The sequence below is a fragment of the Eublepharis macularius genome, chromosome 13 (assembly GCF_028583425.1).
Source record: "Eublepharis macularius isolate TG4126 chromosome 13, MPM_Emac_v1.0, whole genome shotgun sequence".
NCBI lineage: Eukaryota > Metazoa > Chordata > Lepidosauria > Squamata > Eublepharidae > Eublepharis > Eublepharis macularius.
In genome coordinates, this window is record NC_072802.1 from 30,030,600 (window position 1) to 30,102,688 (window position 72,089).

Here is a 72,089-nt window from a genome sequence, read left to right on the forward strand (position 1 = left end):
AAATGGCATGTTTACAAACCTAGCTCTGCAATAGAGGAGGGTGGGGAATGAAACACATCAAATCAGGTTTGGATAGCACTAAGCTTTGCGTAGAGTTTAAAGTAGGACCTCCTATTAAGTTTTCACTGCTAAATCTGTCCTCCTGAGCTTTCTTTAGCTTTGCACTTGCTGACAAAAGGGATTGCATCCTGGAAACTGCTATGTCCTTCTGTTAGAGTGCGTGGCTCGTGTCAAAGAAGTGCAGTTTTGGATTCAACTTATTCTCTATTATCCCAAAGAAAGCAATGTTGATTAAAGCAGTGACAGAGACATGGGCACGGCAGATGTGACCACAGAAGATCTCAGGGCCTGGAGCCTGCCTAATGAAGCTAACAACTAATATGGGGACTGTATCTTGGTCCCTAGATGTTTTGCGTCTTCCAAATTTTAGATCCTCAAAAACAGGAGGAAATCCAGCCCATGAAACACATTTCAAAAACTAATATATATATATTTTTAAATAGCACTAGTTGAGTATTCAAATATCAAAACTACAGGGCTTTTTTTAAAAAAAATGATTAGGACTAATCAACACAGTGGGTTTCAGCATGCAGTCTTTGGGGTTGCCATAGTGAACGCTTATGTCTCACGTTGCACTATTCAATTTTAACATTAAATCAGAACATCAGGTACTTTTAGAGATATTTGCATTTTTTAAAAAAATCCCACATGTTTTGGCTGGAATCTGGAATGATTCTACCTTATTTAAATCAGCAGGCATTACATTCCTTGGCATGACACATCTGAAGTATACTCCAGGACACCAATCAGCGGTGTCCTGAGTGATTTCATCCAAAACCACATGAAAACAGAGAGAGTACAAATACTGATTGAGCTGTGTAATGTTTGCTCTTCAAAAGAGATGGACATGAAAAATATTGCCAATGGGCTTCTTTGGGAGACGAGATCCTGTTAGGACCTTTTCTGAGTATACTTTTAAGTGATATGGATGCCCTTCTGTGACTCAGTCCCCCATCTGAAGAGCCATACAAGAAGCGTATTGGGGCATAACAATGCTTCTAGTCTCAAAAACAGAGCCATTCATAGTAAGAACCCCAAACTAGGGACTCTGCCATTCTTACAAATGCCCCCCGCAAATAAGATATGTGGTTTCTCCAGCCTACTATCTATCAAGCCTGGAGATAACATCCCATCATAGGGCTTTCTCATTGGCCCGATGTAATAAATTTCCATCTGCAGTACTTGAAGGCCATTATAAGAAGGTCCCAATGGCTGAGCGAGTTTGTCCATGCAAGGCAGGGAAAGTAGAAACAATTGAGCACATCATGCTTGCCTGTAAATTCTACCACGAAATATGTATAAAACATATCCAACCTGTATTGAAGAAGATTTCGAGCCTCCCTGACACAGAGCTAACTAATAAGCTCCTGTTAGATGCCGATCCCCAGATCACATTAGCTAGTGCCAGATTTTTAGCTGCGGCTTATAGAATCCACAGGGAATGTGCAAAGGAGTAACATCTGCTTTTATTTCTAACCCTGAAAGCCCACACTTTTGTATTTATATTGCCAAGTTTTTATATAATTATATATTTGTATAATTATTTTTACAAAGTGGTGTATTTTGTGTATGATACTCACTTATATTTTTATAAGTCTGTACTAGTTATTAACTGTAAATAAATAATCTGATCTGATCTTACAAATGCAGTGCTTGGAAATGCCCATTTACTTTCATTCATGATATGGCCACAAGATGTATTTTGAGATTATGTACTGTTTTTACACCTAGACTATTATTGATGGCTTTGTCCACCTCAGTTAGCTGGTTGGAATCTGTTGGTTGTGCAGGGTGAGAATCTGGTAGTTTACTTAAAAAGTTATATAAACCCCAAGGAACATGTTATTGGCAGGGAATGCATGAGATAAAAAACAAGGTGGATTCTATGTGATTTTTCCCCCACCCGCATAGTCCTCATAATAGACAGATGTTGGGTAGCTGCTGTTAGCACATGCTCAGCCATAATTGTTCTCCACCATTCTCAAATGGGATGGCAATATTTATTTAACATAGAATAACAGATGACCACAGCAGTATAGTCCACAGTCTCTATCCCTTTGCCAATCAGGGAAGGAACTAGAGATGGGCACGAACAGGAAAAATACCGAACGTGATGTTCGTTGTTCGTTGCCATCCATGAACAGGGATTCACGAACATCGATGGACATGACATGTTCACAAACATGTTTGTAGTTGGAGGTTTGTGGGAGCCAGAATGGCCCCCTTGGGACTTAGCTGAACTTGAGCCAGGGAAAGGAGAGCCCATGGGTCTCCCCCTTTCATGCCGTTTTATCTTCACAGTGGCAAAAACTGGACTGTCTGCTAGAAGCTAATTGAGAAGTTACAAACTGTCCTTCCAAATGTCCAATACCCACCAGATTTGCAGGGGTCATAGACCTCACTGTCCTCTGAAGACTCCCCCAAGTTTCAGAGATTGCACCCTGGGAAAGCCATGATCCATGAGTCTCCTCCTTTCATGTCATTTTCTGTTTACAGTGGCAAAAACTGGACTGTCTGCTGGAAGCTACTTTGAGGGGTTACAAACTGACCTTCCCAATGTCCAATACCCACCAAATTTGCAGGAGCCATAGCCCTCACTGTCCTCCAAAGGCTCTCCAAGTTTCAGAGAGATTGGACCCTGGAAAAGCCATGAGCCATGGGTCCCTCCTTTTCCTGTCTTTTTCTTTTTACAGAGGAAAAAACTGGAGTATCTGCTGGAAGCTGCTTTGAGGGGTTACAAGCCAAAAGGAAAGCCAGAAGGAATTCAGACAGAGTTCAGACAGTCCATGCCTATGTTGCCAGGGGAATTGACTGAAAGGCGCCAGACTGTCTGGCTTTACGAACGGCTGATGAATACCGTGAATAGGGCTTGAAACGAACACATGTTTGCTGGAAACGGGGCCTTATGAACAGCTTGCTCGCAAACAGCAGATTGGGCTGTTCATGGCTTTTTTTGTTCGTATTTCTGTTCGTGCCCACCTCTAGAAGGAACTAGGGATGTGCACCGGAAACAAAACTCCAGTATTTTTCAGATTTGGATTTCAGGAAGGCCATAAATACTGCTATTCAATGGTATCAGGGGATTCAGGCTCATTTTTTCCCAGAATTATGAGATTATTTTAGTTCCATTACACCCTATGGGGGACTTTTTCAGGGGGGGTGGGGGTGGAGTCACTGTTTTTCAACCAAATGACACCAAAATTGCAGAGGACCTAGTGTTACCAATACAATAAGGACCCTCCTTCAAGTTTCAAGTAAATTGGACTGAAAGTGCAATTCTATGGGCCCCCCAACAAGGTGCCTCCAGATATCTTACTTGCATGGTTCTGGACTGGGAGGAAAAAAACAGCCTTGGAAAAGGGCCCCACCCCCACAAAGGAGGGAGGGATGGAGGCAGGGAGATGGAATCGGCCAGATTTGTAGCTCTCTAGTCCCTACATCTGGCTCGCCCAGGCCAGGAGCCACCTTCCCCAGTCCAAGAAAACTTATGCTAGCTGGAAAACCACCTTTTCTGGGCTCGGAGACTCCTCCCTCCCATTTCCCGGGAAATCTGTTAAAAGAGATTAATAGGCCTGGGATTCTTAAAATGTCACCCTAAGATACTCCTGACTATTTCTGGAAATATATGGGACCCAGATACCAGAATTCCTGACAATCCCAATTACTACTCCAGATGCTCCAATACACTCCCCCCCAATACCAATAAGGTTGTCTGGAACTGTGCTCCCTCCCTCACACTCAACAGCAGTGTTGGGGGCAACAAGGCAGTAGCCATGACAGCCCAGCCATCTCATATGCAGGAGAAGCTACCAGAGCGAAGGAGTTCATTGGGGGATAAGCTGGAGCAGAAGCAAGGGCTCTGCCCACACCATACACTGGCAGAGCAGCCTCCAGTGAGAAAGTTGAAGCTGGGCTGGGTGTCTGTGCCACTGATATGGCCGGAGCAACAGGCGAGTGAGCTTCACCCGAGCAGAAGGCCCTGCCCTCTCCAGACACTGAGGGAAAAGGCATTGGGTCAGGGCTGGTGGCAAAGATGCCATGAGTGGGCCCAGCTGAATTAGTACCACTGCGGCAGCAGCAGGGGTTGTGATCTCTGGGGAAAGTGCATCATCCATGAGTGATGCCCCCCAAAGTCCCTAAGCCAGGGAGGCCTAAGGAAGGCTGGCCCCAACCAGGGGCAGCATGATGAGCCTAAGGTGTCCTAGGGAAGAGCGGGAGGGCCTCAACACACCCAGGGAGTTATGTAAGGGTCAGCCCTACCCCAAGGGTGTGGAGCGACCAGGAACTCACGGTTGGTTGTTCTCTGAAGATAGCCTTAAATGGTGAAGCCGAAAGAAGCCAGGGAGGAAGAGCAAGCCTGACCCCAAGAGTAACAAAGGACAGCCTGTTATGGGAGATAGAGAGGGATGAAGGTGCTGCACTAAAGCCCTTTCCCTCTCTCTCATTTCTGAGGCCCTAAACTTGGCCTTATCCTGGATCAGACACCTCTGGAGGCAGCTGCAGCCCCAAATTCCACCCTGGAGCAAGAGGAGTCTGACAATGGTATGTTTTGGATACATAGATTTGCACTTGCTGTATATGAGCATACATGCCTAGATGAAATCCCAGTTTCCAGTTAGGGCCAGCATTTTTAGAAGTATCCTCAGATTTGCTATGTTCTGGTTGGGGGGCGGGCAGAAAGAAAACTCACAAAAAAAATCCAGGTACTCACAGTCTGCTATAAATATCAACAGTCTATTATTCTAACTCAGATCTGCACTGTAAAATAATTTACCAATTGCAGATGTAACTTTTATCAAGATGCCACAGTTTGGATGAGTGTGGAATAAAGAAACTTCTCTGTAATTTAAGATGAATTTAGCCTTGTCATTTGAACATTGGTTAATCTGACCTAGCAAGAATCTTAGGCTGCACTCTTCATTTCAGAGTCTGAAGTGCAATGCCACATCTGCTTCTGACCTTACAAGAACTCCTGTGACCTAAATGAACTTGAAATATAAACAATGCTTTGTACTTGCCATGTCTATAGATTTCCAGGATAAATTTCCATCCATCATCTTTGCTAAAATGTTGTGCTACCTTTGTGTTGCAAGGAACAACAGGGATATAACCTTTTTTATACAGCTAGGACCCACTGGCCTGGATAGCCCAGGTGAGCCTAATCTCGTCAGATTTCAGAAGCTAAGTAGGGTTGGCCTTGGATAGTAATTGGATGGGACAGAGTTGCAGAGGCAGGCAATGGCAGACCACCTCTGTTAGTCTCTTGCCATGAAAAGCCCACCAGGGTCACCATAAGTCAGCTATGACTTTAGGACACTCTCTACCACCACCATACAGCTAGGATAGAAGGTCTGTAATTCACTAGGCCCATGTAACACTGATGAAAACACATCCTTCTTTTTCTATAGTCTGGCTCTCACATGCATAGAGAGTTCCTTGATTTGTCTAGCCATAGGCTGCTGGAATGGCAATCAAATGAGTGAGCAGAAAGCAGTAATGCCTTTGAGGTTATGTGATGAGAAACAAAGTTCCAGCTATGATGCCATGGCTAGGAATTCAGACATCCAAATCATCAATGTGGGTGGCCATCAAGGAATGAACATGAATGTGTGAGTCAATCCCCCCTTCTCCAGTTCCACTGCTATAATAAATACTGTTATCATGCATTATCATTTCTCCATGAGTTCATAAACACAACAAAAGAATTGTATGATGGAAAAAACTTGACTTCTGACAGAGGGCCAAGCTACACATGATGAATGACACTTGAACGGCAAGTGGATTGAGTGGAGGGCAAGTGAACAGGGAGAAATACACTTGCCGTTCAAGTGTCATTCGTCATGTGTAGCTTGGCCCTCAGTAAATGCAAGTATTACCTATTATAGAACCTTTTAATTGAATATGCCAGGGATTGAAACGGGAACATTTTATATCCTAAGCAGATGCCCTACCACTAAGCCACATGGCTTCTCCCCATCTTGTTAGCCCATGAATAGGCTATTGCTTAACTCTCAGGCTGTCATGAGAGTTGTCAGTGTTTGATTCATAATTAAAGGCCTCCTAATTGTAGTTAGAGGAGCACCGTGGTGCAGAATGGTAAGCTGCAGTACTGCAGCCCAAGCTCTGCTCACAACCTGAGTTCAATCCTGGTGGAAGGAGGGTTCAGGTAGCCGGCTCAAGGTTGACTCAGGGCCAAGCTACACATGACGAATGACACTTGAACGGCAAGTGGATTGAGTGGAGGGCAAGTGAACAGGGAGAAATACACTTGCTGTTCAAGTGTCATTTGTCATGTGTAGCTTGGCCCTCAGCCTTCCATCCCAGTTTCCTGGGGGTAAAGTGTAGATGACTGGAGAAGGCAATGGCAAACCACCCCGTAAATGTCTGCCAAGAAAATGTCATGATGCGATGTCCCCCCCATGGGTCAGTAATGACTCAGTGCTTGCACACTTTACTTTTACCTTTTAATTGTAGTTAAAGGGTGGAGCCAACTGGAGCCTGGGTAGACCCTGGTGAATGAAGGCAAATATAGGATGGAATTTGGGTTGAGCATGACACCGGGACAAAATATGGTGAACCAGGAAGGAGCCAGAGTTGAATCTGGTGCTTTAGTAGAATCTAGCAGACCATTGGTTGAACTTGGATGAATCTGGCTTTCACTGTGTTTTGTGACCATAACAGTTGTTAACAAACAGGTTACAGTTTTACTGGTCAGAGATGTACAATACTAGCTAGTTAGCCTCACAGACATTGTGAAAGATGTCCTGTTTTTATAAGCAAACTGAATTCCAACCATTGCTTTCATCAATTGCAATAAACTTGCAGTTTTTCAAGCCTTCCCATTTTAAGGAAAAGAGCTCTTTCAGAGGACTAGGACAGGATCTTGCTGTATCTCCTAGGTGCTCTTAATCTTACAGGTGGAAATTATGGGAATATGAAATCTGAAGCTACCACAATACAGGACAGAAAAATGGTTGTCAGCAATTTCAGATCAGCTGCATTATTACTTAATCATTAAACAGCATTTATTTCTTAAATGATTTCTGAAAGAGGGAATCAGTGTCATACTGGGATGCTGCCAACGGTAGGAGGAGAAAATTCTTGGTGTTACTTTCCACCAAAGGCAGCTGTTAACAGTCTTCTCTAAACACAGGGCTGGTTGAACTGAACTGTGACCTTAGGCAACCATTGGGAGTAGCAATTTGGTTGCAGCAGTAGAAAAGTATTTTTTTCCCTCTTCCTGATAATGTCAGGATTGAAGCCTGCAGTATGTCTTAAATGTGTGGTCTAAGGATTGTTCTCTATAAGGCAAAACCATGTGACTCAAGTTGTCTTCAGGCAGTGCACTTTAGTGCAGTATACAACATCTCTGCTGCGCTAGAAGCCAGCAGAAGACTCATTACTTGGAGTTGTAACCAGTTTGCTGTTTTTATATAAAGGATACAGGAAGAGCTAGGCCTACAAAAGACAAGCTGGTATAAATTAAAACATCTCATCAGTGGACTGCTCCAGTTAAAGTTTTACCTTGGAATCTCTGATAAGTCCTTGCAAGGAACTGAAGTGTCTTATTTTTGCTGTGCTGCTCCCGCAGTAGGGCCAAGATAGAAGTAGTAGGGCCAAGATAGAAGTGACGAATTACACTTGAATGGCAAGTGAACAGACACTGGGCCAAGCTACAAGTGACGAATAACACTTGAACGGCAAGTAGATTGAGTGGAGCGCAAGTGAACAGGGAGAAATACACTTGCCATTCAAGTGTCATTCGTCACTTGTAGCTTCGCCTTCACATGTATTCCTCCCTGTTCACTTGCACTCCACTCGATCACTATTGGGTGGTAAATCTGAGTCAGAGAGGATTTATCCCTTCCCACCACCTCCTTTCCATGAATTTACATGGCCTGTTGTGGCAACAAGAGGCAGCTGAGGGCCAAGCTACACATGACGAATGACACTTGAACAGCAAGTGGATTGAGTGGAGGGCAAGTGAACAGGGAGAAATACACTTGCCGTTCAAGTGTCATTCGTCACGTGTAGCTTGGCCCTCAGAAAATGCTCCCAGTGTTGTCCCTCCATCCTTCCTTATCCCTCCATTTCCATCTCTCATTACATTCTGGGAATTTAAGTTAACATAATGCCAGACATTAACTATCATGGGATCCAGGAGCTACATTTCTAGACTGCACCAAACATTTCCTGTTCATTCCCCAAGAGCATCCTGATAATTTTTAGAAAAAGCTAATATTTAATTCCTGACCCTCTGGGAAGTACAATTCCTAGAAGGCATTGATGGGGAGAAAATGTAAGAATAAGGAAAGCTGGAGATATGTGAAGAAAGTGTCACAATTTCTAGTATAGCCTGGATTTGGGAAGGCCCCATGGAGCCCAGATTCTCAGTTGAAAATCCAACTGTGATGATACCATGACATCATGCATCCTCTCTTACGCTTTACCATAAAATTCAATGCCACACACCCTGGAGAGCAGTGGTACAGCGTCTGCTTGGCATACCGAAGGTCCTAGGTTTAATCCCCAGCATCTCCAGGTAAAAAAAGATTGGATGATAGATAATATGAAAGGCCTCTCTCTCTCTCTCTCTGAGAACCTGGAGAGTTGCTGCCAGTCAGAGTGGATAACAATAACTTTGGATAGACCAATGGTATGAGTCACTATAAGACAATTTATTTTGTGTTCAGTAGTAAAATTACCAGAAAGGTGAGTAGATTTGCAGATTTTGACAATGCAAACTTCATTGTGTTTGGTATTAATTGTGCTGTTGCCAGCTAATCTGGTCATGAAATTGGTTCATGTAGAAATAACATCCTGGCATTTTGATCTCTTCTTCTCCCCCCTCCTTGACGTTTTATCTTGTGAACCCGGCATATTAAAGACTACAGCCTTTCATGTCAAAATGAAGGTGGCAAAGTGCCTATTGTAGTTTTCTTTATTTCAGCGCAGAAATTTCTTTCAGTGTCTTTGAATCCTGGGAAGACAGAAGCCCTCAAAGGAACCATAAAGAAGAAAATAGAATAAAATAATAACAATAAAAAAGAAATAGCAGACCAGACACTCTGCCTATGGATGAGTATGTAGTACTTAGCAGCAAATTAAATTCATGATCAGTTGTTAAGGCAAAAGGAATTAACAGTGTTTGAAAAGGAAAGTGACTGAGCCCTCTTTCTTACTATCTGGGCTTTGTTCTGTTTCCCAGGTCTGCACCATGCATTGTAATATTGCCATCAGAGAAAGTCATTCGCTATTGCACAGATCTGACAATCTCTAACATGACAAAATGTCATTAGAGCTGCTGTATGCATGATGGGGAGGGGCGGGGGAGCCTTTCTTCCTTTCTGAAACAAGGCTGCCCTCTACAGAATGGAATGCTATTCTCTTGTAAGATAAGTGGAGGGTTATTCTTTCCTCATAGCCTTTGTAACCCAAATCCCCGTGCATGCAATCTGGAGTGTATTTCACATGTAGCGATTATGTGCTGTGAGAATCTATAGGAGTAAAAAAGCAAAGGATAAGAAAGGAAGGTAGGAGGGAGAGTCTTACTATGAATGGCATTTTATTGGACAGGTTAACAGAACGGAGGAAGACAATGCAATCAAACGCAAACACAGGCTATTCTAAGACCTAGTAAACAACAAGTATAGAACGCAGCCGTTATATTCCTCCTCTGACTACTCTTGTGATACAATGTCATTGTATCATGTGAAGCCATCTTGTCTCTGTGTGGGAACTCTGTAACACAGAAAGAACTTCACTTGAGTTGTTTTCTAGCTCAGGAGAGAGAGTTGGGGAAGGGTTTGTGGTGATAATATTTATCACTCAGGGCCAAGCTACACATGACGAATGACACTTGAACGGCAAGTTTATTTCTCCCTGTTCACTTGCCCTCCACTCAATCCACTTGCCGTTCAAGTGTCATTTGTCATGTGTAGCTTGGCCCACAGTGTAAAAAAGGAGGAGGGGGTACCAATACAAAGTCAAAGCAGAAAAGGGGGGAAAAAACAATGATATAGTGGGGGGGGGGAGATTTTGATTGTTTCCACTCAAAAATCCCAAACTTTAATCCTAATCAAACATCTGTGAGTAAAAAACATTTTTTCCTCACTGTGCCACTGTTTTTTCTTCTTGGTTTTGAAGGAATTATCACCCCTCACATCAAAATGACTACCATCATTTTTCCATTTGTGTGTTTTCTATTGTTTGAATGATTTAGATCTACCAGGAAGTTGGTTAACACACATTCCACAAATCAAAGTCCACCAGCTCAGCAGTTCTCTAACCCCTCCAGCCACATGGAGCAGTGATTTTGTTTGAAGACTTGTGGAGTAACGCGAACGACTTCCAGCTGGTTGCTGACTAATGCCTGTCAATAAAAAGGTGCATTTTCTTCATTATCTCCTTTAAGCAACTATGTCAATTTGTAATTATGAACCTAACTTCCTTGCCTCTGCCAATCGTTACAACCGGTGTCATATGTTTGTGTGTATGTATGTAGAAGAATGGCTTCCATTTTGCAAATACCTCCATATAATGTGTATAGCTAAAGAAGCTATAAAACTATGTATAGCTTTATCTCAGTCAAAATAAACAATACTGACCAAGATAGACTGATGCCCTGGTTTAGTAAGACAGTTTCATGTCCACCTTCCCACTACCTCTTGTACTCAAGAAATGGGCACATCTGTTAGGCTCCATCTACTTATTACAATGTCTTCGTGTTTGTTGGGAACAAAACAAGGACTTTGTATCACATGTGCAATAGGAGTTTCGTGCTTCCCAGATGCATACCAGCTATCTTCTGTTGGCGATCAAAGCAAACAAAGAGAAGCAGCTTTAACCACTCTCTTCTTCTATGTTCATACCTGCAAATTGTCCTGGGGAGCTGCAGTTAGCTCTGTTGTAAAAATCACATCAATTATGTGGCTACACATAAGTTTCACAATGAAGCCAATAGCAGCTCAACAGGGTGCTTTGCAGACACAAAATTTATCCTTAGCATAACCAGTACCAGTAAAATATTTTGAGGAGATTGTATACTTGAAATGCCACTTCACAAAAAAAACCCATTTCATATGGCTATACCCTCTCATTTCAGATAATGGTGGCAAACAGATTATGACAACAGTGTGGTTCTTCTCAACCTTTTTTGTCAATTTCTATTTCCGATGTCCCAAATTTGTTTCTTTTACTCCAATCATCCACCATTTATGCAATTGTATGCAATTGATCTGACAATCAAATTACAAAAGGATTTGAGTCCAGTGAAACCTTAAAGACCAACAAGATTTTTAGGGTATGATCTTTTGACAGTCAGAGCACCCTACAAGGAGAGCTTTGACTCTTGAAAGATTTTACCCCCAAAATCTGGTTGGTTTCTAAGATATCATAGGACTCAAATCCTGCTGTTCTACTGCAGATCAACATAGCTATTCACCTAAAAATCTCAAACTACAAATTTCATCAATTTAATGGGAAAACGGGGGGTGGATGGGGAAACAGAAAATGATGTGATCATTTTTAATATTTTTGTTTATATTTTATCCATCTTGTACTGGTTAGATTATTTTTAAACCTTTTATACCTTGTACTTTTGATTCTGGACCTTAAATCTAGCTCCTGCTTGCTTTACCTTAAACTTATACCTTAGGAGGGCTCTGGTCCTAATAAACACATATATTCGGGACATTTTTACTGAGAAAAGAGGTGGTGGAACTCTCCAGAAGGAAATGAGGGAGAAACACATGGCTCCCCTTACAAAATGGCCATTTCCTCCAGGGGAACTGATCTCTGTCTGGAGATCAGGGGGTGGGGCCACTGGACATGAGAGGTGCCAGAACTCCGTTCCACTGTGTTCCTGCTGGGAAAAAGTCCTGCATATATTTCTACTCACATAGAGCTTTGGTGTTGTCTACTTTACCCTCAAGTAGTTACCTCAAGAACACCTTCACTTTTGTGTTTGTGGGACCTGCATATTGTTGCCTCCCTGACTCCCACAAAAGGTTTTTGCTGCCACCAAGGCTTTCTCCTTAGTCCTTGTAACTTGTAATATAGGAAGGCTTTGTTATATATGGTAGTATGACAGGTTGTGAGGAAAATAAAGTATCTTTCTTTCTTAAACAAAATTGATTTTATTTGTAGGTACATAAGCCTGATGGTTGCAGAGTTTGGATAAGCGTACTGGTTTCAGAATAGTTCTTAGGGTTTGTGGTTTAAACAGAGTTATCTCTTCTTAAAGTATTTACATAGACTCAGGGCCAAGCTACACATGACGAATGACACTTGAACGGCAAGTGGATTGAGTGGAGGGCAAGTGAACAGGGAGACATACACTTGCTGTTCAAGTGTCATTCGTCATGTGTAGCTTGGCCCTCAGTCACACAAAATAATTTTTCCACATGTCTTCACCAAGAAAATAAACTCAACAGAGACATAAATTCAATCAGGCTTTTCCATATAACTTGCCTGATTTAGATATCACTCAGATATACAGACTGTCCCAGCTGCACACACAGTTTGCCTGTCTTGGACCAAATGATTTCTCTGAATATCACACTGATATCAGCTCTCTCAGAAATGCACAGTTTAATTCAACTTGGCAGAATAAATTTCTTTCAGGAACACCTAGGCTGTACTCAGGCTGTACACAGCTTGTCGGTTTTGACCAGTATCAGACCAACAGTTCAGGCTTCACACAGATAGCCTGACTGAAATAGAACAAGAATCCTTTCAAGCTTCCACACAGGTTGCTGCTTTGTCCAGAATGAATATTTTATCTCAAATACCCAGACACTCTTGAACTGCACACAACATGCCTGTCTAGACAACTCTCAACACTTTCTGTCCGCACACTCTCTCAGGAGTCCAGTTCACTCTGACCCCTAAGGCATCACTACTGTGCAAACTGATTTCACTCTACTCACCAATCCAGCCTTCCTCCTTCATTCCTCTGAGGCCTGCATTTTAATGCATAGCAACAATTTTTAAAAATCCTCCATTAGCAAGTGGAAATAAAATCTAGAGATTATTCCAATGTAAAACATTACAAGGGGTAATTCAAATTAGGGTTGCACAGTATAGCTAAAGTTGTGAACTCTGGCTTGTAAAAGTCCGAGAGGTCTGGGGTAGAGATGGGCACGAACCTGAATACAAACCAAAAATACCCCATGAACCAGCCTGGTTCTTGATTCACGAACTAGTGGTTCGTGGAAGCTCCTTTCCACGAACTTCCATGAACTGGTCTACTGGTTCGTTTGGTTGGTATTAAAGGGCAGTTTAAAACTTTACCTGCTGCTTGCAAGCAGCAGGTCCCTTTAAACTATTAGCTGGCAGGAGGCAGGGGGGATCTCCCCTCGCCGCCAGCTGATAATTTAAAGGGACCTGTCACTTGCAAGCGGCAGGAAAGGACCCTTTAAACGATCAAATGCCCCTTTCCCAGCTGCTAAGCAGCCAGAAAGGGGCATTTAAACCCCACAAACCATGAACTGGTTCAGGAACTTGCCCCAATTTGTGGTTCCTGGTTCGTGGAAACCCATGAACCACCGATCACATGTTTTGTTTTGGTTTTTTGTGGTTCATGCTCATGTCTAATCTGGGTTAGTGCCTGGGAAGAGTGGAGTTGTGGAGGGAGCACAGCAGGGATATAATGCCATAGAGGTTGCCCTCCCAAGCTGCCATTTCCTCCATGGGAACTGTTATTCACAGTCTGGAGTTTAATTGTAATTGCAGGAGAACTCCAACCTCACCTTGAGCTTAGTAAACTTATGTATAGCTCTTACAGACTCCAATTTGATAATCTGAAGTGTGAAGGGGGGGAATCTGCAACTCTATAATGATTTATGCTCACTGTGATTGGGCATTATGTATTTTGCACTGGTTTCTCATTGGAGAGGCATGTCACGGTTCTAAGCGTGCGAAGAATGAAGCTTATGGTTTAGATGGTGTTGAAAAATATGAGCAATATTATAGTTGGAGAATTGAGCTTTCAACAATATTCTCATTATGTTTGTGCAGTGCCTGCTGAGGAAATCAAAGGGATGGGGTGGGGGACTAACCGTGTCACTCCATTAAAAAAAAAAACACGCAATATTACCACAGAATTATAGATGAAGTTTTGGCTAAGCTTGTTTCCCCAGGGCCTATTTGCAAGTGGTCCACTTGCAAGGAGAAGCTGAGCGTGTGCGAGAGAAGTGCGTCAGAGGTGAAGAGGAGCTGTATTATTTACAAGACTCTGTTTCCACTGATGAATAGCTCTGGCTAGAAACAGAAAAAGCGGCTTTCACTTCACACAGAGTTCTAAGCAGCAACTTCAGAGCTTGCCTGTTTTGAAATGCTGTTATGCATCTCAACAAATCTGCAGTTTACAAAAATTCAGAGAACACATCAGCTTGGAAACAAAGCCAAGGAAGGGCAGGCAGGCATGCAGTGCTGGCATTTCAGGGAAGTCTAAAGTCTTTGAATGTGGTTTGTTTCCTTTTTAAAGCCACTTCTTAAATTTTACAGGACCACTTCAGGACAGTCTTTCCATGATGGGGAAGAAGAAGAAGAAGAGCAAGTATTCCAGCAGAAGTGGCCGCTCCCTCCACCAACTGCTATGATAAAGACATTAAGGGCCCATTTTGCTGCAAACGAGAGCAGAAATCAGGGAGTCTGTCTAGGATCTGGATCCCAACAGGTGGCCCAACATTTATTCATTCAAATCCCACTTTTCCCCCAAGTGGAGACCCAAAGCAGCTACCAATGCAGGGGAAAAAAGAAGAGATTTTAAACACTTAAATTTTTAATTCGGATATTTCACTTGTCTTATTTTTGCAAGTTGCTTTGAGATTTATTTTTTAATTGGAAGGTGGGATATACATTTCCTAAATAAACAATAACTAAATCCACCTCTACAAATCAGTCTTACAACTTATAAGAGATAATGGCTCTGCTCCCAAGCCATTCATCTCTAGAGGCAGGGGAAGCAGCAGTAACAACAACAACAACAAACAACAACAACAACATGCAATTTATATACCACCCTTCAGGATGACTTAACACCCACTCAGAGCTTTTTTACAAAGTATATCATGATTATCCCCACAACAAAACACCCTGTGAGGTGGGTGGGGCTGAGAGAGCTCCTAGAAGCTGTGACTGACTCAAAGGTCACCCAGCTGGCTTCAAGTGTGTTGCCAAGTAGGCCCCCTCCCCTGCTTTGAAGCCTGCTATGAACTGTGTTAAAGTTTCCTGCGTTGCTGTTTTACTGCTACACCCAAAGACTGCTTTGCATGTGTGTGTTCTGATACACGTGTCAGTTTCCTGCCTGCGTGCCAATTACCCTGCTGCTGCAATAGACTGTGTAGTTTACTGACTCCATGTTTGGGTAACTGCACAAAAGGACTCTCTTTCTGGGCAGCCCTGCCCTGACCTATATCTGGAATTCCCAGTGTGCGTTTGGACTGTGTTACAAGTGGGCCCCGTGCCTGCAGTGCCATCTACCACGGACCGTGCCTGTTCCCTGCCTTGGACTGTGTTTGTTGTTCCCGCCGCCTCCATGGAAGCCTGCCTCATATGGGCCCAAGCCGCTGCTAGCAGCCGGGCGCCTGCCGGGGAGACCTCCAGCGAGCCTGGCTAGGCGCTCCCTGGTCAGTTCCCGCATGGAGCCTCCCGCGGGCCGGTCGCCGAGCTTGCCCTCGCTACCGGGCAGCCTGCTATCCAGCCCCAGCTATGCCCAAGCCGGCATCCATGTTCTTAGGCAGCCAGAAGACCCTGGGAAGAAGACTGCTTTGAGAAGCCATGTCGGCGAAGCGGGCACACCACGTCCGCAGCGAGAGCCCCTCGCCCCGCTCTGCATATCTTAGGAGCCGCCCCGGAGAAGGAACTAAGTGCTGACCATCCCAAGCACTTAAAGAATGCATCTCAAAGAAACCTCCGCATTCCAAAGCTGATGACATCAGGACAAGCCCTGTCCGCTGGAACATCCTTTCAGCCCACTTGGATTTCCCCCTCCCTCTTTTGTCCCCTCTTCCTGAGGTGTCACTTATCACAATCTGATTACCAAAGTGGCCCATCCAAGCCATTCAGTAGCCCATTAGACCCTTTGTTTTAATCCGTGAGAACCACCAAGTACAGCACCAGCCCCAGGGTACGTTTTGGGGTATTTAAGCTGGTCTCCCAGACCACTCGGTGCCTCGGCCATTCCCTATCCAGACCTCCTTGCTGTCCGTCTGTGGTCCCAGTGCTGGCATTGGGCCACCCTCGCTGCCGTGTCTTTGCTTCGCTCCAGGATTGTGAGTATTTCCCTTACCATCGTTGGGAACCAGCTAATGCGAACGTCTCTGTATTTCATACTCTATGTTTCTTAGACCTTGTATGTTCTTTGTATGATTGTGCAAGCTAGGCTTACGCTACACTCAATACACGTGTTTGGACCTTACTCCTTGTCTGCCTCTTTTTCACTAGAGTGTCTGGGATCGGGACCTCCGTAAACATAGGTTATGATCCTCGCTTAATATTAATAGTTACAGACTGCTGCAGCTAATTCCCCATTATAATAAAAGAGCAGTTCTGGTAACAAGTGGAGGAGTGGGGAATCAAACCTGGCTCTCCAGATTAGAGTCCGCACTCTTAACTGCTACACCAAACTGGCTCTTAAGAAAGGACTTTGGCTTTGGAACTCTCTATCCATTGGATTTGCTGCTATGGAATTGGATGCTTCAGGAAAATCAGTTCTGCGTGCAATTGGTGGAGATATGATGGAGATGATGATGGAGATAAAGTCCTCTAGCTGTTGCTCACCTGATTCCTCTCCTTACTGCAGCCAGCAATCCCAAGTGGCTTTTATTCATGTGGATTCCACCATCCATGGCTTAGCCTATTTGGTGATCAAGAGAGATTCCTCTTTACACTCTTAGGATATAACCCTATGTGAATATGATTCCTGATAAAGAGGATAGTTGAACAAAGGAGTCATGTTTGATTCTGCTATCACAAATACAAAGTAAAAGAGCCACTGGACTTGAGCACTTGATCACTCAGTAAAGTTTCGTTTCATTTTTTTGGCTTTTTTTTTTTTTGTAAAAACCCAAAGGCTTTGCAAGCACAGCAGGATTCCTTCACAAAAGAATAATGGAATTTCAATCCCCCTGCCTCCCTAAACACATAACCACTTTGTTTAATTTCCTCTCTGCCCTTTTGATTGTTCTTCTACTGGCCTGCAGATTCTTCGGGCTGATGAAATGAATAATAAAAGGCAGTTTCTCCTGCAAAAGATTTAACAACAATGATAAGAATTTCCAATTTAATGTTTTTCTATATTATATTTTTGTTTATAGTATCCAGACCAGAATGATTCCCTTTTATCCTCCAGTGTGTTTTCCTAAGAAGAAACATTCAGCAGAAATAAATGACTTTTTTTTTAAGACAGTCCCTTTCTTGTCCTGTTGGCATTTTCCTTTAAAGACCCAAAGTGAAAATGGCAATTGTTCTTTATGACTGGTTTAGAATGGAAGTTTTACCATGGACTGGTTCTGGAATTCAACCTAAGCTAGCCATCTTCTTAAGAGGAATAGAGGATCAGAAAGGTCTGTAACTAGGGATCCCAGACCCCCAGTGGGGGCAGGGGATCCCCCACCCCTGCTCCCCCTAACCGGCAGGGGGTGCACACCTTCCCTGAGGGCTCCCTCATGGCGCTGCGCGCTCCCGTGCACAGCAACCACCTGGATCGGGCCCGTTTTGGCCCAGAACGGTGCTGCTCTGGAGCACAGGAGTTTCCTGCATTCCGCAGCGCCTCAAAAACGGGCCCGTTTCAGCATGGATCAGGCCCGTTTTGAGCCCCTGCGGAGCCTGGACATGGTCCCAGGGGCTGCGTGATGATGTCACTTCTGAAGTGATGTCATCATGTCTGTGGGGGGGGGCTTCACGTGCACCCCCTCTCCCCCAAGGTAAGTGCCAGGCCCCTATCCCCCACCCGGAAGTTGAGGGGGCCTGGCAACCCTGTCTGTAACCGTACCTTCAAACCTCACAAAATCGTGAGGGCTGTGCAAATCTAATGCTGTTGTTTTTCTGCTGAATTTTCTGAAGTCATCCCTGCAAAAAGAAATGCCTAAGATTCAACTTGGCATGAATTCACTACCTGAACCAGCATAGCAACCTAAATTCTTGATGTTAACTGGGGTAATGTCCAGGGTCAGTGTGGTTAGGCATATATCAAAAACTATGATCTAGCAGAGGGGATATGGACTGTACCTTGCTTTCTCATTTATGCACCTCTCCCAGAGGCTAATGGGGGGAGGGGGTGAACCTTGAATTGAGCTATGAATCTTTTGCACTTAGTAACATCAATGGGATGAAAAAGAGCATGAAATAATCAAACAACACTGTTTTCAAGTATGTCTGTGTTCCAGAACACTCCCCTAGACAACATCACAGGGATCTCTGAGAACAATTTCTGAGTTTCTCTTTAGAGGTAGGGACAAGAACCCTAACTTGTTTGCACTCCTTTTAGAGCCACTAGCACCAATGGGCATTAAAAGTGTATGAAGAAATAGTGTTCCGTGCCTTTCAATGGACATGCAACGGAGAAGAGAAAAGTAGGGGTTAGAGAGGCAAATATGATGGAAGGGGATATGGTAACCCCATGTCCTAAGGCCCATGACAATCTCCAGCTAGCCCTGATGTTACTAATATACAGCAGATTTTAATATTGCCAGGACTGGGTTTTCCCTAGTCCACCTTCTATGTCTGGATACATAAAACTGTGTGTGAGAAATGAATGTGTCTCAGTACCCATTCTGGTTGCTAAAGCAAACCCAAATTTGACTTGAATTTTGACTTTTAAAAATACATATACATGTGTTAAACCTTGAATGCTTACGCCACTCCCCAATTTTTTTACCAAGTTAGATTCTTCCTCGTCTTCTTCATCTTTATCTTCTTCATCTTCATCATCTTCTTCTTCCAAAGCTTAGAAGGTTCTTCCTGGGTTTATGGCCATTGTTGGTTTTCATGCCTAGTCCCATTTTACTATCCATACTGGAGCCAGAATTTTAGAATAAAAGTGATAAAGGTATTTTTCATTTCTTAAATACTGAGTAATAGTAAAACTTGGAGATGTGGCTGATGGTGCATTTGTGGAACTGACAGATTGTTGGTTCACATTCATTTCTGTAGTGATTGAAACTCTACATGTCTTGGCCTAATGGACCATCTCCCTCCTCCTCCTGCAGTTTCAGTGAATAAAGGCACTTGACATTGGAGTCACCTTCATTTAATAAAGAGAAAATGGTGGCACTATTTTCAGCAACGGGGCTTTAAATGGCACTGCACATTTCTGTCATAGTAGGCAATAATGGATTGTTGACTTTCAGATCATGCTGGACTCCAGGCTCTTTTGGCCGAACATCAGCAGAAGATATATTTGAGCTGAAGTGTTTGTTTATAGAGTGTGAAATTTTGATGGCTAATATATACTGTGGCTTGGATTTAGTTTAAATTGTTGTTTTTACAGATATCTTTCTTTTTATGTGGCTCCCCCCCCCCCCCACGTCCCAGTTTTACTGTGGTTTTCATCAACTTAAAAGGGTGCCCAGAAGTTTCAGATGAATGAATTTTATGCAATGTACATCAAGAGTAGGGGTGTGCAAGCCAAAAATTTTCGGCTATAGCCGAAAGTAGAAAGCCGAAAGAAAATTCTCTATCGTTAAAGCTGAAAGCCGAAACAAGAATCTCTTTCGGGATTCGGGATTCGGGATTCTTTCGGCATTATTTCGGCATTCTTTCGGCTTTTTTCTATGGGAAAATGCCTCCGTCTTCCAGGACGCCTGGAGGAGGCATTTTCCCACCGAATAAGCCCAAAATTGGTGGGGACCTTCCTCTAACCCTTCTCTAACAACCACCCAAGTTTCAGACAGATTGGACTTTGGGGGGCCATGTTATGGCCCCCCAAAGCAGGTCCCCCCATCCTCCCATAAAGGAGCATCTTCTTCATTATTTCCTATGGGGAAAAAATGAAGAAGCAGGCTTCCTTTGCCAGGGGTGGCATTTTGCATGCAAAATGCCCCCTTACCCTCAGGGGCCCTTCTCCCACCCCTCCTCCCACCCCCCACCAAGGCTCAGCCTGCTCCCACTTGGGGGGGCCATTTCATGGCCTCCCCAAGTAGGTGCTCTAATCTCTACCACTGACAGCTGGGGGAGGCTTGTGTTGCCAGGGGTGGCATTTTGCATGCAAAATGCCCCCCAACCCTCTGGGGCCCTTCTCCCACCCCTCCTCCCACCCCCCACCAAGGCTCAGCCTGCTCCCACTTGGGGGGGCCATTTCATGGCCTCCCCAAGTAGGTGCTCTAATCTCTACCACTGACAGCTGGGGGAGGCTTGTGTTGCCAGGGGTGGCATTTTGCATGCAAAATGCCCCCCAGCCCTCTGGGGCCCTTCTCCCACCCTTCCTCCCACCCCACACCAAGGCTCAGACTGCTCCCACTTGGGGGGGCCATTTCATGGCCTCCCCAAGTAGGTCCTCTCAGCCCCTAAAGTCCACCCCTTACAGCCCCACACAAACCCAATTCCCACCCAGCTGCCGCACACAGACCCAAATCCCCACATTAGCCCCTCACAGACCCAAATCCACCCCCACCTGCCCCACACCCATAACCCCAGGAACAGGCTGGCAAAGGCCAGCCCTCTCCCTTTGTTCCCTATGCTGGGAACTTCTAAACTCTCTTTCCCTGGGCAATTCTGCACAGCCCAGGGGTGCCACAATGGTGGGCACACTTCTGAGTGCCAGCTGGTCCCTGTGAAAGAACACCTGAACCACAGACACCCTCCCTCAAATTCCCCCACCACCTACAGAGATAGCTGGCCAGCCAGCCCCATTGTTCCCTATGATGGGAACCAACTGCACAACAAAGAATAAAACAAGAACAACACAAAATAAAGTTTTTAAAAAATTATTTTCTCCCTTCCAAAGTACAAGTAGGCAAAGCATTATGACACATTACACCAGCAGTCCCCCACACAGAAAAATAACACAACTCACTTAACATCAGAGAATCACAAAGCACAATTCCTGTCAAAAACACTTTATTTCTTGAACAGCTTTAGGTTACACAGCAGGGGGGAACACCAAAGGGCTTGGCAGCAGTATCTTACACAAAAATAACACAACTCACTTAACATCAGAGAATCACAAAAGCACAATTCCTGACAAAAACACTTTATTTCTTGAACAGCTTTAGGCTACACAGCAGGGGGGGGGGGACACCAAAGGGCATGGAAGCAGTATCTTACACAAAAATAACACAACTCACTTCACATTAAAGAATCACCCCAAAAAATTGCTGTCAAAAGCACTTTATTTCTGTAACTGCTTTAGGTTACACAGTAGGAAGGCACCACAGAGCAGGAAAGCAGTGTACTACACAAAAATAACACAACTCACTTCACATCAGAGAATCACACAAACACAATTGCTGTCAAAAACGGTGAAGTGGGTTGTATTATTTTTTGTAGTACATTGCTATCATGCCCTTTTGTGCCCTCCTACTGTGTAACCTAAAGCTGTTCAAGAAATAAAGTGTTTTTGCCAGGAATTGTGTTTTTGTGATTCTCTGATGTTAAGTGAGTTGTGTTATTTTTGTGTAAGATACTGCTTCCATGCCCTTTGGTGTTCCCCCCCTGCTGTGTAGCCTAAAGCTGTTCAAGAAATAAAGTGTTTTTGCCAGGAATTGTGTTTTTGTGATTCTCTGATGTTAAGTGAGTTGTGTTATTTTTGTGTAAGATACTGCTTCCATGCCCTTTGGTGTTCCCCCCCTGCTGTGTAGCCTAAAGCTGTTCAAGAAATAAAGTGTTTTTGACAGGAATTGTGCTTTTGTGATTCTCTGATGTTAAGTGAGTTGTGTTATTTTTGTGTAAGATACTGCTGCCATGCCCTTTGGTGTTCCCCCCCTGCTGTGTAGCCTAAAGCTGTTCAAGAAATAAAGTGTTTTTGACAGGAATCGTGCTTTGTGATTCTCTGATGTTAAGTGAGTTGTGTTATTTTTCTGTGTGGGGGACTGCTGGTGTTATGTGTCATAATGCTTTGCCTACTTGTACTTTGGAAGGGAGAAAATAATTTTTTAAAAACTTTATTTTGTGTTGTTCTTGTTTTATTCTTTGTTGTGCAGTTGGTTCCCATCATAGGGAACAATGGGGCTGGCTGGCCAGCTATCTCTGTAGGTGGTGGGGGAATTTGAGGGAGGGTGTCTGTGGTTCAGGTGTTCTTTCACAGGGACCAGCTGGCACTCAGAAGTGTGCCCACCATTGTGGCACCCCTGGGCTGTGCAGAATTGCCCAGGGAAAGAGAGTTTAGAAGTTCCCAGCATAGGGAACAAAGGGAGAGGGCTGGCCTTTGCCAGCCTGTTCCTGGGGTTATGGGTGTGGGGCAGGTGGGGGTGGATTTGGGTCTGTGAGGGGCTAATGTGGGGATTTGGGTCTGTGTGCGGCAGCTGGGGGGGAATTGGGTTTGTGTGGGGCTGTAAGGGGTGGACTTTAGGGGCTGAGAGGACCTACTTGGGGAGGCCATGAAATGGCCCCCCAAGTGGGAGCAGTCTGAGCCTTGGTGTGGGGTGGGAGGAAGGGTGGGAGAAGGGCCCCAGAGGGCTGGGGGGCATTTTGCATGCAAAATGCCACCCCTGGCAACACAAGCCTCCCCCAGCTGTCAGTGGTAGAGATTAGAGCACCTACTTGGGGAGGCCATGAAATGGCCCCCCCAAGTGGGAGCAGGCTGAGCCTTGGTGGGGGGTGGGAGGAGGGGTGGGAGAAGGGCCCCAGAGGGTTGGGGGGCATTTTGCATGCAAAATGCCACCCCTGGCAACACAAGCCTCCCCCAGCTGTCAGTGGTAGAGATTAGAGCACCTACTTGGGGAGGCCATGAAATGGCCCCCCCAAGTGGGAGCAGGCTGAGCCTTGGTGGGGGGTGGGAGGAGGGGTGGGAGAAGGGCCCCTGAGGGTAAGGGGGCATTTTGCATGCAAAATGCCACCCCTGGCAAAGGAAGCCTGCTTCTTCATTTTTTCCCCATAGGAAATAATGAAGAAGATGCTCCTTTATGGGAGGATGGGGGGACCTGCTTTGGGGGGCCATAACATGGCCCCCCAAAGTCCAATCTGTCTGAAACTTGGGTGGTTGTTAGAGAAGGGTAGAGGAAGGTCCCCACCAATTTTGGGCTTATTCGGTGGGAAGATGCCTCCCCCAGACGTCCGGGAAGACGGAGGCATTTTCCCATTGAAAAGCCGAATGAAAGACGAAAGAATCCCGAAACGTTTCGGCTTTTTTCTTTCGGCTACCCGAAACGTTTCGGGATTCCCCGAAACGTTTCGGCATTCCCTGAAAGAAGCCGAAACACTTTTGTTTCGGCATTCTTTCGGCATTCTGAATGCCGAAACGCACATCCCTAATCAAGAGTACAAAATAAAAACAAATGCATATATAAAGATGACATCTTGTAGAGAAAATATTCCATTTAGACCTTAATAAATTCTTCTGCTGGGGTAGAGTGCAGAAGAAATGCACTCTGATTAATGTGTTCACAATACTTAAGCAAGGAGGAGCTGATAATGCTGGATAAACAAGCTTGAGTTGCTTCTAAATACTGTGGAAGATGCCAAACTGGGAGACAACAGGCAGCTCTGTCAGTGTCCCCCTCCTTCCTTAACATAGAAGATGAGAGCTAGAGGATGAAGCTCTCCACTTGGATTTATCGATTTATACTAATCCATAGCTGTTATTAGATAAGCAGCAACACGTCAGTAATAGATGTGGGTATGCAGGCTCCAGCATCCAAAGCAAGGCAGAGCTGCACTGAGGTGCCTGTTAAATGCAAATAGCAGAGAGATACCATGTGACTTGCAGGGGCCCAATGAGTTTCTTTGTGGGTACTGAAACAGGTCACTAAAGCCAAACTGGCTGTATCATCAAGAACAACATGGGCTAAAGAGATGTATTGTGCAATCCTGGAAGTCTCACAAGATGGGGCAAGTCAAGCTGATGTATTGCCTGCTGCCTCTCTTTTGACCCTGGACAAAAAAAGGCCAAGGGAAACTTATATTTCTGCCAGGGTGCTTGAAGATAGGGTATGAAGGCGATGCAATAGGAGTTTCCAAGGTGGATGCTGTAATATAAAAACCAGTTCTGCTGTAAAGTATCACTACATACACCCCACTTTTCAAAGTGGTGACAAGTTCCCTCGTCCTATTGGCTCTTGACCTATCCTTTTGTCATGTAAAGCAGACTGCACCATCATGATCAGAATCCAAGCTTATCAGAGTATGCACCACCAATGCTTTAAGATGTTATAGGCTGGTTCTTAGAATCCTGGAGTTCCTTTTTGTTTTCATTTCTTATTCCTATGAAAATTGAAATTATTCAAAATCCCTTGGCTCAACCATCAATCAAAAGGGAGACTGTGAAGATCAGCTGTGAGGGAACTAGAAAGGATCCTTAAAGATAAGGATGTCTCTCTGGGGACCAAAATCAAGATAATATGAACTATGGTATTCCCCATTACTATATATGGATGGGAAAGTTGGACTGTGAAGAAAGTTGACAGGAAGAAAATTGATTTGAAATGTGGTGCTGGAGGAGAGTTTTGCGGATACCATGGGCAACCAAAAAGACAAATAAGTGGGTACTAGATCAAATCAGGCCTGAATTCTCCCTAGATGCTAAAATGACAAGACTAAAGCTATCGTACTTTGGTCACATCATGAGAAGACAAGATTCTCTGGAAAAATCAATAATGCTAGGAAAAGTGGAAGGCAGCAGGAAAAGAGGAAGACCTAAAACAAGATGGTTTGACTCAATAAAAGAAGCCACGTCCTCCAGTTTGCAAGATTTGTGCAAGTCTGATAATGTTAGGACATTTTGGAGGTCTTTCATTCATAGGGTCACCATAGGTTGGAGGAAACTTGACAGCAGATAACACACGCATTCCTGTAGAAACAAAACATCTTGGAAGGATAGGAAGCTGTCCTGCGGGATCATCGGCGATACTCTCCCCAATGTTATTTAATATCTACATGCGCCCCCTCACCCAGTTGGTGCGGAGGTTTGGGCTGGGCTGTCATCAATACACGGATGACACCCAGCTTTTTCTGTTGATGGATGGCCGGCCAGACACGGCCCCAGACAATCTGGCCAGAGCTTTGGAGGCTGTGACGGCATAGTTGAAACAGAGCAGGCTGAAATTGAACCCAGTGAACACGGAGGTCCTGCAGCTGGGACGGGGGCTGCCAGATGTTGGGATCCAGCTCCCTGCCCTGGATGGGTCACCACTGGCAACTTCGCCAGTGGTAAAGAGTCTGGGTGTGCTCCTGGATGCCTCCCTATCAATGGAGGCCCAGGTCACGGCAGTTGCCAAGTCCACATTTTTCCATCTTCATCAGATCAGGCAACTTGCCCCCTACCTGACACCCCAGGACCTGGCTACAGTGATCCATGCAACGGTCACCTCCAGGCTAGATTACTCTACGCTGGGCTACCCCTGGGCCTGATCTGGAAACTACAACTGGTCCATAATGCAGCAGCGTGTGTCCTGACTGGTATATCTTACCAGTCACATATCACACCTGTCCTGCGCCAGCTGCACTGGCTTCCGGTTGAATTCCGAATCAGGTTCAAGGTGTTGGTTCTTACCTTTAAAGCCCTGAGCGGGTTGGGACCGGCATATCTTCAGGACCGCCTCTCCCTGTACGTTCCCTGGAGATTGCTTCGATCAGCGAATAAATGCTTACTTGTGGTCCCCGGCCCTAAGGAAGCCCGCCTCGCTTCAACCAGGGCCAGGGCCTTTTCAGTCCTGGCCCCAGCCTGGTGGAACACTCTGTCAATGGAGACCCGGGCCCAGCGGGATATATTATCGTTCCGCTGGGCCTGTTCGTTCCGCTGGGCCTGTTCTGCCAGGCGTTCGGTGGTTGAAGGGGGCGGTGCCATGTTGGCCTCCCACCTTTGGGGTGGGGGAGGGTTCTCCCCACCACTGCACTTCGTTAATTTGTTTCATTGTTTGTATATTGATTTTAGTTTTGTTGTTTTCTTGTTTTTATCAATTTTAAACTGTTCACCGCCCAGAGCCCCTGGGGATGAGTGGTATATAAATTGAAATATAAATATAAAATAAATAAATTTGCAGGATCAGAACTCAGTGCCTTCTCCAGTGCCAATTTCTGGAAGAAGGAAAAATGCATAGAGAAGAATCTAGTTAACTATTTTTATCCTGCTCTTCCTCAAAAGATCTCAGGTCACCATACATCCCAGTTTTGCCCACAGAATAACCCTGTGCGATAAATTAGATTTAGGCCATTTCCACACACGTTGAATAATGCACTTTCAATGCACTTTCACAATCCTTTTGAAGTGGATTTTTTGTTCCACACATGGAAAATCAGTTTCAAATGTTCACTAAAGAGTATTGAAAGTGGATTATCCAATGTGTGTGGAAGCAGCCTTAGAGAGAATGACCAGTGCTAACTCCCCCAAGAAGTTTCATGGCTGAGGAAGGATCTGAACCAGGTCTCCCAGATCCTAGTCAGGCACTATGATCACTAACTCACACTGACTTCCATTTAAAAAGCAAAATAGCATGCAGGAAGTAGGATAGTACTCAAAACCGTTCCTAATTTTCTTTCTTTTTACATTCCTTTGCATTTTTGTCCACTGTTTGTTTTCTGCTTCTCACTGTTCTTCTCACTGTTTTCTGCTTCTCACTGTTGATCTGTTTGTATTTTATCTACATGTTTTGTGGGTTTTAGAGGCAATTTATACAATACAAGTGGGGAACCTTCAAGGACCTGAGGTGAGCATCGTATTTAACCCCCCCCTCATTATTTTTTCTTTCCCTTCTCTGGCAGTCTCCATAGCCTCTCCCCTTTTCCTGCACTCCCTCTCCACTTCCTTCTCTGCTTCCCATCTACCAGCCAAAGTACTTTTATCTACCCCCTCTGTCTTCAGCTCTCCCTCCTTCCATCTCTGTGGCATCCTCTCCACAGCCACCATTTTGGCATCCTTGTCCACAGCCCCCCCCCCCATGGCATCTTTGTCCACAGCCACCATTTTGGGATGTAAGTATCCAGAGATCTGGCCACACAGAGAATCAGATATACTGATTTATCTGTACAACATACTCCACTTATGCTTATAATGTGTATAAAGTTATGATATATTGATGCAGAAAAATGGCTGCATTTGATGAGATGCAAGAAGGAGCAACCAAATAGTATGAAAGTTAAAGAATCTCAAGTTCAATTTGCAAAAGGGGGAAGCAAATCAGAATGGGGATTTGGGGGTTGAAACCACTGGAGTGAGAAATTCAAACTCATCCCAAAGTCAAAGAGCTATGGACAAAGTTGATTAGAAGTTGCATCTTGCAGACAGATGAGAACAGCACCAGCCCATTCTTGCATGGTGAAGTAATGGTGCTACCTGATCAAATTGCCTTCTTGAAAATGTTGTCAAGTAGGCTTCCATATTATGGGATGGGAGGGAATGGAGGACTTTGCAATGCCAAACTCTTCAGATGGCTCTTTTTCTGGAAGTTGGGTCATCTAAAGTGTTCTTGGCTTTGAGTTTATGATTGAAAATCTGCCTCAGGTTGCGTGGCAATAGAATATTCCTTGGCAGTTTTCTCTCTCGTCTTATGGTTTTAAATAACATTGTAGACCTTGAGTCCTTTGGGGAGAAATGTGGCTAAAAATGTTGCAAATAAATAATGCATTGCGAGGAAGTTCCCATTTGCATTTGCAAAAACAGTTGGTGAATGTTAGCTTTCTTTCTCTTTTCCTGAGTAAAATCCCACTCGGAATTCTTAATAGCAGGCATGGTCCTGATAGATATAGGACCAACTCACAAAGTCATACAGTTAGTTCTTAAGTTATTGCTAAAGATTGAGGTTAATTCACCTAAGAGAGTGTCTATTCATTTTGATATATATCTGGAAAGCACTTAGCCCCATCTGAGGTTGCAATAAAAGTCAATAAATTTAAAGACCATTTATGATTTTTTTAAAGCATAACATAGAATGGATATACTGGCAAGCATTAAAAGAGGAACATACAAAGAGCTTTTCTGGATCAGTCTAAAGGTCCACCTTGTCCAGCTTTCAAAAATGGTCAGCCAGAAAACTTCTAGAAAAATGACATAATATGAAGGCACTTACACTTTTCTTACTGTAGGTCCCCAGCATAATGTTTCCTACCTCTAAACCTTGACTTACCATGATGAAGAGACATTTATATGGTTCTATGCTGCTTGTTTTGCATCAAGTGTAAATTTAGTGCTTGCCTTTTGGGGTGTCGAGTGTAAGTCTTTGTGCCAAATGGCTCGCGGTGCCTTTTCTGCAAGTTAGACATTTAATTGCCTATAAATCAGGGACCCTTTCTCCTATCCGCCTGATAGTTGGCAGCCAAGGCACAGTCTTGGAGAACATTATCACAATTAGATGCAGAAGTGCAAAGCTAGAGCCAGAACAGTCTTTACCCTTCAATTGCCTATTAAAGAATTAAACAAGCTGAACATGAATAAAGTTGAGATACATACCCGCTATATACAGTCCAGCCACTGCATACATTTATTACAATACCGAGAGTTTTGTATACAGTATATTTAATCCCCACCTTTGAATTTGCCTTTTCATCATCACTAAATCTAAGTTTTTAATGAGCTAGCCATCATATCCCAAGATTTCTTTCCTAGCTGGTTACTATAGACTCACTGTAACTTAGGGTCAAAGGTCACATTGTACCAGACCCCCCCCCCCAATAAAGACACAAGACACCAGGATGTGGGTTAACTAAATGACTAATGGCTGATGTACATGAATTAAGCATCCCTGAATAAGTAGAAGTTGGCACTAACAAGCAGCCAATTGTGGCTTCTAGCATCTTGAGCAAGTCCTCGAAAGTTATCCTCATCTGCACATAAAACAGTGCCAAAAGGCAATAAGCCTCATGTCCCTTCCCCACACACTGTGCTAGCAATTAAAGAAGGATTTGAATGATGGTACTCACCAATGACCTACAACTTGAGCCAATGATGGGCTGTTTTGGGAGCAACCCCCTCGCCAGTTCTTAGATGGCTCATGACTGAGACTTGCCAGTTATCCCTACCTGTACTGTAGCAACTTGAACTATTTCTGCTGATACTAATTATGGCCTAACCAGTCAAAATGTCAAGATTAATTAAAGAATGCCATCACATACCAGAATACTGTGGAGCTTGCAAAAAAAGTCCCTTCCCCAATTTTAAGGAGACCCCTCCCCCCAAAAAAAACCCTGCTCAGCTAGACTTGCTAATCTCTAGGTTGAACCTAGGGATCCCCCTCCAAATTACAACTGATCTCCAGATGACAGAGATCAGTTCCCCTGGAGAAAATGGCTGCTTTGGAGGGGGGAATTTATGGCATTATGCTCACTGATGTCCTTCCTGTCCCCAAACCCTCTCTTAGGGTTGCCCTTACCCTCCCAGTGGGAGAGGAGGCAGTACTCATCTTGTTTTTTCTCCTCATGTGCATGAAAAGCTCATACATGCTCCCAATGCACCATGATGATGTCACTTCTGGGAGTGACATCCTCACGTAGGCCCTGGAAGAGCTCCCACACTTTGCACCAGGCTGATTTGGGCCCCAAACAGGGCTGAGTCCTGGTACTGACATCATTGTGCCATTCTGGGAGTGCACCCAGGATGCTTGTTTCCCCTCCTTAACCCCCTGCTGGCCAGGTGAGTGGTGTTGGATAGCATAGGCTGGGATCAGGGGGTCCTCTACCCCCACAGTGGGACTTGGTAGCCCTACTTCTCTCCAGGCTCCACTTTCAAATCTCCAGGAATATCCCAATCCAGAGCTGGCAATCCTATGCTAAGACCAGAAAAATCAGCCACAGGAATGGTGGGTGGAATAACTCACAGAAAAACCTGCTGCAGACAGGGCTCAATTACTTCTCCAGCGCCCTTCTGATTGTCTGTTCCACACAAGGCAGTAACTGGCTCATCATCAGGAGCCAATATTCTCTTGTGCCTTTACTTAAATTGTAACTGGAACAAAGCCGCATCCCAGTCATATGAGCTAGGAAGTAAATTGGGTTGGGTCTCACAAAAGCCTTCCACTGAGGGCCAAGCTACACATGACGAATGACACTTGAATGGCAAGTGTATTTCTCCCTTTTCACTTGCCCTCCACTCAATCCACTTGCCGTTCAAGCGTCATTCGTCATGTGTAGCTTGGCCCTAAGTTGGACATTATGAGTCCTTTTTGTTAAGTTTTATTTTGATGGAGAAAGACTTCTTACAATGGAAAGACACTTTTTGCATTGGTGAAGACTTGGCAGAAAGGAATCCTAGGATCCAACTTTGTGGAGGAACTACACATTTGTTGTTGTTTTTGAGCCTCAATGTAGCAAAAAGCATTCTGGTATGCCATCAGCTTAAGCAGTCATCTTGTGTTTGCTGACTAATAGCTGTCTTCCACAATAGCAGGAGGAAATTGTAGTGATGAGATTATTGTTGAACCTACATGTTCAGGTGCAGTAAACCTCTGAATACAAGATGCTGGGTACAAAGTCTGGAATAAAGTTATTGCCTTTATATCCTGCTTGTTTTTGTCCTGGAGCCTTCCAGCTAGCCAAAGATGGAAGCAGGATTCTGGGTGAGATGGTTTGACCTAGCAAGTCTGTTCTTTTATGCTGTTTGCTGCTTAGAGAAGGAAGTAAATGCAGAGACTTCTGGTATTTTGGGGGGGGGGGGTTGAAGTCTTTATACTGCCCAGAATATTAATAGTTCTAGCAGAGCTCCCATGTGTCACATTCATCATGTTTGAGGCATGATCTTAAAAATTCCTCAGGTAGAAATATGATTTGTTCTTTGTTGCCTGCACTTTACGCTAACCTCTCATTATTTATAAAATACTACAGGCTCTCTCCCTTTCTCTTTTACTCACTTGCTCTCTCTCAAAAAACAGGTATTGATCTATCATTAGAAAATGTCAAAATATGATTCATGATCCGAGACAAAGGTTTCCCCAAATACCCTTGTGTTACCACCAAATTTTATCACTAATTTATCAGGCATAGAGACCATTGTGCTTGGAAGGACAGGAAATAAAGATGTCATATGTACTTTGGACTAAAAAAGGTTTCTTTCCTTTATTTACATGCTGGTTGACATAGTAATGAAAACAAAATCCAAGGTATGGCCTTTAAGACAATTATTAGTAATTGCTGCAAAGAGGATATTTGACAATCTAAATACCTTTAGATTGGAGGCCTGTGGGCAAGACAGATTTTATTTTTAATTTTCTTAAAGTGCCTCATAATCTTAGGTACTTATATATAAAGATTATCCCTTTTGAGATGTTAGAATTGTGCATACCAGTAGCCTGACAGTCACACCTGACAGTCACACCTATCAGGAGCCAACAAGACAACCTCACGTATTGGGAGCAGTTGCCATATCTTGTGAATATGGGCAATAATTGCACATGTATAATTCCTCTGTACATGCTACAGAACCCCCTGGTTTTTCTGATTTGCATATACTGAAGCTCCCAGTGTAAATGATTGTAACATCTGAAAGGGTTGTTGTTATCATTGTCACCTGCTAAAATATTAATGCTAAGCCCTCCAAAGCCATAGGGACCAGTAAAGTTTGGGAATCTGTAGCCAGATAGTGTCAGATCCTACCCCTGCCACCATTACAGATATGACAGCACTAGAAATGCTGAATGATAGCTTTCTTGGTAGCTATCCTTGGTACACTCATGAAAGCCCTCATTGATGCAGCTAAGGATGGCTTGAAGCAGATGGAAGCCCGGATTGGTAGGTGTGGAGCTTCTCTTTCAAAAAAACCTGATGCTCCTTTCTTCCATGACTTATTGACAGTTCTTTGGCAAAGTAAAACAAGCAACAAATGGGGAATGTTGTGATTTCAGGGGGGAGTTGTAAACAACAGCAGAAGCTAGGATCAAGACTAGAAACAGAATTGGGGTTGAGTTCAGTGGACATAGATGCCAAGTGGATGCGGGCATCTCTATTTAAGCTTCCAGCTCTCAAGCCGAGAAGGGCTGATAAACCCCCTGATTCACAATAGTTATGTATATGCTTAGAGTGACAGAACTATGAAGAGCAAGTGGAAAAAATGCAACTGTGGGATGAGTCTCCTTATCCAGGCTTCTTAAAATGACTGCTCCATTTAACTTCTGTTGCTTTTCGCTTTGTGAAAAGAAGCATCCTTGGCATTTCCAAGGATGTTTCTTTACTAGAGATGGGCATGAAAAGCAATACGAACAACAACAACAAAAGCCATGAACAGCCCATTTTGCTGTTCGTAAGCAAGCTGTTTGTGAGGCCCTGTTCCAAATGAACATCTGTTCGTTCCAAGACCCGTTCGTCGCGTTCATCTGCAGTTCGTCAAGCCAGACAGTCTGGCACCATCAATCAATTCCTTTGGCAACATAGGCAGGGACTATCTGAACTTCTGTAGCCGTGGGAACACCAATCTCATCCCTCCAAACCCTGTTAGGCAGTTCTGACCACCAACCACAGACCTCTTGTATTGCTCTATGGGACCGCTGGAAAAGGCACAGTGCTCCCAGCTTTGGCTTTCAGTTTCAGCAGAGAGTTGTTGCTGGCATTTGAGAGAGCAAGAGAGGAAGAGTGCATTGGAGCTTGAATTTTTTCTGGGAATGGTTGATAGTGATCTACCCACCCTCAAGTTTCAGGGCTGCTGCCAGGCTCTGGGGCCAAGCTATTATTTAGTATTGTTACCTTTCCTGGTGCCTGCTCAGGTCATGTTTCTGGGAGTGGTGCAGTAGGGATCTACCCACCCTCAGGTTCCAGGGCTGCTGCCAGGCTCTGGGGCCAAGCTATTATTTATTATTGGTACCTTTCCTGGTGCCTGCTCCTATTGTATCGAATGGGAGTTTCCTGGGGATGCTGGCTTTGGGAATGTATAACTCTGATATCCGTATTGCAATCTTGCCCAAACTTGGATGGTGGCTGGAGGAGAGCCTGCTGAACACTCACTGTGAATATGGGCTCTCTAAGTCCCAAGGGGGCCCTTCTAGCCCCCACGAACATTCAACCATGAACATGTTCGTGAACAGGTCATGTTCGTAAAAGTTTGTGAGTCCCTGTTGGTGGGTGGCAATGAACAATGAACATCGTGTACGTTCTTTTTCCTGTTTGTGCCCATCTCTAGTCTTTACACCAATAGGCCAGCGGAGGTCAAGTGATTACCCCCCCCCCATTCCTGTAAAAGCTTCTCAGTCAGGCTTGTTTGCTGGTCTTAATACCTAGAAGACTGTTCTTGCTGGCCACCACTTTTTCCGGGTCTGATGGAGAATTTCAGTTTTCATTAATACTTGGCCTTTCTATAAGAAAGAGACCTTATGTCAAATTAGAAAGCAAGATGTAGGAAAAATCTCAATAGTCTGCTGTTTCACTGTCCCCCAGTGCCTAACCATGGCTTCCTCTTCTTCAGAGATTTATCACTTTAATGATTCCATCCAATCAGGGATACCGACCTTAAGATGTCATTACCACTAATTGCTGCATTACAGATATCAGTGCACCTGGAGGTAATGGCAGTTTCAGAGGACAGACTCTATGGTATCATATTCCTATTGAGCTCCCTCCACACTTTATGCTCCAGTGGCACTGCCCCCAAATCTCCAGGAATATCCCAAGCTAGAGTTGGCAATCCTTGAAATGGGTTGCACTGTATCCAATGATATTTAGCTGCACAATGATACTACTGAAGGCAATGCAGATCTGTATGAGAATACTTTTTTTAAGCAATGCCAAGAAATCCGTGAAAAAGGAAGGTTTTTTTTCTGGCTCTGCTAAATATGTTTGCAAAAAACAGTGTACAGTTTCATCTCAGTCCTTGTAAAAAGAGGAGCTGTAGAGTATAATTACTTTAATTGTGTTCATGTTCTTGAAATGAAACAATACATTAAAATTCAGGCATCTTGAAAATGGTAAACTTTACTTTATGCATTGTTAGTTTAGTCTCACCCACTCAGCGCAACAGGATTAAGTTCTCTTCTCCTAACTTTATCTGGGCTTTGCAATAAACTGCCCAGTAGGGCTAAATTGGCAGTAGTTATTGCTAATTCTTTCTTTAAAATCCCCTGACATCATCCCTTACCCACTTTAATAAAAGTTGTGATACATGAGCTGTAAATTTTGTGTCAAAATCTCATATTTGAAATTAACAGCCTTTGGGCAAATAGCAGAAGTAAAATGATATTTTGCAATGTTGTATATTAAATAAACATTCTTTCTGTTCTAAAGGCAGCAGAGATTCGGAGAAATTCCCAGCCAAAGAACCTCTAATATGATGAAATAGGGTGTGCTTTGATGCTGCTTGCATCATTCAGGTAAGAACAAAGGTTTCGTAAGGGTGTTTCAATAATTTAGTCCTGGGTTTTCCAGCAGAGACCCTGTCTCCTCCGTATGGAGGATCATGGTTCTGAGTGAAGATTTCCCTAGAAAAGCCATACCTATTAGACAGTCTGCAAAAAGCATGATGGTGAAACCTAAAACATAATGTCTTGAATATTAAGATATGCCAAATTAGGCCTGCTACTGATACCACCTCAGCCAAACTGGCCAGGAGCATAGCATTCTCGCCATCCCAATAACACAGAAATCCTTTCCAGTGGAGGCCTGAGGAGCTATACTTTTAGAAGTCAAACAAAATCCCTTCTCATAGAGTCTCTCTACACAAGACACAAGACACATGTGAAGAACACGTGTCAGGAGATGCAATGTTAGCCAGGAAAGGTAGTTTAAAAAGACAGAGCTGGCTGCAAGGCAAAGGCTTTGCTATACACGGGAGCTGTGTGGAGGGGCTGTGAAATGCCAGAAGGGAAACTTCAGCCTTTTACCTCTCCAGGTCCAAGCCTGGCTCTGGAAGGCAACTCCAGTCCCTTTCAATTCCTCGCCGCCCTCTGGTTGCAATCCCATACAGTTTTAGATTGGAGAGGTGAAATTAACAGAGCCTTCTGGGCACCAAAGATGAAATTAACAAACCCTGTAAGGCGTGGTCTCCACTAGCTCTGTTTTTTTAAACTACACTTCCTGCTAACACTGAGTTAACACTGGCTAACACTGAGTCTCCCTACTTTTGATGAACATGTGCTGAGGTGTCTTGTGTAGAGACTCTTAGGCTGGGTTTTAATTATAATAATAATAACATTCGATTTATATACCGCCCATCAGGACAACTTAATGCCCACTCAGAGCGGTTTACAAAGTGTGTTATTATCATCCTCCACAACAAAACACCCTGTGAGGTGGGTGGGGCTAAGAGAGCTCCAGAGAGCTGTGACTCGCCCAAGGTCACCCAGCTGGCTTTGTGGAGGAATGGGGAATCAAACCCGGCTCTCCAGATTAGAGTCCCGTGCTCTTAACTACTACACCAAACTGGTGTATTTAATTATACCTTTTACCAGTTTTTTTTTAAAAAACCTGATGGTTTTAATGATTTGTATGGAATATTTTATTTCTTACTCATGGTGAATAGATTCTTGATGTAGTGAATAATTGCATAAATCTCAGAATAATGCTTTCAGAAACCAATAGAACAATATATATCCCAAATCATTAAAAACTTTAACTCATAGCACTATAAGGAAAAGTGGCAATAACTACAAACAAATTGGCTAACAGCATAATTTTAAAAAAAGCAGTATAAAGCAATATAAAAACATCATTTTTTTAAAAAAAGCAAAAAATGTATAGCAACGTAATTTAAAAGCCCAATTAGCAGCATAAAGGTAATAAAAAAGCAGAAATGTAAACTGATGAGTTTTTGCAATTGGTTTTTTGAAAATATCCATGCATTTGTTTTGTTTATAGCCCACCTTTCTCACTGAGACTCAGGGTGGTTTGCAAAATATGGAAAACGATGCAATCAAACAGCATCCAATAAACATCCAATAAAGAAGGCAATAGTCCTATGATTACAGAATTAGAAGATAGCATAACAAAAAAACTGCCTAAAGTATGACCTACCGTAATGAAGAGTGGATTTAAAAGTTAGAAAACATTGATGGTTTTAATGTGATTGTTTTTTTGTAAATTTGACCAGTTCTTTTAAAATAAAAAACAAGTCCAGAAAATCTAGTAAATAAAGATATAAAATGTCCATGGGATTTTTGTAGGCTCTGGTATATTTTAGGAATAATCTTGAGTCTGATTAAGGAGTGAATGAAGAGAGTTTATTCAGGAACTAAAACATAGATACTAACAACCTCAGTAAAAGGGGAGGAGGGACTTCCGGGAAGAAACAGGAAGCAGGAAGTAGCCTAAGAAAACCAATCTGGAGACATGCAAGAAGGACAGAAGAGAGGAGGAAAGAAGGATCCCACTCTGCCATCTAACTGTTAGGCCCCCTGCCCCTTGCAGGTATTCTGTGTCTTCTGCCTTCCCTGTACACAAGTGTATGGAGCCGGAGCCACGGCTCAGACTGGGAACCCCCACCCCCACAAGCCCAACGCACTCACCCCATAGAGGGGCTTGTCCGGGGGGGCGCCGGGTGTAACACCAGAGGTGCGGGAAAAGCCAGGCAAGAGCGCATGCTGTCCTGAAGGCCGGCACACCAGAGGAGCTAAGCCACGGCCACGCTGAACAGCTGTGCAGCAGAGCGGAGGGCGCCGACAACCCGGAAGTCGGCGCGAGGCTCGCCGCTGCCGAGGGAAGCCCGGTGGCCACAAACGGCATCCCCCAAGGGGCGTTGGCCCCTTCTGGCCGGGGTGGGGGGAGGAGCTGGGAGGGCTTGAGGGGAGGTGGACTGAGCTGCAGGAAGCAGGGAGAGCTGGGGCAAAGCCCTGGGATTGGCCGCGAGGGCGAGCCGTTTGGCTCTCCATGGCATGAACTATGGGACTAGCTTTGGGAGCGGGCTTTTGGAGTGGAGGGAGGGCTATTACTTAGGAGGGACGGATATAAGGTGGACAGAAGCTCCTGGCCAGGGAGGAAAGTGGAGTAAGGGTCCCTGAAGTAAGGGTCAGACTTCCAGGCGAGGGAAAAAGGCGACTACCTGTCAGGTCCAGACTGCTTTCTTGTATGCCTCTGCTTAACTGACTCCATTTTAATCCTTTCAGTGTGTAAGTGCTCTCTTCCAGGTGCCAAGGTTCCCAGGCAGCTATCTCGCAGAAAAGGATTGTTTTGGCTACCGACGTTCCACCAAGAACCGGCCTTGGGAGCTTCTTGCTCTTCCGACTTCAAAGGGGTTGTTTTGAGAACTGTGGGGGGAGGTTGGGCCTGCTGTGATCTGTTACTCTGTATCTCATGCTTTGCTTGTCATTGGTAACAATGCACATGTACCATCCTGGACCTGTGTTCAGGCTCGTGGACTATAATGAACTAATTCTTCAGTAAAAGCCTTTTGGAAACAATGGACTGTTGTCTAATTGCAGGAGGTAGTCTGGAGTAAGAACGTTATCTAGCCACAAGTCTGACACTACCCAGGAGAGGGTTTCCTTCCCTTGTGCACCCCTATGCCTGATCTGAGGCCTCAAGGGAGCATCCACCAGGGGCTAGGAGGCCTCAGCCAGACCAGGCGGTCTGGGCAGTCTAAAGCAGGGACCTGCCCAGAAGGTAATGGCCAGTGACCCATCAGCACCACAGCAGAGGAGCCCGCCTGCGCCAGGGGGAGCCAGGACCCCGACAACAAAACATTGTATTTCCAACCATTTTTAGCACTTTGAAGCCTGCTCCTCCTGCCCACACTATATTTTCTGTTTGGAAAGTTCTGCTGTCCAATCCTATCCATGTATATTTGAAAATTCCAGCAGGCACATGATCAGGAGGAGAGTTCTGCAGTTCCACAGCTGAGAAGACATGGTTTGTATACAAAAGGCTCCTGGTTCAATCTTCACTTTGAAACACATTGGTCAAAGTCAAGCTGGGATAAAACTCTTGTAGAGATACCAGAGACTTCCAGACAGACAAGATATTACTGGCCTAGATGGACCCATGTAGTTATGTTGAGGGAAAGTGTACTACAGTGGTTATGGTGTTGTACCATGATCTGGGAGATTGCAGGTTCAAGTCCCAGCTTTGTCATGAAACACTCTAGGTAATCTTGGGCCAATTGATATGTTCAACTAAAAGTTCGATCTAGCTCACAGGTGCATACAGGTTACATAATTCTTCATATCTTGTGCACTTGTTCTGTGCCCCACCTTTTGATTCAGAAGTAGGGGCCAGAGGTGGCAATTTGCACTAAATCATTGGCATCACTTTCGTGCCCCTTGACACATTTTTTTCATTATATCCTTTGTCGCTAACGTCCTACCAAAATGAGGTCCTAAAGTTGTTCAGAGGAATTAAAATACCAATTAGAAATTGCATTAAAACTCAATGCAAACAGTTCTCTAAGCTAGACCCAGCAATAGCCTCATCAACAGCAGTTGCCTCATCAATAGTTGCCTCATCAATAGCAGTTGGAAGCTAGAAGAGGCACTGCCGCATCAATCCATATCACAGGATGGGATGGTTCTGGGTGCGTCTGTGATGACAGCTGGAAGCTGTAGAGAGGGGCATAAAGCTAGATCCAGCCGTGATGGAATTGTGCCTGGTTCACTTCTGCTCCCTTGATGATCTTTTCTTCTGGAGAGATATTCCCCTTCATGCACACTAATATATCACAACTCTCTAATGGGGACCCAAAGCAGCTTACTCTGTCTACCCTCTTCCATTTTATCCTCACAACAACAACCAGTGTTGTTGTTGTGGCTGGCCCAAGGTCACCCAGTGACCTTCCATGGCAAAGTAAGGATTTGAATTGAGTTTAGTCCAAAATTCTAACCACTATACAAGCCTGGCTCACAGATTTTCAGATTTCTACAGCAAGCATACCTTCACTAATAATCTCATCAGCTCTTCGTTATCTTTTGCCAGACTGCATCATGCCCTGAGGCATCTAATAGTGGTTCAATTTTTTGGTAACATTTAGACTGATGATGAATTCTGTTGAGGTTGAAAGCTTGCACACTTTTATGTGTCAATGGGTTGGTTCTAATACAAAGTATTACATGGATTGTGTTCTTGGTTTTGCATCTCTTGAGGCCATTCATCATAATGTGATATATAAGTTAAACCAAATGCAAGAATTAATTCACTTTGAACTTGGTAACCTTTTTTCATTTTCTCTTGTACATTTTACAAATAACCAGTACATAGCTGATCCAGAAATAAGCGCTTTCAGCACATCAAGGGACACATTGCAATGGAGCAATCATTAAAAAAAAAAAAACTTTGTTAAAGGAATAAGTTTGTTGAAAGAAGAACCTTATCTGCTCACAAATACATGCTTTTAGCTGGGTTCCATTGTCATTCTGAAATAGTTTCATAATCCTTTCAATTACTTTTGAGATTGTTGAGGAATCCTTTGGAGATTATTCAGAAACACCTGTACTAAAGAAATAGTTTATCTACACTGGAGCGTGCTATTAAAATCTTTCATGAGTCTGGATGTAATACTTTACAAATAACTATCAAATACTTTCAATTTCCTTTTGCGCAGCTCCAAAATCTCTTTGGAATGAAGAAGTCTTTTGTAAAAAAAAGAATTTATTCCCCACAGTTTCCCAGTCTACAAATCTGAATATATATATATATGTGTGTATGTATGTGTGTATGTATGTATGTCTTGGCAGAGATTATAATATCTTTGCAAAATACTTTGAAATGATTCAGAAATTGCAAACACAGCTGCTGAAGTGCCATAAAATTGCTCGGAGTTGCACTAGGAGGATTATGGTGTCTGTTGGCTGCAAAGTCTTATTTTGTGATGTCCTTACCACTTCTTTTGTCTGGGAAATTGCTAATGTGGAAGACCTTGGCAGTGCTTAATAGGTAACAAGATAATTGGAAGAAATACTACTCCTGCATATACTCCTCCTACTAATGCATTTTTGTCCTGCCCTTCCTCTAAGGACATCTGAGCTCTTCATGATTCTTCTCATCTCTGATTGCACAACACCACTGTATGGTGGGCTAGAATGAGAGAAAGTGACTAGCCTAAGGTTATCTAGTGAGCTTCGTAACAGAGTAGGGATTTGAATCAGGATCTCCCAGGTCCTAGTCCAACATTCAGACCATGACACTACATGGACACCTATCCCTATTTTCTGGGTCATTGTCCCTATTTCGCCATTGGGTGTTGCCTTTTTTAAAAAAAAAAGAATTTACTAACATTGCTGTGATAGCAAACTAACCATAAAAAGTCACAGGTCAGTCCCTTTATTAATATATCTGGGAATTGTTTTCAGTTAGGTACCTGGATAATTGGAGCGTGTGCTGTAGGTTGTGCCCTTTTTTTTCTTAAAGAGTGGATTGCTGTTTTTTATTGCCATTTTCTGTTTTTGTTTCTATTGCTGTTATGGGTAATGCAAGGTGTTTTTTGTGAGACATTTTGAGTCCTTTGGGGGAAATATGGTGTCATATATGTCTGTCTACATATCTGTCTACATATATACATAACCTGACATTTTGGCAAAAGTCCTTTAGCTCCTTGGACCTCGTCTTCTGCAATCGCTACCTGCTCCATGGTGGAAGCAGCGGACCAGAGAACTGACGAGAAGCCAAAAGAGCCTACTTCCAACATGAGTATTATATGTGTTCTGTAGTATGTGCTGATCCTCTAAGAGTATGGGAAGTGGCATTTTAGGAGCCTGTTTAGCTGAGAGTTGCTTATCTCACAGGTGCCTGCTGTGATGTCACAAGGACTGGTTGCTAACTACTCCACACGAGTGGGCACCCCATAGATCCGAGAATCAGCCAGGCCCAGAGGTGAAGCTGAGGTGTCAAGCCAAGCTGTTCAGCCAGAACATGATTGACCTTGAGGAACTTCTAAAAGGGGAGCCGGGAGAACCCAAGGAAATCCCCATAATCTCAGACCAGAACCCGGCAGTTCCAGATGACAAGATGACAAGATTGATCAGGTCAGACTGGATGACCACCTGGAGCTGGACAAACCCCTGAGAACTCTTGTCAGCTCCGACAAGGAGAAGGACCCTAAAAAGGGGAAGGACAACCTTGAACCTACTGAACTCGTCATTCCGCCTATGAAGCTGTACGACGGGATGGTGGCTGAGGACAAGTCGAGCGGGAGCGAAATGGAGAGCACCAATGTAGCTGAGAGTCTACAGATCATGCAAAGTGAGATGCGAATCATTTGGGGGGAGTTGGGCAACCTCAAGACCCACATGAAGCAAATGATGGGAGGCCTACAGGAGCTGATGCGCCACCTGCCCCCCCCGGGCCACCCACTGGACCGTGGCTAAGTGGAGCCCCCACAACCCTGCTGAGATGAACCCTGGTGATACCACCACCCCAAGGAGCACCTGTCACACCACCGGTAACACCTCGTGCCACCCACAGCCTCCAGGAGGGCCAGTAACCCCACCAGGTGCTCCCCCACCCATTGGATGACATAAGTTAGATGCCCGCTTTGAAGGAGACCCTGAGGAATTAGGATTTTTCCTAGTACAAGTGATGGAATTCTTCCAAGCGTGGGGCCACACCTTCCCAAGAGAACACAGCCAAGTAAGCCACTTGGGCTTGTGGTTGGGTGGCCCAACCGCCATGTGGTATGTCACCCTGTATGAAGCTGGAGCCCCAGAGCTGAATGATTTGGAAGCATTTGTGCAGGCCCTCCGAGCTCAATTTGAGGACCCACTAGAAGAGGAGTGGGCCAGGACCAAGCTGAAATGAATAAGACAAAGCAACTGGCCTGTGCGAGAGTATGCAGCAGTATGTGGCCAAGGTGCGGGACTGGACAGAGAGGATCAAGATCACGTTCTTTCTGGCCTACCTGAACCCTGACCTGGTGGCCAAAGCCCTGGTACAAGACACCCCCAGAACGTTGCTTGGATGGATCCAACTCACATGTGAGGTGGAGAACCAGGAGCAAGTAGTGAAATGTCTGAAAATGCAACACCAAGTGGGGATGTGGAGAACCCATCTGGAGGGGGGCCCGAGAGAGAAGAGGCTCCCAAAGATGCAGTCCCCAGAGACGGAGAAGGCCATCCAGATGAGAAGGGGCCTTTGTCTCCAGTGCAGGGGAACAAGCCGCTTTGCTGCTGAATGCCCTTGGGGGAAGAGAGAACCCCCAGAGAAACCTCCAGCCATGTGGAAGGCTGGAGCATCAACGAGACCTCTTGGAAAACCTCTAAGAGATGGAGTGAAGCCGCAACCGGCCTGGACGTGGGAGGGAACTTGGAATCTTAAGCGGAGAGCCTTCCAAGGAGGAGGAAAAACCCCTTGAGCCGCGAGGAAATGCCAACGACCTGCTGTGAGGAGGCCCACCAGCAGGTCACAGAGGAACCAGCACCCAGTTAATCCCCAGTGGGGGACCCACATTCAAGTGCATGCTCCAATTGACCCTGGGTACACTTGAGACTTTTGCCCCCACACTAGTTACAGGTTTGGGGCTAAATATGTATAAATTGGCCCACCCCTTAATTTTCAAGCAAATGGATGGATCCCGAATGAAAGGGGTTCCCCCCAGTTCTGAGACTGAACTAACCCCCATGGGAATGGGGAATCATTGGGAAGTCAGGAACTTTATAGTTAGTGAAACCACCAAATTCCCCTTGGTGCTGGGGATAAGATGGCTATGGGATCATGACCTATATGTATGGTGGAAGATGGGAGAACTATGTTTTGTGGGGGGGAGGGGAGCTGCCGAGACCACGTATGGGACAAAGAATGGGGACTGACTGCACCCCATCTTCCGGAGGTGGCATTGTTAAGTCGAGAGGAGCAAGAGCAGATTCCTCTGGAATACCTTGACTTGAGGCGAGTGTTCGATAAAAAGGAAACAGGTGAATCCCCCCCCACACACACACAGGGCTACAGACTGTGCCATTGAACTTATCCTGGGGCAGAAACTGCCCAAAGGGAAGCTATACTTTATGAGCCCTGTTGAGCGGGAGGAGCTATGGAAGTTCATAGACAAAAATTTGGCTAGAGGTTTTATCCGCCCCACCAGTTCTCCACATGCAGCCCCTGTACTGTTCCAAAAGAAAAAGGATGGGGGGGGGTTGAAACTTTTCTCCATTATCAGGGGATCAATGCAGTGTTGATGTCCAATGCCTACCTCCTCCCCCTCATCAAGGACCTCCTGAGTGTAGTTGCCCAGGGGAAGATCTTTTCTAAATTGGACTTGAGGGATGCCTACTTTCGTGTAAGAATCAAAGAAGGGGATGAATGGAAAACCACTTTCAATACCTCGTTGGGACAGTTTGAATACCATTGGGACAGTTCAAATACCTTTCAGATTACAAGGGGCCCCTGGGTTTTTTATGAATTTAATTAACAAGGTTTTGCATACATACCTTAAAGGTGTGGTTGTTTACCTTGATGGCATGTTGATTTATTCACAAGATTACAAGTCCCATGTAAAAATGGTGGGACAAATACTGAGAGCCCTAATGGTTAACAATTTACCTGCAAATTTGTCCAAATGTAAATTTCACAAAGAGGAGCTGGACTTCCTGGGGTATAGAATATCGGGGCAGGGGCTGAAAATGGATCCTGCTAAAATACAAGCGGTAGTGGGATGGGACTCCCCCAGAATGAGGAGACAATTGCAATCATTTTGGGGCTTTGCCAACTTTTACCGACCCTTTATACAAAACTTCGCCCAGATCTCCCTGCCCCTAACAGATTTGTTGAAAACTAAGGGGAAGGGGCAGCAGGGGGTAAAGCTGAATGCTAAGCTGAGCTGGACAAAAGACTGTTGGGACATGTTTGAGCGCCTGAAAACCTTATTTACACCCTGATGAAAATTGCAAGTTTATTGTGCAGGTAGACATTAGTCACGTAGCCATGGAGGGGTCTTACTACAGGAAGGTGACAAAGGGAAATTACACCCCTGCGCTTATGTCTCAAAAATTTTTTCTGAGGCTGAACATCACTGGGCCATGTGGGATAAAGAAGCCTCGGCTGTTAAATTAGCCCTGAGTACTTGGAGGCACTGGCTGGAAGGGGCTAAAAAGCTGTTTGAAGTATGGACAAACCATAAAAATCTAGAAGCACTGCAGACCCCACACAGATTGAGTGCCAAGCAGTTGCAGTGGGCTGAGTTCTTCTCCAAATTTGATGTTGTGTTAAAGCACCTCCCCAGAAAATCTAACTTCCAGGTAGATGCCCTTTCTCACATGCCCCAACATGACAGCTTGTGGGAGGAAAGAGTGGACACCATGTTCTCGTCGGTGCAGTTGGGGGGAGCGGTGATCACTTGGAGCCAGACAAAGTCTGCAAACCCTGAGTCTGACCAGGAAGTATGGGAAGAGGTGGTTAGAAGGGAGATAGAAAAAGAAGGGGATGACCTGCCAAAAAACAAGCTAGAAAGAGGAGAAGACAGTAGCTGGTACAGACATGGTGAAATGAACATACTGGCTAGCTTGAGGAGGAAAGTCTTAAAGAACTGTCATGATTCCAAGCTCGCTGGACATTTTAGATATGTGAAAACCCTGCACTTAATGCAGACAGTTCTGGTGGCTCAATATGAGACAGGACATTTCTCAGTATGTGTCTTCTTGCCAGGTGTGCTTGATGGAGAAAAAAAGATGGGGGAAACCACTTGGACTACTACAACTTTTGGAAAACCGCTCCTGGCCGTGGGCAACAATATCAATGAATTTTATTACTGACCCGCCCCCTTCTAAGGGGAAAACTGTGATTTTAGTGGTGGTGGATTTATTTTCCAAGCAAGCGAATTTCATCCCATGCTCCAAAATCCCAACTGCCAAAAAACTGGCCACGCTTTTTATGCAGCACGTAGTCCGGCTACACTCTTTTCCAGAGAAAGTGATTTCAGATCGGGGAGTACAGTTTGTTGCCAACTTTTGGCAGGAGCTAATGAAAGCGGTGGGGATTGAACAGGGAATCAGCTCCTCTCATCCTGAGACTGATGGGCAAACCAAAAGGGTCAATCAAGTGTAGGAGCAGTTCCTACGTTGATATATTAATTATCAACAGGATAATTGGACGGACTTCCTAGGTTTTGCAGAACATTGTTACAATAACTCCGTGCATAGTTCAACAGGGGCTTCCCCTTTCATGATTGCTCAGGGCTATGAAGGTACAGTGATGTCACTTGTCAACCCCCCCACCCCACCCCAGCATGAGGCCTGGGGACTTTACAGAATGGTGGTCCAGACTAACCAGCCAATGCGAGATAATAAAGAAAACTCTGGATAAAGCAAAAGAGGACTATAAAACTCGGGTGGACAAAAAGAGGTCCAATCCATGGACACTACAAGCAGGAGACTATGTGTATATCTCTACAAAAATCTGAGGGGAGAGCAACCAAGTAAAATGCTGGGTTGGACATTCTTGGGGCCATTTCCAGTGAAAAGAGTAATTAATGAGGTAACTATTGAGGTACAATTACCAAAGAACCAAAGAAAAGTTCATCCTGTATTTCATTTCAGCCTCCTGAAGAAAGCTCCGCCCCCCTCCCAACAAATGGCACCCGGACTGTGGAGTTCCTCCCCTCTCCTCGTGGATGGACAGCCACATTATGAAGTCAAAGATATTCTGCCAAGCTACACATGACGAATGACACTTGAACGGCAAGTGGATTGAGTGGAGAGCAAGTGAACAGGGAGAAATACACTTGCCATTCAAGTGTCATTCGTCATGTGTAGCTTGGCCCTATGTTGAAACGTGGAGGACTATTTTACTTGATCCAATGGGTTCACTTTGATAAAAGTAATGCAGAATGAGTAAAAGCCTCTGATGTCAAAGCCCCTTGTCTTGTATGTAAATTTCATAGAACATATCCTGAGAAACCCAGCCCCTAATGAGGTGGAGAGTTATCTTTCGGGGGGGGGGGCAATATGTCATATATGTCTGTCTACATATCTGCCATGGGTATTCTATGTGCTCTGTAGTATGTGCTGATCCTCTAAGAGTATGGGAAGTGGCATTTGGGGGGCCTGTTTAGCTGGGAGTTGCTTATCTCACAGGTGCCTGCTGCGATGTCTACTTTAGTTTTCATAGCTGCTTGAGAATGTGTCCTTGAGTACTGGATTCTCCCTGGGAACTGAAAATAACTTCATCCCTCCTACAGTTCTTCTCTCCTCCTGTCTCAAACCCCCTCCCCCCTCTTCTGACTCCTTTGCACCAGAATCCTTACCAACCATATCCTAAAGGCGGGAACTTTCCCTGTAACTAACCCCTCCAACCTTACACACGTCACTTCTTCCAATATCCTTGTCTCTGTGTATGCTGATACTGATGGATCTCTAATAAAGTAACTTTAACTCATACACTGGAGTGTGTGCAGTGGAATACTATGGGGATCTAACTGCCAGAACCTGACAGATGGTGTGCAGGTATATGTTGAATATATAAATGTCTCTCCACTCAGTTATTGTACACTTGGTGATTGGCTGCCATGACAAACATTGGTAATAAGTCACAGCTTGATTCTTATCACAGCCCTGTTTACATAAACACAGACTCCAAAAAGGGACAGACTTAAATGCAGAGGCAGCCATCAATTAATATGAGACACTCAAGAAATATTATCCACTTAGTCCAGTCTATCTGGTGGTTCAGTCTATGGATAACCAAGGTTGGGAAGAAGGAGGGGACAGTATCTCTGAACTTGGGCCTGGCAGCTTTGCTCATCCGAGCAAGCTGAGTTCCTTTATAAGAAGCTGGCATCAGTTCTTTAGGGAACCTGGAGGATCTTCCTAAGTTTCTATTGTAATCGCTCCAAGATTGTGGACAACCCCCACCCCGAGCCTCAACAACCTCTCTGCATTTTGTAGATTAAATAGCCTTATTATCTTCTCTTCTATGCTGGTCTGCAAGGAGTTTTTTAGAATTCAGTATTAAGCTGAAAGACTGTAAGGTGCTTACTTAATCTGTTTGGGGTCTTGTTATATTTGCAATATTTTGAGATCTTATTGTTTTGTGATAACTGGATTCACAATGGTGTACAATTTGATTTTATCTGTAAGTCACTTTGAGGGTCTGTTCCTTCGGCTGTCAATATAGTGTTTTTGGATTTTTCCAGGATAGGCTTGGGCTCAAATCTTTGTTATTTGACTGCTTGAGACTTTTAGTCAAAGAGCTTAAATCAGATTAAAGGAAAGGAAAGTTTTGTTCAGTCGTGAAGCTTACTCAATGAACAAATTAGGGTCAAAACAGAGCTGAGTTTGGCCACTTAAAAATGCCACAAGGTCCTGATTCTGATTAGGTATGCAGGGCAGTGAACCCAAGCGATCTCCCCCCTCACCTTTCCAAGTACCAAAATAGCCCCCATGGTTGTTGGGAAAAAAAACATGGGAGAGGCAGGTAAGATCACCTGGGCCCACTCCTCTGCAGGCCCAATCAGGATCAGGCCCTTCTGGCATTTTTAAATGGCTGAGTTCAGTTCTAAAATGGCACCAGCACCCGCAGTGTCAATGTTTGGCTGCTGTAACATCTAGTTTGGCCCTTAATCTCACCTGATAAGGTTGTTGTGGAGACAAAATGGTGGGAGAGAATCTTCTGAGCTCCTCAGAGGAAGGGTGGTATTAAAAAACAGAGTTAGATGTAAGGCTACTACTGTAGAGTTTATCTGAATGTTTACAACTACTACTGTAGAGTTTATCTGAATGTTTATGCTACTGTACATGAATGTAATTTGAATGGATTTGATACTTTTCATGTTAAGAGTTTGCACTGTATATTGCACTGGCACTTTAAGAACTTTCAAAGTTTATTAACTGATTGATGTTTTGTTTGGTTTCCGTGGGGGTTTCCCCTCTGTGCTGCTCAGCTTTCATTACGGAAATGACTCACTGTAACATCTAGTTTGGCCCTTAATCTCACCTGATAAGGTTGTTGTGGAGACAAAATGGTGGGAGAGAATCTTCTGAGCTCCTCAGAGGAAGGGTGGTATTAAAAAACAGAGTTAGATGTAAGGCTGAAAAATAAGATAATATGTTTTTGTATATCCATAATACAAATAAGTAGGTTTCACATACACTGTCACATAATTTCTCCAAATTTGCAGTCTCCTATTATCCTTCCCCATATGCCCATGTGCCCTATCAGAGTGAGCACCTAAAGAGCAATGATAATATCTCAGTGTAGCTGCATTTTCGGCAAAACCTTGGTGACCCTTTCAGTGGAAGATGTTTGCTTTGTAATCACAGGCAGCAAAGTGGCTCTTTTTCAGTGGCGGGCTAACCTCAGACTTTAATTGCACTGAAGGAAATTGAAGGAGAAAACAACTAGCTTTTACGAAAGACAGTGCATCACATTAACATTTTCCAATATTATTAAAATAGTCTCCTTTGCAGAGAAGCTTTCACACAGCATTGAGAAAGGCCCTAAGGTTCAAAATCGTTTTCAAAGGAGTCTGTTATTTTTAAGTAGAAATAATCATCAGTAAGTTTATATTTGAATTTGGAAAGAAAATTACCTAGTGAATGTTTCTTCCTTCTCTGAATAATAACTCCAGGCAGAAGGAATCTGAGACTTTTTCTTGCCTATCACTTTGAACACGACCCTGCCAAACTTCGACACTCGGGCCTTATTTTTAAAGCTGTCCAAATCCTGACTATATTCCCTTCTTCAGTTCTCTTGAACAGTGTAATCTTAAACAGAATTACACTCTTCAGTCCATTGGGCCTAGAAAACTGTTGCCCTGTGTAGGACTGAACTGTAAATAACTTCTTGAGTCCTTGATTCTGCTTGGGCTGCAATCCTAAGGATGCTCCCCTGGGAGAAAGCTCGTTGAATAAAATGGGATTTGCTTCTGAGCAGACCTGCTTAGGATTGTTCTCGTAGATATCCTTTCTCACACCTAAATAACCAAGTGTCTTGCACCTCCTTAAGGACTCACAAAGGTTTTGTTGCATACACTCCAGTAAACCTGATCCAATGTCATCAGATGCCCAAACTTTTTTTCGTCTGAAAACTTGATGCCCTGGAATCTGGCTCACAAAGGCTTGTGCTACAGTACATTTGTTGTTCTTTAAGAAGTCACAAGATTCTATGTTATTTTGGCTGCAGCAGACTTACCTCAGCTTACCCATCTGGAATGCTTCCAGGCCTGTTTCCATGGTTCTGCTCTCTGTTCCAGGAATAGCATATCCTCTAATATTTCACAGGTAGAAATAGGATCTTATTAGGGGTGTGAGATTCATCTCGGGAATTCCGAATATATATATGAAAAATACATATTTGGAATAATTTGGGTATATCTGGCATATTTAGATATATTCAGTTAAACTGAATTATCTGGATATATTCAGGAATATATGGGAATCATATTTTAAAGATTGCAGCAGCTCCCCCCCCCCGCACACCCTTTGCAGACTTCCCAGGCAACTGAGGGGGGTGGGGGAGGCAGCATTACTGTTTGTATGTCTGTGTCTGTGTTGCTATATATATGTATATATATGATATATGTAATATAAATTATATGCTGAAACTTGTAAAACGAAGATAAAAATTGGCTGCAATATTGTAATATGCTATATTAAAAGAATGATTATGTATATGTAATATATGATTGATAAATAATTGTTTTCCCATTGGTCTTAGGACCTATATTTCTGGAAGTGTTACATCGGGAAAAACCAGTTTTTTTCACGATTGCCTTGGTATTATTGGCTTGCTATTATTGGTATTATTGGATGTTGGTTCTGTTGGGTTTGTTAAAGTGTCACTTGCTCAATTTGGTTGCTGGGATTCTCTAGTTTGACAGTGGTTCTGTTAGGCTTGCTCTGGCCCAGGGTTTTGCCTGGTGTCTTTGAGTGACACTGATTCTTTTAGGTTTGTAACAGTGTCCCTTGCTTGTTTGGTTCTGCTGAGCATCTCTGCTTTGACATCAGTTCTGCTGAGATTCTCTAGTTTGGCATTGGTCCTGTTGGGCTTTATTCAGCTTGCATTTCGACTTGATACTGGCCAAGTGTTGTCCTTGTAAGGGTTTACTTGCCCTGGAATGCCTTGGAATCATCCACAGGAAAGAATGGAGAGTGGCTAGGGGCACCTTGTTCAGGGGCCCACAAAACTGAACCCTGACTTCAATCTTCTTAAAACTTAGGAAGGATTTATTGGGCAGGAAGAACTAGGGTTTTTGCAATGTTGGTGGAGTTTGCTTGAAAAAATGGCCCCTCCATCCCGCCTGGATAGGGTCCTCCATAAGGGATAATGGGCAGAATATATTTTGGATTCCGGAATAAAACCAAATCTGAATTCTAAACTAGGCCTGAACATCAGGAATACTGAATATTTAGGATATTCTTGTTACCTGTATCTGAATAATACATTTTTTTCCTGCACAAGCTAGAACATATTCGTTGCACCCAAATTCTCATATCTTTAATCACTGTCTGAGGCCCTTCTTCATTACTCATTGGGGGATTTCTCTACTCCTATGTATTTTTTTTAAAAAAAATGGTAATCTGTATATGTGGTATGTATAATGGATGGTAGATTTGCAGGTGATTTCATGCTTTTTATGCTTTTAGAGAATGGTTGCTTGAATCAATGTTGTAATTTACCTGGAGTCTTTAACTTGGCTCAGAATATTCTAAATAAACCAACATACCATGGTGATAATCTTGTTGCCCTGATTGAAATCTTTGTTGTTATTATCTCTCTCCCTCACTTCACCTATATTCTGAAATATCTACCCAATCTGCTTATTTCACACCCAATAGCAACAATAAAAATTGCCTGATCGACAGGGTGGGTCATTGACTCAACTTATTTCCTTGTACTCATGGAACTAGAATATCTGAGTTATTAAACTGCATAATTAAATCTGAGGTAAGGAATGACTGGAATTCACTACTAGAGGTGGGCACAAACTGGAAAAATGGCAGTTTGTTGCAGTCCGTGGTTCGCTGTGTTTCATGAACCATGAACCAGCATGAAATTTCCCAGTTCACAAACTGATTCATTTGGTTCATGGTTTATCACTTATGGGGCAGCAGAAGATCTACAGAAAGTACCACACGCACACACCCCAGAGCCGGTGCAGTGATATCACTTCTGGAAGTGTTGGCACCATGCCATGTACGAGCCAGAAGTGACATTGCCAAGCAGGCGCATGAGCCAGCACGGTGATGTCACTTCCGGAAGTAACGTCGCTGTGCTGGTTGGGAGCGCACGTGGGGTGATCTGCAGATGAGGGGGCAAATCTCACTGATGAACCTGAAAACAAACCAAACAAACTGTCCTAAAAGTCATTGCGGTTCGTCAAAAATGTGCCCCAACGAACCACCTGTTTGCAAACCCCGAACTGGCCCAGTTCATGATGAACTTTGATTTGTATTTTCATTCATGCCCATCTCGATGCACTACGAATCTGGTGATGGTTATGAACATAGACAAGTTAAAAAGAGATTAGACGGATTCAGGGAGGATAGGTCTCTGGTATGGTCCATCGGGGATCTTATGTTCTTACATTCTTATCCAGCTAGTAATATCTGTCTACCAAGGTCTACAAGTTGGTTAGTTTATAAATAAAATGTCAAGCCTTTCCAAGTTTCAAACAATAACTGCAAAAGACTTACTTATGTCAAAATCTGATCTGATTACCACTCAAGGAAAAAAAAATAAGAGTATGTTATGCAAAGCATATGCAGCTGAGCCACATATAGAACATCTGAAATGGAATATTAAGTAATTTGGAAGTAACATACTGAACTATCGTGGGAGAACAGTCTTTGCTAAATGTGATTGCCTGCCAAAATATTATTGCTGACTCTGGGTTCTAATATTCTTGACAGTATCTTTTAAATGTGTGATTTACATTCCAAGTTTCTGGTGGTTAGAACTTGCACTGTAACATAAAAGTGGGAAAGGAACTGTGAGATGACTATATAAGCCATGTGGGTGGGAAAACAAGCAAAAACTGTATTAAATTTGGCAGAATGATCACATCTATTTATTGGGATTCTAGCATGGAGATTCCAGCTACAAAGTGGCAAACCTAATTTTGATACCAGTGAACACTGCACAAGTATTTTAGGTGGACACTTGGAATAATTTTCAGTGTTGAAAGAATTTGAGTCTGCACCGAGTCTGAGATCAATAGCTATAGGAATAGCAGGAAGGACTTCATCTCAACATCACCACTAGGCTTGTTGAGGAAAGACCTGCAGGAAAGTCTTGCTAGCTGATTGCTTTTTTTCTAGATTGTTTTTGTGCAATGTACACCCATGTACAGAGTCAAGCCCCAAAAAGATGCAAACGGAATGAAAGCCACAGTAGCTTCTAGTAAACTGCATGAGCTCCAATTAGTTTTAGAAGTTCTCCTTGGCCGTCGTCACACGGGCATCTCTTCTGTTAAATTTACAGCATATAGCGTCCTACCTGTTATCGGCACAGTAACGTTTCTTTGGGTCACCTAACGGCTCTTCGCGCCACCAGGTGTCCACACCGAAGCACTCTGTTCTGTTCTCTCTAACCGCGCAGAAGCAGCTCCCCCCCCCTTTTTATTATTCTGGCGTTTAATTCCGCTATAACGGAATAACAGCATATAAACATTCCGTTAGAGCAAAACATTACGACCCTTTTGTTTTTCCAACTTTGAAATTATATAAATAGCTCTTTGCCCGCAGAAAACTCCCTGTCTGACGTGATCCCCATCGCTGAAGACTCTGCCATGGCTACTGAGTCATTTTTACTTCAGCAGAAAGTTTGCATTGTGTTATGTCGTTATGGCATTATAAGGACATAATAAAATTAAAAAAGGGGGAGTCGCAGGAAGAAATGGATTCTGGGATTGAAGGGAGGGCATAGGACGTTGCGAGGCAAAATACATCGATGTGAGGCATTCACACTGAGGCACAAAATAGCGCGACTATCAAGCACAAAGCAGAAGAGAGAAAATCGCTACAGTGTTGGAATAAGGTGGGTGTTTGCCGGGAAATAGCACCATTTTAGCACTAAATAAAAGCCCGTGTGACGACGGCCCTTGTTAAAGCAGTATTTAAAAGGAGTTGAGCACAGGGCAGGAAAAGATTTTGGAACAACAAAAAAATGGAACTGGAAGAATTTATTCATCCCAGGAACAGGTGTACACGAGCCTAAGCAAAATAAGTAGTTACTTTAAAGGGTTAGAGAAGTATGATGGGTTTTTAAAAGGTCTGGCTTATTTCTGCATGGCTTGAGTAGCAAATCGGTCAAGCTATTCAAAGCACTTCTTATCACCCAAAGGAAGAGGTCACATCTCTTTTTGCTTTCGGTAGCAAAGGATGGTAAGGGTTCTGCTCTGAAGAACATGGCGGATACTGGAAGCTTTGTGAAGGCTTCTGTAGATTCTGTGCTGTTCCTTAGGATTTTTTTATTTTAAAGATGATACATTCTGAGATTAAAGGCACAATTTGCCCCCATACCCTAAAAGAAAGACTTCAGAGACTGAACATTTTTTAAACTAGAGTTTATTAAAGTCAGTTTATGAAAGCCAGTTTGGTGTAATGGTTAAGAGCAGCCAGTTTTGATTCCCCACTCCTTCACTTGAAGCCAGTTTTGAACCAGTTTTGATTCTCCACTCCTTCACTTGAAGCCAGGTGGGTGACCTTGGATCAATCACAACTCTCCCAGAACTCTCTAAGCCCCACCCACCTCACAGGGTTATTGTTATGATCTTGTAGGGATAATAATAACATACTTTGTAAACCACTCTGAGTGGGTGTTAAGTTGTCCTAAAGGGTGGTATATAAATTGAATCGATCCCTAAAAGTCTACCTCATGGGGTCTGTCAGTGTTTGGGCAAATCAAAGCTGCCAAGTCCCCCACCACAGCCTCCACTCCCTGCCACTGCCCATCAGGAGGAATGGGGGGTAGAAAGGTAAGCAGAAGCAGGCTGGAGCACAATGTGTGCGTGTGACATCCGGAAACAATGGGGTCTCATCAGAGCCAATTCTCTAAGAATCAAGACAAAACAAAGCAAAAGCACTATGTTTTGGATCTAGAGGTGTGTGCTTTGGGTTTCCGATTCAGGAAAAATACCCAAATTGGACCTGATTCACAAAGATTTGGGATTTCTGAAATGGCCCCAGTGTATTGGGTCAGTTTTGGAAACCCCGAATCAAAGATTCCCAAAACGATATGTATAGCTTTTTGGAAGCTTTGGGTCAAGGGTTTTAAATGCCCCTTTCTGTGCCACTGTGCAGTGGCACAGAAAGGGGCACTTCACCCCCTGAATCAGCTTCTTGTCAGTGGTTTCCCTGCCAGGCAGACAAGTCTAGCTGGCAAGGTAAAAAATTCCCCTTTCCATGGCACTGTGCAGCACCACGAAAAGGAGCATTTTAACCCCCAAATCAGCTGCTTTGCGGCGAGTTGATTCAGGAGTTAAAATGCAGGTAAAGCCTGCAGCCCAATTGTGTCGGCTGCGGAAGGGGTTGGGGGATTCCCTGGCCACTTGTGCAGCAGGCAAAGTGAGTGCTCCCCATCGGGGCTGCAGGCTAATGCCTACAGCCCCATCACCTCCTTTGCCCACTGTGGAAGGGATCGGGGATTTCCTGGCCAGCAGCGGGCCAAGTGAGCAGGGTAGGATTGTAAACCTACACTTTTCTAGCCACTTGCAAGCAGCTAAAAAAGTGTAGGTTTATACTTCCTGCCCCACCACTTATTTCACCCAATGGGAGGGGGAGGAGGGAACCCCCTCCTATCCCCATTGGGTGAAGTAAGTGGCTGAGCTGGTAGTTTAAAAGCTTTTCAGTGTGCTCTGAATCTTTACGGAGCATACCAAAGCTCATCAATAAGCAATTTCCGAAGTGGCTTGCCACTAGACATGGGCACGATCAAAAAAAAAAATACCGATCAAGCTGTTTGTGGATCCACGCTGGTGATGACTCCAGATCACCGATTCACTCTGATCAAGTCCCGTTTCCGATCTGGGATCTGGGATCGGAGGGGCGCCCCCCACACACACTTAGAGCAGATGGGGGGGAGTTTTTAACCCGGCGATGAGCTGCCTCCCCTCAGTGAGGGGACGTTTTCTCTCTCACACACACATGCACTTAGAGCAGAGGGGGGAGTTTTTAACCCTGCGACAAGCCGCCTCCCCTCAGGGAGGGGACGTTTTCTCTCTCTCACACACACAAACGCACTTAGAGCAGAGGGGGGGGAGTTTTTAACCCGGCGTTCTCTCTCTCTCTCTCTCTCTCACACACACTCTTTCAGCACTGAACAAACTCAGGAGAGGAGTGCAAAACAGCTTGATAGCTGCTCTCAAAGCAAGGGGTTTTTGAAAGAGTTAACACTGAGAAGAGCTTTTCCTCGCTAGGGGAAATATTATCAAGTTTCAAACAGAGCTCAGGCATTCCCCTGCCTCCGTTGCCAGGGGAACAGATTGTTGGCGCCTGAATGTCTAGCTTCCCAGTCCTATCACGATCGCCCCAGAGTCCCTACTGCTGGATCGTTTGTCATGGAAGACAATGATCCACCAGGTTTATCACTTATTAGAGAAACCCAAATATTCCTGCTTGGTCTATAAGCAACCATGAATCAATGAATGGTGGAGGGTGGAAAGCTCTAAAAGTGTTCTTGAGGTGGAGAATCCTCAAATAAACTTCTAGACCTATTCCCCACCGGGTGCTGAACATGTCTGTTCCTCCTTTCACTTTGTCAGCATTTTTCAAGGGGAGAGAATTTGAATGGGTGGCCAAGTTGTCTCCCACAAACCAAATGTAATCCCCTGAGTCCAAAGGGTCAGATACAAATTCTAGAGTAATGTTCAAAGATTTAAAATGTAAATCCAGTTTATTTAAATATAACAGAATGCGACTGTAAAAAACGTTTACAAAACTATCAATACTGGTTCACTAACCAGTGTTTACAGAGCAGAGTTCTACTCACAATACACTATGTAGAGGGCACAGACAGAGCCGTGGATTCATCTAGAGGCTATATTTGGAACAGAGGCCCAGATACCCAGAATGCCTTTTTGCAACAGCAGAAACCCTTCTTGTTTTTTTTTTTAAGAATTTTTATTGGATGGGTTTACAAACATACACATAGAAATCATTATCATTATTCACCCCATTGCATTTTCCCTATCCTTCCCCCCCCCCTTTTCTGGTGACTCCCAGCAGTTTTCCATACCCAACTTAATCTAAAAAGTAGCAGAAACCCTTCTTGTGAAGATGCTGGATGAATCCCCAACTTGTCCGTTGCCCTATGATGAACTCCCCTTTCCTCCTGACAAGACGAAGTGGGGCAGCTCTGTACTAGTTTGCTGACTTTAGGCAGTCAATGAAGAGTTCAGCTACCAGCAATTCCTGCTCTTTGTTCTTCTCGGCTTCTCCTAGTCACCACCACCACTTTTCTCCCAAGAAAATACATTCAATTCTTTCAGCTACCAGTTTCAGCTCTGTGCCCACATTTGGATCCAAAACTTGGAAACAATCTTTGCCTTTCAGAGAGCACTACCTTCAAAGCCAGCCCCCCCCTCTCTCCCCCAGTCTTTTCAGCTAACCCAGTCCTACTTTATGCCACCCTTCGTAGTTATGGTGGTCCTTTCAAATTCATGACCCATGAGCCTTTGCTAAACATGCAAATTAGTACAAACCTATGTACATATCAGTTAACTGCTAGCCTGGTCTGGTCTAAGGTATATCTAAGTACCTGCAGTCCCCTAATCAGACTTGAGCACTAGGCCCCAAACCCTTTTTTCAGTGCACGCTTACACAGATGTGTGTGAGAAATGTGCACACATCTATTATCTAAAGATTGTTATTAAGTTCTGATTAAACTATGGCCAAATCCACATGGCTCAAGTTTTCCGCTTTCCCCCCACCATTTATGCACTTCTCAGAGGGCTGTTCACATACTCTTACCTCAATTCCACCATTCTTTTGCATCTGTTGCACTGCACCTCAGACAAGTGTGTCACACTTTCAAATCAAAAAGAGTCCAGTAGTACCTTTAAGACTAACCAATTTTATTGTAGCATAAGCTTTCGAGAATCAAGTTCTCTTCGTCCGATGCATCTGATGAAGAGAACTGTGGTTCTCGAAAGCTAATGCTACAATAAAATTGGTTAGTCTTAAAGGTGCTACTGGACTCTTTTTGATTTTGCTACACGGCTTATGCTACAATAAAATTGGTTAGTCTTATGCTACAATAAAATTGGTTAGTCTTAAAGGTGCTACTGGACTCTTTTTGATTTTGCTACACGGCTAACTCCTCTACACTTTCAAATGCTTCTCTTGCATAGTTCTCACCATGGATGTGAACAAACAGAAGCAGTTCACACAGAGACCCCCCCCTTAACCACCCCTACTTCCTTGTTTCTTGCATTTCCAGAACACCACCCCTCTTTACCAAGCAATTCTTATGCTCCCAACTCTGCCCGAGGCATGCTCGCACCCCCATCCTTTTTTTTAAAGGGGGGGGGACATTCCTAGCACTATTGTGCAATCCTGTTCATGAAGATCACCCACAAGCGGTTTGGGGCATTGTAAAAAGCCTGTGGAGGCATCAAGGGGTGGGAGGGGGTTGCCATTGTTATTACAGTGAATGATGTTTTACTGCTGAAGGAGAGCCTAGGTAATTTCTGATAAGCGGGTTGTGGCTGCAAAGGTTGATTCTTTCCTGTTTTTTTAAAAAAAAATATTGAAATTTTCGGTCTAGTGAAAAATCACTATATCGAATATCTGGAATTACATTAACAAAAAAAAGGTACACAATGTCGTCATCAGCTACGGCAGATGTAAACCCACTGGTATTACACAATTCTCCCAGGGATGTGGATGAAGTATAGCACAATGCTGCCACAATAAAAGAGGGGATGTGAACACAGACTGGGACATTGTGGGATAGAATCCAGCAAAATGATTGCATATGAAAAGCAGGAGGTAGGGAAGTGTGGATTCGGCCTAGTGCTGATTCTGTTTAACCCTCTGATTGTTGACAGTTTCCTAGAGTTGGAAAAGTTTTTAAAGATGTTAAGGCAACTTTCCAAAAGATAAGATCCATGAGATAGAATGGATAGCTGATAACATCTAGGGGACAAGCCTCATTGTAATTTGTTTTATTGGGAAGTTCTGGTCTGCAGTGAGGAAAAATGTTCAGTTTCATTGATGTTTTATATTTGCATATATATTTACAGTACATCATGCACCTAAAGTATTTCCAACATATGATTGTCCAAAAATTCCATGGAAGAGAATCTACAGCCTCCTTTCTCAGTGCATTCTGTGGCTGAACTTCTCTTGTTGTGAACATGTTGGCTGTCAGGCTGCTGGAGCACCTAAAAGGCAGAGAGTGGCTACAGATATGGAATAAGAAACATATAATCAGGAGCATCACTGTTTAATATGTCCTTTTCCCTACTTCAGGAATAGCTTCCTTGTGAGAGAATATGGAAGAGTTATGATGGATTTTGAATGTCAATGAGATAGTGTTAAGAGGAATTCTCCTAATTCCTCTTTATCCACTTTATTCCTGATATACAACCACCCATTTCTTATCCTCTTTTTAGTAATTTGGAGTCTGTTTTCAATCAATTCTTCTTTCATCAAAGGAAAATTCAAAAAGCGAAAGAAGGGCAGTTCTACAAAATTTCAGGATTTCATTCTGCAGATGTTCAGAAGCAAGCATTATCTTCCCAAACCTTACTATCTGCACGCTAAAGCATCCTGTGGTGTGTAACTACAACGAGGAAAAAAATCCTGAAATAGCCGAAGTTACAAAGACAGAGGTGTAACAGAAAACTATGGAGAGAAATAAAAGAGAAATTAAAGAAAAAATCTTGTGAAAGAGAGTAAGAGGAATCACTGGCAATGTCTAATATTAAGTTTTGGAAAAAGAAATTTCACTCCCATAACAACACTGCAATGACGCATTATGCAGGAAATCTCTTATTAAGATTTCTCTAGTGAAATCCTAAACAGAGCTATGCCTTAAGTCCATTGCCTTTAATGGATTTAGATTATTTCAACTCCTCTACTTAGAATAATTCCGTTTCTTTCTTTCTTTCTTTCTTTCTTTCTTTCTTTCTTTCTTTCTTTCTTTCTTTCTTTCTTTCTTTCTTTCTTTCTTTCTTTCTTTCTTTCTTTCTTTCTTTCTTTCTCCATGTACTGTGCAATTTCTTTGACACAAACTAAGCCAATAACTTGTTCCTATACCTGACCTCCTGGAGCTAGTTGCTGATAATTTGGAGACAAGAGATGCTTTATATTGGACAATCATCATGAGAGAAAAGGGTCAAACAAATTTCCCCCTGTCTCCACTTACCTGATCTTCAAAGCAACCCCATGAAGCTGCTAATGGGTTAAAAGGGGTGTATGTGCATAGGAGATGCTGACAATGGAATTCGCTTGTCATGTCCAATTCGACCCTGAGTTCAGAATGGGAAACAACATGCTCATAGCTAGGATGCTGCAGTCTTTAACAGAGCATCAGTTCCCTTCAAATCATACAGTATACCACCAAAATCCTAGCCCCAAGGGTACTTCTTGTCCAGTAGAGTAGAGTATTTTATTCACGGTCAATGACCAACACTTAAAACACCAAGTACTTCTTGTTAGTGTGTTTCTCTCTTCCTCAAGTTGTCAAAGTCTTTCCCTCAGCCCCTGCCCAAGCAAGTGGAATATATCAAGAGGCTAATTGCCTCTAGCCCTCAATGGCTATTAACCAAGTTCCTTCATGTAACAAACTATACCAAAATATTGATTGAAGTTCATTTTGGCATTCATCTTCTCAGTTTATGATCAGGCAACAAAATTCAGAATGCTCCTGAAGACACTTCCAGATTCCACTGGAACAAAGAACTTAACATTTGGAATCAATCCCAGAATTTATTTCATCGACTTCAAAAACAGCATCTCAAAAATAGAAAACTCAACAATTACTGGACACCTTTAATCAAGGCATCTGTGTATAGGAAATATCAAAAGTAATTACTGTAATTAGCATCACTGTAAGATGGTGATTTTGTAAAAGTTCCCTCTGCCCTTTCTTGCTAGATTCATGGTTTAAAGTTTTTAGTCACCAACAGACATCCTAAACTTTAACAATAACCCTTTTACTTATTTTACTTTCCTCTCCAATTTTTGGCAAACATTGGCTTGGAATTTTGAAAACAAGATGTTATTTCTGTAGCTCATTTTTTTTAAAAAAGAACAGAATGTAGAAATTTAAATACTTATCATATTGCCAAAATTAGTCATAAGCAATGGTTCTATAGCATTTTTTCATTCTTAGGATAATTTCTGTAAACCTTCCACAACTTGAAATATCAATTTGTATGTATAATTTTTTGAATTCAACTATTTCTCTTCCCCAACCTCATCAAAACAAACCAGATAATGGGCTGAATATATACTATGAGATCAAGTCCAAAATGACCATTTTGTTAATAAAAAAAGCACCTTCATTAACAGAAGTGATCCAATCCCATAGTTTGGATTAAAAATGAGCAAATGTTATCTAACCTTTTTTCATGAGTTTGCTCATACTTTTTCATACTTTTCCCCAACAGTTTCTGCTCTCTGCTTTCCAGTATCAGTTTTGAAGTGCAATTTATATGGTATTTATACAATTTATATGGCATTGATACAGCATCTGTCTAATGCATGTGCATAATGTTTGTATAATGTTTAATGCTGATCTCTTTGATGCATAAATATTTAATATTGGAAAATATGTACATTAGAGTGTTGGACTAAGATCTGGGAGATTGAGGGCCAAACTACAAGTGATGAATGACACAAGTTGGACACTTGTCATCTTCTCTCAAGTTTTGATGGGAAATGTAGGCAGCTTGGCGGAATGTTGGACAAGTGAAAGTTGAAAAGTCCGTTGGACAGCAGTCGGAGAGCCAAGCTGCAAGACCAGGATGCCTACATTTCCCATCAAAACTTGAGGGAAGCTGACAAGTGTCCAACCTGTGTCATTTGTCACTTGTAGCTTGGCCCTGAGGTTCTAATCTCCACTTTTCCATGGAAGCTTGTTGAGTGACCTTGGGCCAACCATACACCCTCAGCCTAACCTACTTCACTGTTGTGAAGATAAAATGGAGGAGAGGAGAATGATGTAAGCCTCTTTGGGTTCCAACTGGAGAGAAAGACAGAGTTTAAATGAAGTGGACCATTTAATTTGAAATGAAAGTTCCTGATGTGCCACTGCAAGCAGAAGCAAGCCCCGTAGGTCTGCCAACACGGCCGCGATGCTTGCCTCAGACTCTTCAGAACCAACCATGTCCTGCGTCAACCTCTTCTTCCACTAATGGGTGAGTTTTACTCATTGTAAGAGCGCCTGGCTGGGTCTGCTGGCTGGGTCTGAGCTGAGAGGCTCCTGCAACGCTGACTCACACAGTTGTAAACTGAACATGGCTTGCTCCTGGGCCAGTTTATATTCCCAGTCCAGCTCTGGATATGCACACAGAAGGAGCAAAATTGAAATAGGGATCTTGTGTGTGTGTGTTAAAAGAGCAGAGATGAGAAATTTAAAGTTGTCTCTAGTTAGATTCAGCCCATTTGCATCAAGACAGTGTTTTGCTCAATATTTTACACCCTCACACTCGAAGCTGCCGACCCTTAGTCCATCAAGGTCAGTATTTTCTACTCAGGCTGGCAGCAGCGCTCCAGAGTCTCAGGTAGAGGAAGGTCTTTCACATGAACCTGTGCTCTTTAACTGGAGATTCCGGTGCTTGAACCTGGGATGTCCTTCTATGTGCAAGGCAGATGCTCTGCCACTGACCCATAGGCCCTCCCCACTCCTTAGGTTAAGCTATTTGCATGTCTATTACCATTTAATCCTTGTCTTCCTCCAAAGTGACCGAAGCAGAGATCAGGTTCAGTCTTCTCCATTTTACCTGCACAAAACTTTAACCTCTGAAGTAGGTTCTTCTGTGTGTGTGTGTGTGAGAGAGAGAGAGACAGAGACAGAGAGAGAGAGTTCTAAGGTCCCCCAGTGATCTTCATGAAAAAACAAGGAAATCAATCCTAAGTTTTCATATGTTTCTGTATGTTAATAAAGGCCTACATTCTTCACCTTGGATTAAGGTTTAGTCTGTTTACATGCTGGAGAGGAAGCTAAATCGTCTACATCACGGCCTCTTTTAGAAGCTCCCATTATTGGAAAGCACACACTCCCACTAGCTCCAAATGCAGAGAGACAGAAGGAAGCCTCAAATTGCCAGATTGGGCTCAAAGTGAAGACTCCTGTTCTTCAGTTAAAAACCAGTCAGCATCACCCTGATTTATTTGGCAGTGCCGCCTGAGTCTCTAGCCGTGGGTTCTCGGCACTACTGCCAAGGGGAAGTGAAGACAGCCCAAGGGAGATAAGAAATGCACTAAAGTTCCCTGGGAAAGTGTCCTTGAAGGTGCAAAATCCAAACAAACTGCAACTTTATCAAAATACAAAGTTCATCACAGACACTGATCTTAAAGCTGGATAAAAGCAGGAGTGATGGGCTGGTGTGTCTACTCAGGATGCCATCTTGATTCATCCTCCATAGAAAAACAGGGAAATCAAACCTGAGTTTTCATATGTTTTTTTGTATGTTAATAAAGGCCTAAATTCTTCACCCTGGATTAAAGTTGCCAACTCCCAGTTGGGAAATTCCTGGAGATTTGGGGATGGACCCTGGGAATTGTATAGTTTAGAGCAGGGGTCATTTCGTAGAAAAAGAGCTGGAAGAACCCATATGCATTGGCATATGCCATGCCCCTTGCCATCACTGTAAGTGTGTCATTAACATAACTGATTTGCATATGCCACACCCCCTGACATCACGTATCCTGGCTGTTTTGGACCCAATCCTAGCCATTCAAGACCAAAATTGGGCCCAAAATGGCAAAAAGGGGCTGAAAATGGCTGAAAAGAGGCCCCAAATGGTCAAGATCGGGCTGCTGCTGAGCGGGAGAGTGATCCACCACCCATCAGAGGCCCAATCTCGGCCGTTTCAGCCCCAATCCAGGCTGAAATGGGCCCAAAATGGCTGAGAGTCAGGTGGGCGGGGCCACCTGTCAAGTGACCTCTTTGGGGAACTGCTGGAACTGTGTTCCTGCACATTCCCCCTCAAAATGAGCACTGGTTTAGAGAGAGGAGGGAAGAGGGATTTCAGCAGGGATGTGATGAAGCAGAGCCCACTGTCTGAAGCTGCCGTATTCTCTAGGGCAACTGATCTCCCTTGGCTGTAGGTCAGTGCTAATTCTTGAAGAACTCCTGGCCCCACCTGGAGGTTAGGCAAAAAGACAGGGGGAACGGTCCCAATCTCCAAGGCAAAGGCACACTAAGGACACACCCAAAGACCGCTGCTGCAATCCAAAGCTTCATTCACAAATGCCGAGGGTCAAATCAAACCACTTGGAGGTTGACAAACCTAATCTGAACCTCCATCTTCTATTCAGAGAACGTAGTCAGGAAACAGTTATATCCTTCATAAAATTATAAAATAAGTGTTGATGCTGTTAAGCTTCTCATGTAGTGGTTTATGTTTTTTAAAAAAGCTTATATTTGGACAGAAGGAAAGAAGGAAAATCATTTTTCTACCATGCCTTAACTGTTTTAAAGAAATCAAAAGCAAGGAGTGCATAAATAATCAGGGGTTAGGCACATACTTTCTCACACCATATAAAAATAATTGCTAGATAGGTGGGTGTGTAAACTGGCCATCCATCATTCTGACATGGCAAAGCCCTCTTCTAGAAGCAAAACGATGTTCTCCTTTCAACTTCTGTCTTACCAAATTGCTATTTAAGGTAGCCCAATTCTGACATCATCCTTCTGAAACATGACTGCATGCTTGGAATTTCACTGATACATAATCGAGACAGGAGGTAAATCTATGGTATCTGTTTTCTGAGGACATTTCAATGATTTTTGCCCTTCTTTTTATCAAAGAAAGTATTTAATGCAAGAACACAACAGTCTATTGATCTGATGGCATGAGTACTTCATTCAGATAAATGTGTGCTCCATGGGTCAATCAATCAGGGAAACTTGGAAAGATTGTGGCAAGACGTGATTGAATCAATGCTCAGAAACATTTTACGTTTCATACTTGAAAATTTATCAGGCTGAATTATGCTGTCTGTCATGGAATTATCTTTGGTCCAGGGATGTCCACCAAATCCAAGTTGTCAGTTGTTACAGGAAACAAGAACTGCGCTTCTTGGAGCAGTAAATGTCATAGATGAAAAGTAGTATTTAATGAAACTTTTTAAAAAAATGGGTCTAGGAAGAGGCCAAAAAGGCATAGGGTTAATGTGGTTATAGTGGTAGAATAGAGTTGGAGAGGTGGGTTCGAGAAAGTACTACCCTGGTACATCACATCATCCAGATAAACACTAAACACTGTACAAAAGAGTCAATGTGGTGCAGTGGTTAGAATGGTGGAATAGGATCTGGTAGACCTGGGTTCAAATCCCCACTCTGCCATGGAAGCTTGCTGGGTGACCTTGGGCCTGTCACATACTCTCAGACTAACCCATCTCACAGAGTTGTTGTTGTTGTGAGAATAAAAGGGAGGAGAGGAGAATGATGTAAGCCACTCTGAGACTTCGTTGGGGAGAAAAGGTTAGGTATAAAATGAATGGATGGATGGATGAACAAATCATGTGATTTGCCCCACTCCACAGGCACTAGGAGCCCCAGAATTTTGTCAATCTAGTTTTTGGCCACCTTGCTAGGTTTAAATCCCTACTCCGTTGTAAGTCTTGCTGGGTGACCTTGAACTAGTTATTCACTCTCAGCACAGTGTATCTTGTAGGGATGTTGTGCGGGTAAAAATGGGAAAGTGGAAATAATATAAACTACCTTGATCCTGGGAGGAAGAGTGAAATAAAAAACATATTTGAAAGATAGACACAAAATTCTCTGAGTACATGTCTCTCTCATTAGAAAAACCTATATGCTAATGGCACGGCTATTCTTTTTTCCAGTTTATTTATATTTGAGTTTGTTAGCGGCTGTTCTATTTTTAAACAGCTGAAATCCTGCTGATCAGCTGTTTGTTGGAGAAGATACAGAAATAAGGCTGAACTGGCTGCTCATCTTGCTCCTGAACTACTACACAGTAGGATTTCAGCTTGTTAGAAATGACCACGCACAAAAAGCTACAGCTTCTAGACAGGGCTGGGGAATAATTTGCAGAGCACCTGCTTGCAAATGTGACCGTCTGCCCAGCTCAGGAACGGCCAGTTTCCACAAACATGCAGCTTGTAGCTTGATCCATGTGAAAGTATTCAAAGTTATTTATACTGTTAGTGCTACATCATTCTATTTATTCTGTAAAGCACTATAATTCTCAAGCAGAAATATAAAATGCACCAGTATTTTTGACCCAACGTGATTCTAACTATAAAACATGATTGACATGTTACATTGGGAGAAGAAATTATGTGATTGTATAAGCCAGCCACAATTTGCCAAAACCAAGAAAGAGCTCTTAATTATTCCATATCTCATACCAGATTTGTGCAATATCAATGTCTTCCTGGGCTGATCCATACTCTGTGGTTTGCCTTGTATTGACAACAACACAAGTTGCTAATTAAAGTTACAGTTATGGAGTAAAGGGAGTGTGTGTGAAAGCCAGTGTGTTTTAAAGCTTTGAGGGTTAGACTAGAGAAGACAGCTGGGTTCAGAATTGCAGTGAAGTTCTCTTTAGGACCGCAAGTATCTCTCTTATTTTTCCGAGTTTCACAGTTTTGCTGGAAGGTTAAAATAGAGGTAGGGAGAATGGTGGACTTACAGTGATATCCTAAGAAGAGTTAATCCAGTCTAAGCCCATTGAAATCAAAGGTCTTAGACTGGAGTAACTCTGTTAGAGAGTTTTATTTGTTGGTGCACAAAAGAACTTTCTAGTGCATTGTGGCTCAAAACCAAAATGGGAGGTGTAGTTTTTGAAGATGTGTGGAAAGCCAGGTTGGTGTAGTGGTCAAGAGAGTGGGACTCTAATCTGGAGAGCTGGTTTGATTCCGCACTCCTCCACTTGAAGCCAGCTGGGTGACCTTGGGCTAGTCACAGTTCTCTGGAGCTCTCTCAGCCCCATTCAGGGTGTTTTGTTGTGGGGATAATGATAACTTACTTTGTAAACTGCTCTGAGGGGGTGTTAAGTTGTCCTGAAGGGTGGTATATTAATCAAATGTTATTATTATTATTACTACCACCAGTGAAAGAGAGCTCTGATGCGTGGAGCAGAGTTTGGCTGCAGATTGTGGAACAAAGCATGGACATAGAAATACTAAAGTAACATACATTATTTGGTTTCTAGTTTGATTTGGAAAAACTATCAATCTCTGCCTGATGTGCATGAAGGCTGGGGCAACCCTGCTCCCAGCAGCAAAAAAAAAAAAAATGTTGGTCGGTTCGGATATGATTGGTGGCACATGCTATAAACTATGCAGTGTATTGATGCTACACCTATGGGAAGAACCTAGTATACCATCCTGATTTACTGGGAGTAACTGTGGGCTACAAGTGTAATAAAGATATAATAAAGTCACCATTTAATGGTTTCTTGACAATAGTAAAAATATTTCTCTTGGAGATGAGCAGACCACTTTCCCTTTGATTTTCTGGAAGGATTGGTATGGTGAAGAAGTGATTAACGGATTTCAGTGAGCAAGGCTAACTTATTAAGCATATGAGGGCCTTTGTGTCATTTTAAATACTTTGTTGCTTTGGATTTTAACTAACTCCAAGTGATGTGGAAAGCTGAAGTCAGGCATGCAGCATAATCTTCTAGACACATCTTTGCAGAGCTTGTAGAAATGAATGGGATGGACGGATGAACACAGGGTACCAGATTATCAATGTCAACCAGAAAGTGGCTTTTGATTGGTTTTGATCCAACATAGTCCCCCCAGGAACAGAAATCGGGGCAGGGTAAGTGAAAATGTTGCTCTTTGCAAACAGAAATTGTTTCATCTTGGTAAACTCTCCATGAATCCATGTTGGATCCAAATCATTGTGTCTAGGTAGCATGGAAGAAATCGATTATGAGCTTCAAATTCTACCTTTGAGAAAAGATCTGTTTTACAAAAAACAAGTTTGTCCAGGTCTCTGAAGTTTGAGTGCTGACAAAAACAAATATAAGCATTTTCTGAAAGTTTATATTTGGTATTGTACCAAAATCAATGTTTAAAAGAGAGAGAGAGGGAGGGAGAGAGAGAGAGAGAGAGAGAGAAACCCCTCTACCTTTACAAGGATCCAGATCACGCAAAATGTCCCACATACATCATGAAAAATATCGATTCCTTTAACCTTTCTGAGAAGGTCATGCAAATGACAGTCCTGACAACAGATCTCAATAGATTTCAAGTGGGCTGACGATTGACCGTTTGTCACCTGCGTTTCATTTTGAAGTTGACATGCTATGTCCAGTAATAACATTGAAACTTTTGACCATCTGTCAGCAATTAGGCTTACTCTCTATTCATTAGTGACATCAAAGTCCAGTTTCTCAATAACTAATGTTTTGGTTGGGGAGAAAGGGCTATATGCTATCGGTCATTAATAGCCCTAAAAAAATACAAATCCATTTCGTGCTTGGCTGGTTCCACTTTCTGATGTACCAAAGACATTTTTGGCAACATATACTTTAAGAATGTAGCCATGGGAACATTTCACAGACACTGAGAAAATAATAAATAGCAAGGCACAGCTAATGTGCTGCTGGCTTCTCATCTACTGTTGGCCTTTCCCTGATGTGCATGGCAATCGAATCATTAAGAGTTCGGATTCAAAACATATTTACAGAATTCATGAAAATCAAACTGGTTTCTTGTATCTTCTGCAGCAGGACAGAGAAAGTGCTTCCTTTCTGTTCCCTTATCCCTTGAAACATGGTGAACACTCAGTATATGAGAACTGGCATGGTATGGGGGTTAGTGTCAGACTAGGACCTGGGACAATCAGGTCTGAATATCTGGTCTGCTGTGGAAGTTTGCTGAGTAACCCGAGGCCCATCACACTCTCTCAGCCTAACCTAAATATGGATATAGTATGGCTTCCTTTTGATGTATTTCCTCACTCCAAGAGACACAAGGGTAACAATTCCTTCACTGATCCAGTAATGCCATAGATCAGAGGTCACACAGAGGCAACCCAACGAGTTCTCACCGAAATACTGTTTGGAAAAGTCTTACTTATAGTCTCTTTTCCATGGCTGCATGAGATGAAACTTCATTATGTTTTAGAACATTAAAATCTGGGACAGAGATAAAAGTGTAGCATTGCAGGACATTTAGACATAAATCAAGACAACTGAAGCTTTGCAGAGGTGGAAATCACATGCCTCTGAATTAATACTCAGGGCATTGTTTTGTGCCCTGCAAACCTGGAAGACTGGTGATTGATTCTACTTGAATTTATGTCTACTTGAATCTATGTCTCAATTGACACATTGTTGGGTAAAAAACAAAACAAAAAAACAGCAGGTTGAAATCTAGCCTGCAATTGTATTATTTTTGCACCAGGGTTTTTGTGATGGGAGCAGTGCCATGGCAATTTTATCAGGATTTATCTGCAGATTGTCGAATGTATTCTTTATCATTCCTGGGCAAATAAGTGGTGTTTTAGCAAACCTGATGTTATCCTGTGAAGATTTACTTAAAACTAAGTCTTGACTGAGTTCAGTAAGATTTGCCATGCAATCCAGTGGAGAGTTATAACAGCCTAAGTCCATCGAACACCTTAGCTGGAGTAATTCTGCATAAGATGGTGTTGTAAGATTCAGTAATATTTAATAATTTGCTATGTTGTGCTGTGGAATTCATTGCTGGTGGAGGTCGTGATGGCTATTAGCATACATGGCTTTAATGGGGATTGGACAGATTTATATAGGATAAATCCATTCTCCATCAATGGCTGTGAGTTATGGTGTCTAAAGGGAACTTCCAGGTCCAAGGCAGTAGAACACTGGATTCCAGTGCTAGGAAGCAACATCAGAGGTAGGTCTGTATGTCCTATTTTTTGGCTCTCGGGGGCAACTAGTTGGGCACTGTGAAACAGGCTGCTGAACTAGATGTTTCACTGGTCTGATCCAGCAGGGTTGTACTTGTGCAAGATTCTGGACAGATTCTTGAGTATAAAACAAATTCTTCTCCTCCAGCTGCTTACCCTGTGGGAGTGGGAATAATGGTGGTGTAGGAAGCATCCACTGTTTGGGCTTCTCTCATATGACCTGGGCTCAGGGCTGGTTCCAGGTTTTGGGGGCCCTGAGCAGAGAGGGCTCAGCCTCCTCACATGCACTTTACTAGGTTCCCCTTCTTGCCTTTCACCCATGTGTCCCTGCTTGCCTTCCTTCATCCATAAGCTCTCCCACCAAGTGCCGTCATGGTTGCCCACATTTCCTACATGCATTTTCCCTGATAGTGTGGGTTGATGTGCAGCTAGGAGTGCCACTGCAATGTCCTCCAGGAATGCTCATGCTTTGTACACCATCTACATACCCTAGCAGCACTAGGCAGCATATGCAGTGAGGAGAAGAGATAAAGTGTTCACAAGCAGGCCGTGGAATGGTGTGACTGCAGGCATCAGAAGTGATACAGGGGTAGGGAGCGAGCAGCAGTGGGCCCCACCAGAAACCAGGGGCCCTGGCAGCTGTCCTACTTCACCATGTGCTGTCGCCGACCCTCCCTGGGCTTTCTAATCTACAGAAATAGCATGGGAAGAGAATGCACTCTATCACTTTGATAATACACTTTGGTAATAGCCAAAGGAGCCCTTAGCTATTCAGCAAGCATCTTCACTCTCTAGTAATGAAGTCACAGTGCTGGTTGGGAAAAAGGCAAGTGTCTCTGTGTGGCAAATTTAAAAGCATTTAGGACTTGTTATTAAAGGACATGAGTGGAGAAAATGCTGTTACAGCATAGGATGAAAAGATAAAGTGGAAATTAAGAGATCAAAGGATAAGAACAAAGTGCTGGGACAAAAGGATGAGAACTTGTGTGATCAAACTGGCCACTCACATCTTAATTTGGCCTGTAATCACAGGCAGAATCCATTACTGACTTCTGCATGGACTTAAATTGTAAGACTGAGAAGACTCCTATACAGTCTTCAGCAACTGAATAGCAGCTCATTGTCTGCTTAAAATGGGGGTGCACTCATTAAAGCATTTTAATAATTCAGTCAACAAACTAAAGATGCTTTACAGTTTTTGTTTTACTTAGTACCAAACGGAATATCCTACACAGTCTACCTCGACTAGGAGTGTGCATAACAAAATGCCCGAGTTGTAAAAGTCATGAAAATAATTGTATTCAGGCCTTAATCGTGACTCTCTAGAACAGAAATGCTAGCCCAGGTTGCTCGGTAGTCAAGGAAACTCCTCCCCAAACATTCTATCAACTTTTTAATTATTATTTCCAGTGCTTTTGAGTGCTGCTTCATCATGGCAACATGCAGGCGGTTCTTGGTTATGTCAGGGTTTTTTCTCCCTATTTTTTCCCTCAGGCAACCAACTGCATGTATTCCTTCCAATGTGATAATAGAGCACAGAGCCATCCAGGGAGGGCACGGGGAAGGCATTTTTTTTTCTATGATGTTTTTTTCCAAGCAACTGGTTACATTTATTCCTTCCAATCCGAAAAATAAGCAAAGAGCTGTCCCAGCCAATCACCACAGCTTTAGTGGGGTATACACACCTTGTTTTTTTTGTTCTGATTTCCTAGACAACTGGCCACATTTCTCCCTTCCAATTGAATCAACAAGCAAAGTCTGTGTCAGCCAATCACCACAGATCTAGGGTGGTAACATGAAGTGCTAGCAGGCAACATTTGTTTCTGTTTGATTCCCCAGGCAACCAGCCACATTTTTTCCCCCGTAGAGGTCCTAGAGGTGATTCCAACAAGGGTGCATTAGATATGCATACCAGTCTGTTCCTTCTGCTGGTCTTCTTGTCCATACCCCTGTGAGAAACAAATCTACTGTTAAAGGGATCGTGGGAGCTGCAATTCACTTGAAAGCTCTGAAGGACTTCAAAAGTTTTTCTTTCTGGGCTTTCATAGTTTGACCTTTCAAATGGTAATGCTAGAAGAGCAACAGATCCAGTACAGGAGATCCAAGTACTCTGTTGTTTCTGTGTTTGTCAGCTACTGCCTTCTCCCTCATCCATTTACAGTTAACCTAGAGCAGAACCACAAGTGACAAAAGGCACAGATTGGACACTTGTCAGCTTCCCTCAAGTTTTGATAGGAATTGTAGGCAGCTTGGTGGAATGTTGGACAAGTGACAGTTGAAAAGTCCATTGGACAGCAGTCAGAGAGCCAAGCTGCGAGACCAGCATGCCTACATTTCCCATCAAAACTTGAGGGAAGCAGACAAGTGTCCAATCTGTGCCTTTTGTCACTTGTGGTTCTGCTCCTAGAAAGACCAGAAAGAGATTCTCAGTCTCCCAAAACCGATATTCATTAGCAGATTCATGTTGTCCACCCCACCTCACCTCCTGAAATAACTGCACAGGATCAGAACCATGGCCAGCAGCTGACAAAATTGAAAGGCGGGATATAAATTGAATGTTATTATTATTATTATTATTATTATTATTATTATTATTATTATTATTTAGAATGCTGTATGTTTCCGGGGGGGGAATGAGGGGGGAGGGAATAAGCTAAGTACCTGGTTTCCTTCTCTTTCAGTGTACTTGGAAGGTCACAGAACATGGTTACTGTGAGGAAAAGTGACATTGGTCAAGGTAGATCAATTTTCTACTAAATCCCGGAAAGACAGTCTTTTGGCTCTTTCTCTCTGTGAGTAAATGGCAAACCTGTACTGTGAAATGGTTGTTGGGGGTTTTTCGGGCTGTATTGCCGTGGTCTTGGCATTGTAGTTCCTGACGTTTCGCCAGCAGCTGTGGCTGGCATCTTCAGAGGTGTAGCACCAAAAGACAGAGATCTCTCAGTGTCACTGAGAGATCTCTGTCTTTTGGTGCTACACCTCTGAAGATGCCAGCCACAGCTGCTGGCGAAACGTCAGGAACTACAATGCCAAGACCACGGCAATACAGCCCGAAAAACCCCCAACAACCATCGTTCTCCGGCCGTGAAAGCCTTCGACAATACACTGTACTGTGAAACTTTCATCCT